General features: G+C 46.7%; 1 protein-coding gene across 4 annotated transcripts; it reads right to left on the reverse strand.

The window, feature by feature from the left end:
* Positions 1 to 15,494: 15,494 nt before the first annotated feature.
* Positions 15,495 to 45,425, reverse strand: OGDHL (oxoglutarate dehydrogenase L). 4 transcript variants are annotated; one of them, XM_049854641.1, is made up of 24 exons: positions 45,336 to 45,425; positions 43,151 to 43,213; positions 41,661 to 41,865; positions 39,770 to 39,940; positions 34,542 to 34,644; positions 34,022 to 34,137; positions 33,720 to 33,874; positions 32,765 to 32,911; positions 31,043 to 31,133; positions 27,591 to 27,770; positions 27,315 to 27,443; positions 25,580 to 25,759; positions 25,038 to 25,190; positions 24,391 to 24,493; positions 23,660 to 23,788; positions 22,719 to 22,869; positions 21,765 to 21,892; positions 20,569 to 20,747; positions 19,260 to 19,331; positions 19,022 to 19,147; positions 18,861 to 18,933; positions 17,302 to 17,465; positions 16,957 to 17,111; positions 15,495 to 16,248 (listed from the first exon to the last, which is right to left on the reverse strand). In XM_049854641.1, the coding sequence occupies exons 2-24, from the start codon at positions 43,174 to 43,176 to the stop codon at positions 16,125 to 16,127; spliced, it is 3,060 nt and encodes a 1,019-aa protein (XP_049710598.1). In that variant the 5' UTR covers positions 43,177 to 43,213; positions 45,336 to 45,425; the 3' UTR covers positions 15,495 to 16,124. The 4 variants fall into 4 exon arrangements, with proteins under 4 accessions (XP_049710598.1, XP_049710600.1, XP_049710597.1 ...); XM_049854643.1 differs by having other exon boundaries at positions 16,957 to 17,078; positions 45,230 to 45,394; XM_049854640.1 differs by having other exon boundaries at positions 45,230 to 45,394.
* Positions 45,426 to 71,531: the final 26,106 nt, after the last annotated feature.

Genomic DNA, 71,531 nt, shown 5'->3' on the forward strand with positions numbered 1-71,531 from the left:
TCCACCCAACTGCTACAAAATATACTTTTTTTTCTAGCGCACATGGAACATTCTCTAGAATAGACCACATATTAGGTCATAAAACAAACCTTTGCAGAGTCCAAAACATCGAAATATTACAAAGTATCTTCTCAGACCACAAGGCAATAAAACTAGAGATCAATAACAGAAAAACTAGGGAAAAGAAATCAAATACTTGGAAAATGAACAACACCCTTCTGAAAAAAGACTGGGTTATAGAAGACATTAAGGAGGGAATAAGGAAATTCATAGAAAGCAACGAGAATGAAAATACTTCCTATCAAAACCTCTGGGACACAGCAAAAGCAGTGCTCAGAGGCCAATTTATATCAATAAATGCACACATACAAAAAGAAGAAAGGGCCAAAAGCAGAGAACTGTCCCTACAACTTGAACAAATAGAAACTGAGCAACAAAAGAATCCATCAGGCACCAGAAGAAAACAAATAATAAAAGTTAGAGCTGAACTAAATGAATTAGAGAACAGAAAAACAATTGAAAGAATTAACAAAGCCAAAAGCTGGTTCTTTGAAAAAATTAACAAAATTGATAAACCATTGGCTAGACTGACTAAAGAAATACAGGAAAGGAAACAAATAACCCGAATAAGAAATGAGAAGGACCACATCACAACAGAACCAAATGAAATTAAAAGAATCATTTCAGATTATTATGAAAAATTGTACTCTAACAAATTTGAAAACCTAGAAGAAATGGATGAATTCCTGGAAAAACACTACCTACCTAAACTAACACATTCAGAAGTAGAACAACCAAATAGACCCATAACAAAAAAAGAGATTGAAACGGTAATCAAAAAACTCCCAACAAAAAAAAGCCCTGGCCCGGACGGCTTCACTGCAGAGTTCTACCAAACTTTCAGAGAAGAGCTAACGCCACTACTACTAAAGGTATTCCAAAGCATAGAAAATGACGGAATACTACCCAACTCATTCTATGAAGCCACCATCTCCCTGATACCAAAACCAGGTAAAGACATTACAAAAAAAGAAAATTATAGACCTATATCCCTCATGAACATTGATGCAAAAATCCTCAACAAAATTCTAGCCAATAGAATCCAACAACACATCAAAAAAATAATTCACCCTGATCAAGTGGGATTTATACCAGGTATGCAAGGCTGGTTTAATATCAGAAAAACCATTAATGTAATCCATCACATAAATAAAACAAAAGACAAAAACCACATGATCTTATCAATTGATGCAGAAAAGGCATTTGACAAAGTCCAACACCCATTCATGATAAAAACTCTTACCAAAATAGGAATTGAAGGAAAATTCCTCAACATAATAAAGGGCATCTATGCAAAGCCAACAGCCAATATCACTCTAAATGGAGAGAACCTGAAAGCATTTCCCTTGAGAACGGGAACCAGACAAGGATGCCCTTTATCACCGCTCTTATTCAACATCGTGTTGGAAGTCTTAGCCAGGGCAATTAGGCTAGACAAAGAAATAAAAGGTATCCGGATTGGCAAGGAAGAAGTAAAGTTATCACTAGTTGCAGATGACATGATTATATACACAGAAAACCCTAAGGAATCCTCCAGAAAACTACTGAAACTAATAGAAGAGTTTGGCAGAGTCTCAGGTTATAAAATAAACATACAAAAATCACTTGGATTCCTGTACATCAACAAAAAGAACACCGAAGAGGAAATAACCAAATCAATACCATTCACAGTAGCCCCCAAGAAGATAAGATACTTAGGAATAAATCTTACCAAGGATGTAAAAGACCTATACAAAGAAAACTACAAAGCTCTACTACAAGAAATTCAAAAGGACATACTTAAGTGGAAAAACATACCCTGCTCATGGATAGGAAGACTTAACATAGTAAAAATGTCTATTCTACCAAAAGCCATCTATACATTTAACGCACTTCCTATCCAAATTCCAATGTCATATTTTAAGGGGATAGAGAAACAAATCACCAATTTCATATGGAAGGGAAAGAACCCCCGGATAAGCAAAGCACTACTGAAAAAGAAGAAGAAAGTGGGAGGCCTCACCTTACCTGACTTCAGAACCTATTATACAGCCACAGTAGTCAAAACAGCCTGGTATTGGTACAACAACAGACACATAGACCAATGGAACAGAATTGAGAACCCAGACATAGATCCATCCACGTATGAGCAGCTGATATTTGACAAAGGACCAGTGTCAATTAACTGGGGAAAAGATAGCCTTTTTAACAAATGGTGCTGGCATAACTGGATATCCCTCTGCAAAAAAATGAAACAGGACCCATACCTCACACCATGCACAAAAACTAACTCCAAGTGGATCAAAGACCTAAACATAAAGACTAAAACGATAAAGATCATGGAAGAAAAAATTGGGACAACCCTAGGAACCCTAATACAAGGTATAAACAGAATACAAAACATTACCAAAAATGATGAAGAGAAACCCGATAACTGGGAGCTCCTAAAAATCAAACACCTATACTCATCTAAAGACTTCTCCAAAAGAGTAAAAAGACCACCTACAGACTGGGAAAGAATTTTCAGCTATGACATCTCTGACCAGCGCCTGATCTCTAAAATCTACATGATTCTGTTAAAACTCAACCACAAAAAGACAAACAACCCAATCAAGAAGTGGGCAAAGGATATGAACACACATTTCACTAAAGAAGATATTCAGGGAGCCAACAGATACATGAGAAAATGCTCTCGATCATTAGCCATTAGAGAAATGCAAATTAAAACTACGATGAGATTCCATCTCACACCAGCAAGGCTGGCATTAATCCAAAAAACACAAAATAATAAATGTTGGAGAGGCTGCGGAGAGATTGGAACTCTCATACACTGCTGGTGGGAATGTAAAATGGTACAACCACTTTGGAAATCTATCTGGCGTTATCTTAAACAGTTAGAAATAGAACTACCATACAACCCAGAAATCCCACTCCTCGGAATATACCCTAGAGATACAAGAGCCTTCATACAAACAGATACATGCACACCCATGTTTATTGCAGCTCTGTTTACAATAGCAAAAAGTTGGAAGCAACCAAGGTGTCCATCAACGGATGAATGGGTAAATAAATTGTGGTATATTCACACAATGGAATACTACGCATCGATAAAGAACAGTGACGAATCTCAGAAACATTTCATAACATGGAGGAACCTGGAAGGCATTATGCTGAGCGAAATTAGTCAGAGGCAAAAGGACAAATATTGTATAAGACCACTATTATAAGATCTTGAGAAATAGTAAACCTGAGAAGAACACATACTTTTGTGGTTACGAGGGGGGGGAGGGAGGGAGGGTGGGAGAGGGTTTTTTATTGATTAATCAGTAGATAAGAACTGCTTTAGGTGAAGGGAAAGACAACACTCAATACATGGAAGGTCAGCTCAATTGGACTGGACCAAAAGCAAAGAAGTTTCCAGGATAAAATGAATGCTTCAAAGGTCAGCGGAGCAAGTGCGGGGGTCTGGGGAACATGGTTTGCGGGGACTTCTAAGTCAATTGGCAAAGTAATTCTATTATGAAATCATTCTGCATCCCACTTTGAAATGTGGCGTCTGGGGTCTTAAATGCTAACAAGCAGCCATCTAAGATGCATCAATTGGTCTCAACCCACCTGGAGCAAAGGAAAATGAAGAACACCAAGGCCACACGACAACTAAGAGCCCAAGAGACAGAAAGGGCCACATGAACCAGAGACCTACATCATCCTGAGACCAGAAGAACTAGTTGGTGCCCGGCCACAATCGATGACTGCCCTGACAGGGAGCACAGCAGAGGACCCCTGAGGGAGCAGGAGATCAGTGGGATGCAGACCCCAAATTCTCATAAAAAGACCAAACTTGGTGGTCTGACTGAGACTGGAGGAATCCCGGCGGCCATGCTCCCCAGACCTTCAGTTGACACAGGACAGGAACCATCCCCGAAGACAACTCATCAGAAATGAAAGGGACTGGTCAGCGGGTGGGAGAGGGACGCTGATGAAGAGTGAGCTAATTATATCAGGTGGACACTTGAGATTGTGTTGGCGACTCTTGTCTGGAGGGGGGATGGGAGGATAGAGAGAGAGAGAAGCCGGCAAAATTGTCAAGAAAGGAGAGACTGAAAGGGCTGACTCGAGAGGGGGAGAGTAAGTGGGAGTAGGGAGTGAGATGTATGTAAACTTATATGTGACAGACTGATTGGATTTGTAAATGTTCACTTGAAGCTTAATAAAAGTTATTTAAAAAAAAAAATGATATAGAACCACATGCATACGTTGTTCCAATGTCAATTTCCTGGTCTTGATAATGTGTTTATAGTTCTATAAAAAGTACCCATGGGGAAAATTACGTGAAGGGTATATGGGACCTCTCACTGTATTTGAAATAATCTGTAATTATTTTTTTTTAATTTTGAAAAAAGAACTTAGTTGAGTATAAATTGTTAAACCTATAATCTAAGGGTCAGCAAACTATGACCCATAGCTTAAATTTGGCCCACTGCCTGGTTTTGTATAAGAATAATTTTTGCCTGTTTTTTTTTTTTTTTGATTATGCTTTAGATGAAGATTTACAGAGCAGATCAGTCTCTCATTAAACAATTCATACACATATCGTTTTGTGACATCGGTTGCCAATGCTGCAACATGTTGACACTCACCTCTTCTCTACCTTGGGTTCCCCATTTTCAGTCCTCCAGCTTTCCTGTCCCTTCCTGCCTTTTTGTCCTTGCCCCTGGGCTGGTGTGCCCATTTAGTCTTGTATACGTGGTTGAGCAACGTGTATTATTGTTTGCTTTATGGGCCTGTCTAATCTTTGGCTGAAGGGTGAACCTCAGGAGTGACCTCAGTACTGAGTTAAAAGGGTATCCAGGGTCCACACTCTCAGGGTTTCTCCAGTCTCTGTCATACCAGTAAATCTGGTCCTTTTTGTGAGTCTGAATTTTGTCCTACATTATTCTCCAGCTCTGTCCGGAACCCTCTATTGTGATCTCTGTAGGAGCAGTCGGTGGTGGTAGCTGGGCACCATCTAGCACTAGACGCAGTCTGGTAGAAGCTGTGGTAGTTGTCCGTTAGTTCTTTGGACTAATCTTTTCCTTGTGACTTTGGTTTTCTTCATTCTCCCTTGCTACATATGGGGTGGGACAAGTAGACTATCTTAGATGGCCACTCACAAGCTTTTAAGACCTCAGATGGTACTTACCTAAGTAGAATGCAGAGCATTTTCTTTATAAACTCTGTTATGCCAATTGAGCTAGGTGTTCCCCGAGACCATGGTCCCCACAGTCCTCAGCCCAGTAATTTGGTCGTCAGGGAGTTCGGATGTATCTATGAAGCTTCTTTGACTTTGTCTTGGTCAAACTGTGCTGACTTCTCCAGTATTGTGTACTGTCATACCCTTCACCAAAGTTACCATTTATCTATTGTCTAGTTAGTGTTTTTCCCTCCCCACCCTTCCCCTCTCTCATAACCATCAAAGATTGTTTCTTTCTGTGTGGAAACATTTCATGAGTTTTTATAGTAGCAGTCTCATACAATATTTGTCTTTTGTGATTGACTCATTTCACTCAGCATAATGAGCTCCAGATTTATTCATGTCATGAGATGTTTTACAGGTTTATCATTGTGTTTTATCTTTGTGTAATATTCCATGGTGTGTATGTACCGTGGTTTGTTTATTCATTCATCTGTTGATGGGTACTTAGGTTGTTTCCATCTTTTTGCTATTGTTAATAATGCTGCAATGAATATGGTTGTGCATATGTCTATTCGTGTGACACCTCTTTTTTCTCTACGATATGTTCCTAAGAGTGGAATTGCTGAATCATATGGTATTTCTATTTCCGGCTTTTTAAGGAAGTGCCATACCTTTTTCCAAAATGGTTGTACCATTTTACATTTCCACCAGCAACGCATAAGGGTTCCAATCTCCTAGCAGCCTGTCCAGTATGTATTACTTTCTGTGTTTTTTTTTTTTTATTCCTACCAGTAATGTCAGGGTGAGATGGTATCTCCTTGTGGTTTTGACTTGCATTTCTCTAATGGTAAGCAACATCATGATAAACGGAGAAAAGATTGAAGCTGTCATGGATTTCATTTTACTTGGATCCACAATCAACAGCCATGGAAGCAGCAGTCAAGAAATCAAAAGATGCATTGCATTGGGCAAATCTGCTGCAAAGGCCCTCTTCAAAGTGTTGAAGAGCAAAGATGTCACCCTGAAGACTAAGGTGCTCCTGACCTAAGCCATGGTATTTTCAATCGCATCATATGCTTGTGAAAGCTGGACGATGAGTAAGGAAGACCAAAGAAGAGTTGACGCCTTTGAATTGTGGTGTTGGCGAAGAATATTGAATATACCATGGACTGCCAAAAGAATGAACAAATCTGTATCAGAAGAAGTACAACCAGAATGCTCCTTAGAAGCAAGGATGGCGAGACTGCATCTTACGTATTTTGGACATGTTGTCAGGAGGGATCAGTCCCTGGAGAAGGACATCATGCGTGGCTGAGTACAGGGTCAGCAGAAAAGAGCAAGACCCTCAACGAGATGGATTGACACAGTGGCTGCAACAATGGGCTCAAGCCTAACAACGATTGTAAGGATGGCTCAGGACTGGGCAGTGTTTCGTTCTGTTGTACATAGGGTCGCTATGAGTTGGAACCGACTCGACGGCACCTAACAACAACAACAACAATGGTGAGTGATTACAAGCATTTCGACATGTGTCTTGTTAGCCACCTGAATGTCTTCTTTGGTGAAGTGTCTGTATATATCCTTTGCCCATTTTTTTAACTGGATTATTTGTCTTTTTGTTGTGGAAGTGTTGGATTTTCCTGTAGATTTTAGAGATTAGACCTTTGTCAGGTATGTCATAGTGAAAAATTTTTTAACGGTTGTAGGTTCTCTTTTTACTCTTTCAGTGAAGTCTTTTGATGAGCACAAGTGTTTAATTTTTAGAAGATCCCTATTATCTAGCTTATATTCTGGTGTTTGTGTATTGTTATTCATGGTTTGTATCCTGTTTGTGCCATGTATTAGGGCCTCTAGAGTTGACCCTATTTTTTCTTCTATGATCCTTATAGTCTTTGGTTTTATATTTAGGTCTTTGATCCATTTTGAATTAGTTTTTGTGTATATGTGAGGCTGTTTCATTTTTGTACAGATGGACATCCAATTTTGCCAGCACTGTTTGTTAAAAAAGACTGTCTTTTCCCCCATTTGATGGATTTTGGGCCTTTGATGAAGATTAGGTGATCGTAGGTGGATGGATTTGCATCTGGGTTCTCGGTTCTGTTCCATTGGTCAATGTGTCTGTCACCTTTCTCTCTTGGCTCTGGAAGGTCCTTGTCATCAATCTTCCCTTGGTCTGGGAGCTTCTTCACACAGGAACCTTGGGTCCAAAGGACGCATTCTGCTCCCGGCTTTGCTTTCTTGGTGGCGTGATGTCCCCCCGTCTCTCTGCTCAATTCTCTCTTTTATATCTCAAAAGAGAGTGGCTTAAGACACAGTCTAATCTTGTAGATCTCATCAACAAAACTGCTGCTAATCCTCTCCAACTGACATCATAATGATAGGATTTACAACACATAGGAAAATCATACCAGATGGACAATCACACAATACCGGGAATCATGGCCTAGCCAAATTGATACACATTTTTGGGGGGGACACAATTCAATCCGTGACACCTGGTATGAATCTCATTTGGTTGGGATGTGTTATTTATTTATGTATTTATTTATTTATATGATGCTGAATTGTATTGGCAAGAGTTTTGTTGAGAATTTTTCATCTGTACTAATGAGGGATATTGATCTGTAGTTTTCTTATTTTGTGGTGTCTTTGCCTGGTTTTGATTTCAGGGTCATGCAGGGTTCATAGAATGAATTTGGAAGTATCCTTTCCTTTTCTATATTCTGAAATAGTTTTAGTAGTAGTTGTGTGAGCTCTTCTCTGAATGTTTGGTAGAATTCTCCAGTGAAGCCATCTGGGCCAGGAATTTTTTGGTTTTGTTTTTAATTACCTTCTCAATCTCTTCCCTTATTATGGGTCTGTCTAGATTTTCTGCCTCAGTTTGTGTTAACTGTGTATAGGTAGTGTGTTTCTAGAAATTTGTCCGTTTCTTCCAGGTTTCAGGATTTGTTGGAGTATAGTTTTTCATAGTACTCTGTTATGATCCTTTTTATTTCAGTTGGGTGTGTTGTGATGTCTCCCATTTCATTTCTTAGTTAGGCTATTTCCTTCCTCTCCTGTTTTTCTTTTGTCAGTTTGGCCAATGATTCATCGATTTTGTTAATCCTTTCAAAGAACCAACTTTTGATGTTGGTGACGCTTTCAGTTGTTTTCTATCCTCTATTTCATTTATTTCTGCTCAGATCTTTGTTGTTTCCTTTCTTCTGGTGGCTATGGCTTCCTTTGCTGTTCTCTGTTTGTTCGAGTTGTATAGCTAATATTTTGCTTTACTCCTTTCTTTTTTGATATGTGCATTTACTGGTATAAATTGACCTCTGAGCACTGCCTTTACTATGTCCCAAAGGTTTTGGTATGATGTGTTTTCACTCTCATTTGATTCTAGGAATTTTTTTATTCCATCTTTGATTTCTTCTATTACCCAGTGGATTTTAAGCAAGGTGTTATTCAGTTTCCATGTATTTGGGTTTTTTTCCTTTGCTTTTCCTGTTATTAACTTCTACTTTTATGGCATCGTGATCAGAGAAGATGCTTTGTATTATCTCAGTGTTTTGGGCTTTGTTGAGGGTTGTTCTGTGGCCTAAGATGTGATCTATTCTGGAGAACATTCCACATGCATTGGAAGAAAATGGTACTTTGCTGCTGTTGTTGCGCGGAGTATTCTATATATGCCTATGAGGTCAAGTTGGTTGACTGTGGCCTTCAGATCTTCTGGATCTTTGCTGAGTTTTTTTCTAGATGTTCTGCCCTTTACCAAGAGTAGTGTGTTGAAGTCTCCTACTGTTATTGTGGAACTGTCAATTTCTCTTTTCTGTGTTGTTAGAGTTTGTTTTATGTGTTTTGGAGCCCTGTCACTGGGTGCATAGATATTTATTATGGTTATGTCCTCATGGTAAAGTGTCCTTTTAATCATTATATAATGTCCTCCCTTGTCTTTTATGGTGGATTTTGTTTTAAAGTCTATTTTATCTGAGATTAGTATTGCCATTCCTTGATATTTTTTTTCATCCTTTGATTTTTAATATATTTCTGTTTTTGTTTCTAGGGTGTGTCACTTATAGATAGCGTATTGATGGGTCTAGTTTTTTTAATCCATTCTGTCACTCTCTGCTTCTTTATGGGTGCATTTAAGCCATTTATATTCTGTGTGATTGTTGATAGGTATGAGTTTATTGCTGTTTCAACTTTTTTTTTTTTTGTGGTGCTGATGTTTTCTTTATTCCCCTTACTCTCCTGTGCCGAATTCCTTTTGTTCATGGATTTTGTTTGTTTGTTTGTTTCTATAGTTTTTGTAGATTTTGTGTTTACTGAGACTTTTTCTCCTTTATTTTGATGAGTAGGTTTGTTAACTTTCCTTGAGGTTACCTGGAAATTTACCCCTGTCTTCCTAAGTTCGAACCAGTCTTTTATGACTTGATATGGTCTTGACATCCTCTCCATTTGAAAGTTCTATACCTACACTATTTATTCCCTCTTTTATCGTTCTGATGTTGTTGTCGTTTGCAGATTAACACCTCTGGCTCCCTGTTGTAAATCTTTTAATTTTGTTTTATCCTTCAGAGTTCACTACCTAGGTTGGTGCCTGGCCGATGCTGTCCTTTGTCCTAGATTCAGGTTGTTATCTGATGTTGTTGGTTCTCTAACTGAAGGACTCCCTTTAACAATTCTTGTATAAGTTTGGTCTGGCTTTTACATATTCCTAATTAATTTCTGTTTATCTGGAGATGTCCTAGTTTTACCATCGTATTTGAGCAAGTGTTTTGCAGAAATTATTATTCTTGGTTGGCAATTCTTTTTCTTTCAAGGTTGTATGTATGTCATCTCATTGCCTTCTTGCCTACATAGTTTCTGCCCACTAATCAGAGCTTAGTCTTATTGTTTCCCATTTGTATGTGACTTTTCATTTTTCTCAAACTGCTCTCAGCATTCTTTGTTTTTGGCTTTAGTGAGTGTGATCATGATATGTCTTGATGATTTTCTTTCTATATGGGGTTCATTGAGCTTTTTGAATGGCCAGCTTTTCATCTTTCATGATATTAGGGAAGTTTTCTGCCAGCAAATCTTCAATGATCCGCTCTCTGTTTCCCATTTTCTCCCTCTGTTTTTGAACTCTGATCACATGCAAATTTTTGCTCTTGATTTTATCCCACATTGTTCTTAGGTTTTCTTCATTCTTTTCTCTCATTTTTCTTCAAAGTGGTATCCAAAGATTTGTCTTCAATTTTGCTGATCCTGTCTTCCATTGTTTCAAACTTGCTCCTAAAGCCTCCTGTTGCACAGTTCATTTCTGAAATCGTTTTATCTTATGAATTTCTAATTGCTGTTTTTGTACGATTCTGGTTGTGTATTTATTTTGACAATTTGTTCCTGTATTATTTTCCTGAATTCTTCCATTGCTTTGTCTGTGTTTTCCCTGATTTTGTCTATTTTTTCCTTATTTTTGTCTTTGTTTTCCTTCATGTTTCCTAATCTCTTGGACAGCCCCAAATATTAGAGTTTTGAATTCCCTATCAGGTATTCCAGTGCCTTTTCTTCTACCAGAAGGTCATCTGGTGTTTTATTTTGGTCACTTACTGGAGCCCTCCTGTCTTTTATATATATATATATATATATATATTATGTTTTGATATTGTCTGCTGTCTCTGGGACGTTTAGGAATTATTTTGTCTATTGATTATGGATTTGTTTCATCCTGCTTTTTTGTTTTATTTGGTTGTGTCTGGGCAGATGGGGTGAGCATGTTTTGTTGCTTGCTTGTCTATGGGCATGATACTTCTCGCCACCTTGTCCAGCTGGGCAAGGCCAGTCACTCAGCTATGGTGCAGCAAGGCAGGTCCAGCTGGGGGAGGCGGGCAGGGGCAGGGGGCAGGAATGGGTTGTTTGCAGCATAAACTGGGTCAATGGGGCAAGGCTGGGGGTGCAGTATGGGGTGGAATCCAGGGATGCAGCACTCAGCTTGTGGTGCAGATGGGCAGGGGGAAGGGAGAGATGTGATGTGCAGAATAGGTGTTCTGTCTTTGAGCACTCATTGAGAGCTCTGTGAAGTTGCCTTCCTGTATTCCTTGTCTGTGGTTCTTGATGGCTGTAGTCCAAGATGCTGAGTCTGCGCCATGTTAACTGGCAGGGGACCTCCACTCTGTAGCTCTCCTCATTCTCTGTTCTCTGTCAGTTTCTTATTTCATTCGGTGCTCGATCAAGTTCTTTATCCCTTCATTTGATGCTTAGGGTTCCAGGATTGACGTTTGTATCTGTTTTACTTAGTTATTTGGATCTTTGCTGCAGAGAGATGGCATGGTGCTTCTGCTATAGCACTATGTTGGCTCCACCTCCAATTTTTACCTTTTTAAATGGTTGAAAAAATTTACAAAAGAACAATAATTTGTGACATATAAAAATTATGTGAAATTCAAATTTCACTGTCCATAAATAAAGTTTTTGGGGGACACAGCCATGCTTATTCATTTATATATTGTTTGTGCCTGCTTTCACATTACTTTAGCAGGCTTGAGTTGTTGCTTCAGAGACTCTCTGACCCTTAAATCCTAAATTATTTACTATCTGGCTATTTACAAATAAAAAGCATGCCAACTCTGGCTCTAGAATAGTTAGGGTTCCGAAATATTAGGGTGGTGCAGTGGTTAAGAGCTCAGCTACTAACCAAAATGTCAGCAGTTTGAATCCACCAGCTGCTCTTTGGTAACCCTATGGGGCAGTTCTACTCCATCTTTTAGGGTTGCTATGAGTCAGAATCAACTCAACAACAATGGGTTTGGTTTGGGTTTTGGTATTATTTCACTACTATGAGCAATGCTGAAAAGAAAATCTTTGTACTCACTTCTACGTGAACATGTGTAATAATATTTCTAGGATAAAAACCTGTTGTCATTAAGTCAATTCTGAGTCATAGAGACCATATAGGACAGAGTAGAACTGCCCCATAGTATTTCCAAGGCTGTAATCTTTAGGGAAGCAGACAATGGCTTTAAAACAACTATTATAAATACGTTAAGCAAATTGTCACATACAAGGATCCTCAATAAGATTAAGGGCCAACATCTCCTCAGGTACCTTGGAGATCAGAAGCCAGGGGAATGATGTATTTAAAGTACTGAAAGAAAACTATAGAATTTTATATCTGGTAAAAATGAAGACATTCCCAGATAAACAAAAACTGAGGGAGTTCATTATGACCAGATCTGCCCTACAAGAAATGCAAAAGAGGGCCATTCAGATTGAAAGGAAAGGATGCTAAACAGCAGCTAAAAGTCATATGAAGAAAATTTTTTTTTAAGTTTCCAGTAAAGGTAATTTCAGGGACAAATATAAAGGTCAGTTTTATGGTATTTTTGGTTTGTAACTCTAGTAGTTGTGTCCTACATGATTTAAAATAACAAATGCATAAAAACTATAAATTTATTGGCCACTAATTTAAAAATGTGTACTTTGTGTTAACAACATAAATGGGACAGGAGCAATATAGGAATAGATTCTTGGTATACTGCTAAAGTTAAATTGGTATCCATTAAACTAGGTTACTATAATGTTAGAATGTTAAATGTAATTCCCATAACTACAAAGAAAAAAATATATACATATATACACAGACACAAAAGGAAATGAGAAAAGAATCAAAATGGCTCATTATAAAAAAAAAATCAACTAAGCACAGAAAAGGTAGTATTGAAGGAAATGGACAGAAATGGTATAAAACACAGACACACAAATAGCAAAATGGCAGAATTAAGTCCTCCTTTATCAGTTATTAAATGTAAATGTTTTAAATTCTCCAATGGAAAGGCAGATAGTGGCAAAAGACACACTTTCAACCCAAAGATAGAGTTGAAAGTGAAAGGATAGAAAAATATATCCCAGGCAAATAGTAACCAAAAGAGAGCTGGAGTGGCTATATTAATATCCAGCAAAATAAACTCTAAGTCAAAATCTATTATAAGAGATAAAGAAGGGCATTATATATTGATAAAGGGTCAATTCATCAAGAATATATAACAATTATATGCACCTAATATCAGGGTTTAAAATGTGCCGCTCTAGGAGTATCAGCATTTTCTTACTGGTAGTTATTATCATTAGTAACTCATTATTTTGCATTTCAGCTCTGTCTGTGCTGCTATTCAGCCCATCTATTGAAGTTTTTATTTTGGCAATATTTGGTATTTTCTAAATAATTTGTTATTTTTAAGACAGTCTGTTATTGTTTCATAGTAGCCATTTCCTCTTTGCTCTCTGAAGTTATCACCCTTCATTTTAAAGCCTTCTGTTTGTTCCATGAACTCTCTTCCCTCCTCCCTCCCCCATTGTTAGTTCTTATGTTTGTAGATTTTGGAGCCAAACTTTGGTTTTCTGCAAAGTCTGGTGATCTTGGTTGCTAATCTTTCTCTAGGAGGTCCCTCATCAGCCTGTCTGCCACTGGGGCAGGGCATGCTACTGGCAGGATGTGCCAACCGTCCAACTGCAGAGCATGAAGGCTCTTCTTCCAGCCCAGGGGTTCAACCCACTGCCCCTCTCAAGGCAGGACCCTGTGCCTGGTACAAGCAGGGAAGGGAGGGGCCAATCCACAGGCTCTTTTGGCTACAGGTCCCAAGGATCCCTCCTGTTCACCTTGCTGCACCCTCCCCAGCCCCCTCCTCCAATTTGATCCATCTTCCTTATGACCTCATAAATTCTAGTCCACTGAAACATTTCCTTCTTGGTTTTCACCGCTACTATAGACTTTTTAAAATATATTTTTCTTGTCATTTCTAGGGATCTGGATCCAGGGAGAGGAGGAGGGTTCTGGAGCCTGTGCTCTTATTACCACTTCCATTGACTTTTCCATTATTACATTGTAGCCAGACCAAGGAAAGATTAAAAACAAGGTCAGCACTTACACCAGGAAATGTAGATTGGAGGAATGTACCTCCATCATGTGACTCTCATGTCTGAAGCACAGAGTTTAAGAGCCACTGTGGGAAGGAGGGCTCTGGGTCCTTTGAGTTCCCAGGCACCAGTCCCACCGGGGGTCTTCCACCGGCTGCATGGAACCCTTTAGTAACAAGCAGCTCCCTCATCCCATCTTTACAGGGCACAGCATAAGGTATATGTCCTTATACTGTTCATAACCATCCTCCCTGAATTGTCCCCTACCAGGCCTATTCTCACCGTGGGGCCTCCCAGACCCTGTGATGGTCCTTAGATGCGGGAAGATGGCAACCCACCGGGCAGGGTATCTCCAGACTCAGAGCCCGGGTGTCTCACCGGCTGTGTCCCAGGGCCCTCCCTGCCCACGGCTCCAGCCCAACTGCAGGGAGAGCCCAAACCACCATATTATGCCAGGAATGCATAATGTGGAAAGGGCTTATTTCCCAAGAAAAGCAACATGGTCTTGTGGAAAGATGCCACATCCATACCCATCAATTTCTTGGTGAGTGGCCTTGGGCAAGTAACTGCATGTGAACCTCAATTTCTTCAACTGTAGAATGGGCCTATTCCCACCATTTAAAGTCATGCTGAAGATTAGACAGCATTTAATACTACATGCAATGCACCAATCAGAGAGCCCCGGATACAAGAGACACACTGTAAATGGCGGCTGTGATTACTTTTTACTTTTTATCACTTAGAATGCTCCTGGAGTGCAACTCAAAGTTCACGGCAACAAGCTGTATTTAAGGCTGAAGAAATATAACACTGTCTTCTCCAGCCTCAGGCTGACTTTTCTTTAGGCTGTCCCACCCCAACCTTGCAGTTATTTCTCTGGGTCTGCTCCACAGAAGGTCCGTCTTCCTCGGTTCTTCTTTAGGGACTTCTCTTCCTTCAAATATCACTTCCTCCAGGGAGCCTTCCCTGACCCCCCACCCCCCGCCCCCAGGTTGTAGCCGGCCCTATGAAACCCTGTGCTTACATCCATCAGTGAACTCGGTGAGCTAGACTGTCCCGTCTCCCCAGATGGACTCCTGAACTTGAAGAGCCTACACACAGGCACATACCTCCCCCCTAGCATCTAGCATATCCAACGGGATGAATGAATGGTGTAGGAAAAGCTAGATAGCCCTCTGTCTCACAGCTTCTCCAGTGTCTTTGGTGGGGAGCAAAACCAACAAAAGGCAAATGAGGGTGATGCCAAGGGATTTAAAACACTGCCTGGTTCTCCAAGGAAATCATGCGACCGAGGCAGATATTTTATCTTCCATGTGTTCATTCTTTCTCCTATCCCCTGCCCACTCTAAACCACTGCCCCCACCACCACCTCCTACATTAAAACATGAAGACAGAAAAGTCTCTTAAGCATTTTTTTATTTCTCTATTATTTGGTTTTCTACTTTGGTGCACATGAACTGCAGCTGTATTTCACGTGGAAGCTGACATATCTCATACGACAGAACACACATCAATCGCCCCAGCACAGCTTTGCTTCACCTGGCTGTTATTGCTGAAATCTCTAAGACCACAAAGAGAACATTCCTTTGAATCTACAGATGAACAAAGATAGGGGGAGAGGCAGCTGGATCTGCCAGGATGGGTAAGCCCAAAGAAATGGGTCTCCCAGTAGATGTGTTTACAGACATGAATGACAGAGAAGTCACATAGAAAATTCCAGAAAAACTATGAAGGACAGAGTCACATACAAAATTCCAGAAAAACCAGGGCAGCTGGGGAACACTCAGTAACTGACATGCTATCTCTCAGAACCCTCTGGCTTGCTCAGTCCCGACAGAAATAAACACGAAGGCCAAAGTCGGCATAAAGTGGTAGCCAGCTTCTGGCCTCAGTCGCTGAGTGAGTGTACGTTATTGCAGGGCCTCCACACAGCCCAGGTGCCCCTCTCCTGGGTGGGAAGCACTGCACCTCCCTGTACCGGCCCCCTCAGCCCCAGCCAACCCCATGGCAAGACTGAGGCAGGCCTTGCCAAACCCTAGAACGTCTTGCCCTCAAAGGCCTTAAGATTGAAGGCAGTGTCCAAAAACTTCTTCAGTGACACCAAGTGTGTGTTCCTGTTTCCTGTGGCCGGTGCAGCTGCTGGGTCACGGCCAACATACCTGGGGAAGGAAAGACAAGGTAAGAGGGGGCTGGGCCCGGCATTCCCCCACCCCATGCCACCCCAGGACAGCAGGGTGGGAATCTACCTGAGGAAGTTGCAAAGCCTGACTTCCTGCCCCAGCACACTCCCAGCAGGCTGCAGGCCCAGGACAGACCTGGTTACCAACCACAGATCAGGGAGAAGCAGCTGTCCCCTCCATGCCACTGGACCCCAAGACACCCACAGGGCAAGAATGCCATGACCCAAAGGCTTCTGAGTTTCTCATGCTCGTCTCCCATCTTGTCAGGCACCACGCGGGCCTTTGTGTGCATCACACCTCCCCCTGTGACCATCCTGCTCAACAGCTGAGGGCCTGAGGCTCCAAGAGGCTAAGTAACTGGCTTAACCATGAAAAGCAGAAGGTTTGAGGAAGACGCTCTAACTCCATTCTGGCTGCAGAACAGAAACAAATGTTTGCTATTTGGAAAGGTGTTACTGGTGATCCTTGATGCTGGATGGGAAAACCGATCTGTCAGTGACAGAGCCATGGCCACCGGCCTAATCCCTTGGTTTTCAAATACATCCCAGAGAAGGGCAATGGCTAGTTCCTAGCCACACAGCCAATGGGGTGTGCACAGCCTGGACAGGACCTGGGGCTCCTTTCCCTGCCCTGGGTGCTATGGGCAGGCCTGGCAGGGGTGGCAGCGGCCCCAGGTCTATCCTGTACCAGATGGGCCGTGCCCGGCTCAGGATGGTCATGAAGCGCGGGCTGATGTAGTCATAGTAGCCCATGTTCTTGTGCTCCTCCTGGCACCAGACCAGCTCTGCGCCGGGGTACTTCTTTGCCTCCTGCTTAACCAGGTCAAAGGGGAATGGAGAGATCTGGGGCAGGGAGGGAGAAAGGGGGCATAGCTATGGGAAGGGCAGCATGCCCAGGGCCTAGTGGCCAGAGGAGCCACAGGGCCCCCACCCACCACCCCCACTGGCCCTGGCCCTGTCTGGACACTGCTGAGCACCAGGAGCTGGGATTTGACTGCCTGCCATTCTGGCTGGGCGAGGGGCTCAGACGCACCTGCTCCAGGCGTGTGATGGCCACCTGCTCCTCCAGGCCCTGGCTGCTCCGCTCCTTCACCAGGTCATAGTACACCTTGCCCGTGCAGAAGATGAGCCGGCGCACCTGCTCAGGAGCCTGTGCTGCGGCCCCATCCTCAGGGATCACTCTCTGAAAGCTGGTCCCTTGGGGGACCAATAGAGCATGGCGGGGGCATGAACACCCAGAGGCACCAGCACCCAGGAAAAGTCAGTACCCAGGGGGCATCAGCACCCAGAGGAACACCAGGCACAAAGGGGCTGGGCAACTCTAGAACCAGGCCTGTATCCCCAGCATCCTCAGGCTCTCCCTGGCCCCAGTTTTAGATCTGTGGCTACAGTGGGCACCCTTGAGCCAAAAGATGGAGCAGAGGACAGATGTCATTCTGAGATGTCACAGGGAGGGGAGTAAAGACAGAGGCTGTAGCCAAGACAGGGCCCTGGGAAGCATCAGTGTTTCAGGTTAGAGTGGGGGTGACAAAGGGGCCTGGGAGGGAGACAGAGAAGGAGCTGAGGTCATGCCCCTACCTAATGATGTCATCACCTGCCCCAAACTGCTCCCTCTCAGCTGCGTCTGTCTCCTGAAGGGCACACCACCCCTGCTCCCAGTCTCCATGCCAAAAAGGAGGGGATGCCTTGAGAGGCAGCTGCACGTTCCTCCCTTGGCCCCTGGAGCCAACCCACCATATCAAAGGCTGTCAATTTTTACTTCTAAAAACTAAACAGGCACTTCCTGAGTTCACGCCACATGCCAGATGCCACACCAGGCATGGAATAAAAACCTCCAAGGAAGCTACTCATCATGCCCCCCACCCCAGATGAGGACACTGAGGCCAAGTGAGACCAGGTGGTCCAATCCCAAAGCACAGCTCTTACCTGCCCACACCGGCAGGGAACTCTGATGCACACAGGCTAGAACAAACTCCTGAGCATGCCTGAGGCCCTACCTGGCCTGCTGGCCCCCACTCCCTTTGGACTGAGCTCCCAGGCAGCTCTGCTCTGAGCTTCGGGGACTCCTGCTCCCCCTTGACTCTCCAGGTGGTCCACATCTCTTCACCCTTCCACTCTTGATTCCAACAACTGGTTCTTCAGGTGTTTCATCTGACCCTGACCCCCAGGTAAGTTAGGCTGAGAGATCCTGGAGGCGTACTGGATCTTGAGAGCCAGTCATGTCTGTCCGGCTCGTGAGTGCACAAATGGATGGATGAATGAGTGACTGATCCCACAAATTCCACCAGACCTAGGCAGACCTCCACCAGGCCTCCTGCTGCTAAGCTCGCCTCCCCTGCAGGTGGCTTCTGAGAGGCCCAGGCACACTCCTCTCGCCCCAGTGTCCAGCCCAAATGACCCCCAGCCAGCTGGCCACCATACCGACCTCCACTCCTGAAGCTGGTGGGCACTGTGCTGGGAGCTGCTACGCGGCCAGCAGCTGCAGACAGGGGAGGACAGAAGAGCCCCAAGAGCCGAGGCCGGGCCGCAGGCTTCCAGGTCCTGTATCAGAGGCCTCCCCAAAGTGAGCCACTCTGTGCCCCAGTCACGTACCAGACACCATACAGTCAAAGCTGGACTTGGCTTCCGGGTGCCTCAGCAGAGATTTGGGTGTGAAGATGATCAGCTGGAAGGGAAAGACACCCAGCTGCCACCTCTCCCCGCCTGGCCCAGGCCTATTCTCCGGTCCCTGCGATGGAGTCAGGAGGACTCACCGGCTTGCGGAAGGGCAGCAGGATCTGCCGGCGCAGCACGTGGAAGTAGCTGGCCGGCGTGGAGCAGTTGACCACAATCCAGTTGCAGTTGTAGAGCTGGCTCACCTCAAAGTCCTCGGTGAACACCTGAGGGAATGGGGATAAGGCTGGGAGTGACACCCCTGCAGCGCCACACAGCCCGGCCCCTCTGGGCACAGCAGGGCAGATCCCTGTCCTGGAGACCACAGGCAGCACTCACGGGGTAGGCATCTGAGTCATCATTGCTCATCTGCAGGAACCTCTCAGGCCTCGCCGAGGAGTGCTCTGGGCCCTGAAACAAACACCAGATGCCCTGGGCCAGCCCAAGCGGGAAGCAGGGTCTGTCACGCTGGACAGATGGCCTGGCCTTGCAGGGACCCTGGGGACAGAGAAAGCAGGGGCACCCAGAGGAGTCTGGGAAGGCTTCCCGGAGGTGGTGACTGAAAGGAGAAGAGCACCCTCGGAGGGGCATGGCCGGAGACCACATGTGTGCTGCATGAATGCATGCGGCAGGAGGAAGAGGTGAAAAGGCCCCTCCCTCAGTGGGGACACCCCACGGACCCCATATCACAGACACCGGCCAGGCCATACCAATCCTCCCTACCCAGCCTGGCCCAAGCTCCACCTCCTGAGAAGCCAGCCTTTACAGCTGGAAGACCCTGAACAAGTCACATCACCTCTCCGCCTCCTGTCCTCACACTCAACACAGGAACTAACGGATCTGATTTCCTGGATTGCTGTGTGAAGTGCTTAGAACAGCAAGTGCCTGCCTTTTAACAAGCCACTCAGAGATAACAGAAGCTATGGTTTGCTGACCAGACAACTAGTCTAAGCTGAGCAGGACCTCAGAGACACCCACTGCAGCCGACAGTCCAGGGCTGGGCAGGGCCAGGCTGTGACTGAACTGGCCTGTACCCATGCCCGCCCCACCAACTCTGCCTGCCCAGCCAGGCCGCACCCCGACCCTGTGGCCCCACGGCACACTCTGCCCCTTCTCCTCCGTTAGCTCAGGGGCCTCCACCCCTTTCCCTGGTGTGTGGCTGCACAGGCTGGGCATGCCACAAGGGACCAGAGGGCAGGCAGGAGAGCAAGCAGAGGTTCAAATCCTGGCTACTAGCTGTGTGACCCTGGGCAAGCCACTCCACCTCTCTGTGCCTCAGTTTCCTCATCTGGAAAGCAGCAATTGCATCTCCTTCACTGAGATGCTGCCCGCACGTGCCAGTACATAACCACATTACATAACCAGCTGACTTACTCATGGAACCCCACGTGTGTCAGGATAAAACTCTGCTTCATAGGGTTTTCCATGGCTAATTTTTCAGAAGTGGATCGCCAGGCCTTTCTTCCAAGGTAGACTGGAACCTCCAGCCTTTCGGTTAGCAGTTGAGCATATTAACTGTTTCCACCACCCAGGGACTCCAAAACCACATTACACAGAGGGCCTTAGAAGTGCTGGCACAGAGTAACCCTTCAATGCATGCTCTTAATTCTCTCTGGTATTACTAGCACCCCTGGCCCCGTGGCCTCACCATGCCTTCCATGCCATGGGGCAGCAGCAGAACGATGCCATTGTGCCGCACCCACTTGGCCTGGCCAGTGCTGATGAACTGGTCGATGATGCACTGGGCCGTGTTGTGGAAGTCACCAAACTGAGCCTCCCAGAGCACCAGGGCGTTGGGGCTGGCCATGGCATAGCCCAGCTCAAAGCCTGAACAGAAGACACCAAGCTAGAGCCTGCCACACACTGTCACCAGGTGGCACCATCCCCGCCCCTGCCCACCCTTCCCAATGGCTCTGAAAGAGCCCATGGACTTCTGGGGGCTCAAATGCCAGGATTTCTGAACATGCCCAGAGATGTCACCCTCAGCCCTGACCCTATGCACAGCCAGGCTCAGCCATGTCCAGACCCAAAAACCCATTGCCATCGAATTGATTCTGACTCAGAGCGACACTATAGGACAAAATAGAGCCAAACCATAGGGTTTCTGCGACATCTTTCAGACCAGGTGCCAAGTCGAAAGAAGACATGGGGGCTGTCTGCCAAGAGGAGCCCTCAAAACCTGTGCAGGACAGCTGAGGGAAAGGGGCAGGGACAGCCACAGAGGTAACTCCCAGCTTGGATGGGGAACTCCCAGAGGGGCTGGCTGGACCCCTGGCAGACAGGAAGGATCGGGCCAGCTAATGATTGAGACAAGGGGCCCTGGTCCAGGAGGCAGCCCAGAGCCAGGAGGGGAACAACCAGGCAGGGCTCCTGGGGTGCGGGGCATAAGCAGTGACATATGAGCTCAGGAATCCAAGCAGAGGGACCAGGCCAGGAACAGCTGGTCTAGGGGCCAGTTGATGCTGCATTCCATGGTGGTCTCTGGGGGGCTTTCTGTATGGCCTACTGGGGCTGGTACCCAGGGAAGGGGGTCTAGTACCCACAGAGCTCCACCCAGGCAGGAAGGACCACTCCCTCAGGTTTCCCCAAGGGGCCAGATGGGCCAGGAATCATCTCCAGGTAACCTCAGCCCAGGAAGCACTGCAAGCTCTAGTGAGTGCAGCCGGGCCACTGGGTCCACCCCACAGCCTCTGTGGCCCCTGCCAGGTCCTCGCCACCTCCCTCTCAACCCCAGGCCCAGGACACAGTCAAAACAACACAGACAGGCCACCTTGCATGCCAAGTCCCTCACTAGCCCCCAGGATTCCCAGGGTCCATGGACCCGCAGGTGGAGCTGTGACCTACCCAGGACTCCATATTCCGAGAGGGAGCTGTTGCACACGGTATAGGGGGCCTGGTCAGGCCAGAGGTGGTTCATGGGGACACACGTCCTCCGGTCAACATCCTGGTCATGGAGGACATGGTGGCGGTGGCTGGAGAGAGAGGAATGAATGGGCAAGGCCCACAGTATGTGCGCCAGGCAGCCCAGCCCCCAGCAGGGACATAGCTAGCTCATCACTGGCCCAGGAAGTCTGGCCAGAGTCCCCATAGGGCAGAGATGCCAGGAAGGCCTTGGAAAGCCAGGGCCCCTGGTCTGCTCCTCTAGGACGGCCTCAGAAAGCCAAGGCCCCTGGTCTGCTCCTCCAGGCAGCCTTTCCTCTGAGCTGCATGGTCAGTTGGGGGCCTGAGCACTGTTCTCCACTGCTGGAGCCCACAGACAGTGGACTGAGGTCCTGGAGAACAGACTTCAAGTCTCTGCCCCTCTGTGAGCCTTGGCCCTGCACGGAGAGGCCTGATGAGACCTGCCTGCCATGAGGAGCTGAGACAATCTACTGCCCAGGAATGTCCTCACCAGTCCTGCCCGACTCGGGCTTACACAGGAAGGACCCTGGCTGAACCCTGAGCCCCAGCAGGACTAACGGGCAGCTCAGTGGAGTGGCCTCCAGCCTGGTTAGGGCAGGGCCAGCAGCAATTAGTGACCTGATATGAGAGAGGGTACTTGTCAAACCCTGGGAGCCACAACACTATAACTTGTTGACAGGGCAATCCAGTGACTTGGCTCAGCCAAAGGCCCTCTTTCAGCTCCTCAAACGAGGTGGGGGAAGAAGAAAGGGCTGCTCCACTCCAGAGGGCCTGATGTAGACTCTAGAGGACCCCAAGAAGCATACCTCCAAGCTCTCGATTCCCCCACCTGCTCACTGGGGACAGCAAGACCCAGTCTGCCAAAGAGGGGGACAGGCCTGAGAGCCCTGCCCTCACCTAAATGTGCCCCTCTCCACGTCCTGCCCGCTCAGCCGCACATGGATACCCTCCTGAAGGAGGGAGCCGAAGGCCATGTACTCTGCCAACGCCCAGTCCACTGTTCGGTTCTTGGTCATGTCTGCCCGGCCCCGCAGGATGCGAGAAAGGCCTGAGGAAAGCAAGCAATGACCTAGGGCCACCAGCGCCTTGCCATCCACCTTGGACAGCTGCAGCACCAGGTGCCCCCACCCCCTAGCAGCTCTCACCCCAGCCTCCAGCCAATACAACAGTCCCCTTCTTGAGCCCACCATCGACCAGCCACAGGCCCTCCTGTGGGGTACGCACAGACCCACCAGAGCATTCCCAAGGACAGCTGGGATTCCCACCATTAACTTCCTGGGCTTAGCAGGGGTGTGTAGGTGCCTTGCTATTGACATAGGGCTCTCCAGGCTTCCCAGGCAGAGACCACTCTGGTAACAGGCAGGGAGTGCCCCCAGCAGCCAGCTACCTCTCACAGGCTTGCCCGGGGGCAGGAGAGCAGGGAGCAGGTGCTGTCGCCTGTTATTTCTCCTGGCCACTTACAGGCAAGCTCCACACTCCCATGCCATCCTCCCTGTCTGTACAATCCTGCCCACCTTCCAGCCCCACCGTGGGATGCCCTCGCTCCCTGCCCTCCTTCTCCCTGAGGCAGGCACGCCCCAGCAAAGGTGTTTGGAAAATCCAAGGTGCTCGACTTAAGACTGGTCACCAAGCCCCAGCTGAGAGGGTGACGTCCAGGCCTGCCTGACTCTCCGCCCGCCCTAAGAGGCACTACTATCACAGGCCCCTCACAGAGCAGCAAGCCAGGCTCTGAGCTGAGCTGACCTGCACAGGGCAGGGCAGGGCAGGGATACAGGACAGCTGGGCACAAAGGCCAGGTTGGGGCAGCCGCCCATGGGCAGCAATGAGTGGCACCGCACCTGTGTGGATCTTGAAGCCCTCCAGGGGCACAGAGCTGGCCACGGTTCCAATGTGGGTCAGTGTGTCTTCAGGAATGCCGGTGGCTGGGCACGTCATGCTTTTGGGCTCCCCGTCCACGTTGAAAAAGCCTGCAGGGCAGACTCCACTGTCCACTTTCAGGCTGGGCATAGGTCCTGGGACCGTCTTCCTGAGACCGAGGGACCCATCCCTCTCCTTAGCCCCACCTAGCACTAAGACTCCACCCTGAGCCTCAGTCCCCCTCCCCTGATCCCACCGTTGGGACCTGTGATGACCAAACAGCCACCGCTGCAGCTCCAGCCTCTACCAAACATCCTCCCTCTGGGCCTGGGCTCCTGCTCTCGCCTGGATCTGGGGTGACAGCTGACCTAGCCACCCCCATTCTAGCCCAGCTTCACCAGCGAGGTGGGGGCTCCTTGTGGAGGGGGCAGCAGGCCTGGAAGGTAGACAGCATGCTTCAGGCAGGGAGGATGGGGCAGGAGCACGTGATCACCCCCTTTCCCAAGGGTCTTCTCTCCCTTGGTGCCCACCCCACCTAACTCAGCCCCATCTTTCCAGGGAACATCCCTCTCCCTCCCTGACCTGGAGAAGCCTCCGGGCCTCAGGGACTGCCCTTGCCCAGGGCTGCTCCAGTCCTGGTCCCCAAGCCACAGTGGAGGGCCAGAGCCCAAGGTCCAGGCAAATCACTCTGAGCTGAAAGCTGCTTGCTCACCCGGCCAGGGGGAGTCCAGCCAGTGCTTTATATCCAGGATCTTCTTGTCCTTGGATCTGCCAAATGCCTCCTCACAGATCCGGTCATACTTGGCAATTTCCTCCTGAAATTAGGACAAAGTGTGGGTTGAGGGAGCAATGCCCTGGGCAGCCAGAGGCTGGGTCTGCCCAGATTTGTAATCCCTGGTTCCCCTCACCAACTTCTGTAACTCCCTCTCCACTGGCCTGCAGGGACCTCATGGCCAGGGTCAAAGTCTCAGAGTTCAGGGGGCTCCTGGTAGGCCTACCGTGTGCTCAGCTAGGGGTAAGAGAGAGACACAAGAAGGACTCACAGCCCCTGCTCTCAGAGCTCCCCAAGGTGGGGGACAACACGTTCACAGACATCAAAGCCAGCTCTGGCTACCTCCTACAGGAAGCCTGCCCTGACTCCTGCCTGAGGCAGGCTTCCCTCCATCGCAGCACTAATCACAACAGGCCACTGGTTCACTGGATTCTTGGCCTCCTCCCCACCAGCAAAACCAGGACTCTTGGGGACAGGGACCATAGTAGCAATTTCTTTAAATCCCCAGTGCTCAGCAGTCACCCCAGGGCTCCCCTCCCCTCTACCCCAGGCTCCATCCAAAGCCTGTCCCAGGCACCCACATCCACCTCAAATTCCTGAAGGGTGACGGTGCCCTCAGCAATGAGCCTGTCTGCATACTTCTTCAGCACAGGCACCTGTCTGTGGATCTGCTTGTACATGAGCGGCTGCGTGAACATGGGTTCGTCCATCTCATTGTGGCCACGCCGGCGGTAGCAGACCTGCAGAGGTGGCTGGGTGGCTGAGTCCCTGCCCCAGTCTGTGTGGTTGCTGCAGCACTGGGCCTGCATGGTGCCAAGTAGGGCACGCCCACCCACCCACCTCTGGATGGCCAGCCCCTGGCCTCTGCACAGATTGCTCTCAGGGGTGCTAAACCCTCCCTGTCCGAGAAGTGTTCCTAGACCTGACTGCCGCAGGTGCTGAGATGCATGCAAGGGGTTGGGCAGCCACACCCTCACCCTCAGGCCCCCCCAGGCCACCTGCCCCTCGCTCTGCACAGCAGGGACAGGCATCCACACCCTTACCCTCCGGCCCCCCCAGGCCACCTGCCCCTCGTTCTGCACAGCAGGGACAGGCATCCACACCCTCACCATTGGGCCCCCAGACCCACCAGGTCCACGACAACATCTTTGTTGAAGGTGTTCCTCCACTCAGCTGCCACACTGCACACGTATATCACTGCCTCTGGGTCATCCGCGTTCACATGAAAGATGGGTGCGTTGACCACACGGGCCACATCAGTGGGGTACGGTGAGGAACGGGCCATTCGGGGGTCCGTAGTAAAGCCAATCTGAAGAAGCAGGAGGAACTGGCAATGCACAGCTAGACAGGCAGGCGCCTGCCTGAGACCCAAGCAGGTCTTTGCCAAAGGGTACATGGGGTATGCGCAGGTGGGACAAAGAAGGTACAGTGTGTGGGCTGCAGTCAGAAACAGCAGCGGCTTCCACGCAGACCAGCCAACGGCAGGGGAACCACGCCGGCTCTCCTTCTCCATAATCATTTTCATACAGTGCAAAGAGTCACTGGGTGGTGCAAATGGTCAGTGCGCTCAGTTACTGAGAAGTTAGAGGTTCGAGTCCACCCAGAGGCACCTCGGAAGAAAGGCCTGAAGATCTACTTCTGAAAAATCAGCCACCGAAAATCCTATGGAGCACAAATCTACTCTGACACACACGGGGTCGACATGAGTCAGAATCGACTCCGTGGCAACTGGTTTAGTTGGGAAGGCAGGCCTGCAAAAATCCCACTCCCACCGGTTATTAACTGTACAATCCTGGGCAGGGTACTTAAATTCCCAGAGCCTCAGATTCCTCACCTATAAAAAGGGCTAATTGAAATACCTACCTCACAGATGCAAATAAAGTAGTTAACAGGTTTTATAGGCCACAAGAAGAGCTGTTAGTAGTCACAGCCGCCTCACACAAAGGCACTGCGACCAGGTAAAGCCACAGAGACGAGAGCTGACTACTGGCTACCAGGGGCAAAGGGACAGGGAAAAGGAGTAACTGCTTAGCTGGCATGGGGACTCCTTTTGGGGCAATGGAAAGGTTTGGGAGCTAGCTAGAGATGATGGCTTTACAACATTGTGGATGTACTAAATGCCACCAAACTGTACATTTTAAAATAGTTACATTCATGTTATGTGGATTTTACCTCAATAAAAATTAATGTAAAGTAAAAAAGAAAGGCACTATTATGTTCTAGGACCAATTGGAAACCTTGCTGGTGTAGTGGTTGAGCTTGGCTGCTAACCAAAAGGTCAGCAGTTCAAATCCACCAGGTGCTCCTTGGAAACCCTATGGGGCAGTTCTGCTCTGCTCCCTAGGGTCACTATGAGTCAGAATTGACTCAGTGGCAATGGGTGGGTAAGAACAATTTGTTCATATAGATCTACAAGTAACATCTAATTGCATATCCAATCTCCGTGCTAGGGACTTGCAATATAGGTATCCACTTCATCTTACAATCTTCTCTATGCTTTATATATACCAAAAAGCCTATTGCCATTGGGTCAATTCCGACTCATAGCGACCCTATAGGACAAAGTAGAACTGCCCATAGGGTTTCCAAGAACCGGCTGATGGATTTGAACTGCTGACCTTCTGGTTAGCAGCCATAGCTATTAACCACTGCCCCACCAGGACTCCCTATGCTCCCCATATATTGGGATCCAATTTCACACAGACCAGGAAGCTGAGGCTGAGGGGATCAGGCGACTTGTCTGAGGCCACACACTGGGAAGTGGCAGAGCAGGGGGATTAGAAACAGGAGGGTCTCACTCTTCCCACCAAACTGCTGCCTGGATTTCCAGGGATGGACGTGCTGACCAGGAGCCCTCCCCTCACCTGGTTGTTGACGACAACGTGCACAGTGCCATTGGTAGTGTAGGAGGGCAGGTCGCTTAGGTGGAAGGTCTCGTAGACCACACCCTGACCAGCAAAGGCAGCGTCTCCATGCACCAGAATGGACATGACCTGCAGGATCAGGATGTGAGCCAGGGGGACCTGCCTTGCCCCAGCCCTGCTCCTCCACTGCTGAGACCCTAAGCCCAGCCCACCAGAGCCCAGCCGCCCCCCCAAACCCACTTCTCCCTCCTGCCTTGGAGCCCAGAATGAGCTCACCTTCTTGCCCTCCAAGTCCCCACGGTAGAACTGCTCAGCCTTTGTCTTCCCTTGTACCACAGGGTCCACAGCCTCCAGATGGGATGGGTTGGCCACGAGTGACAGAGTGATATTCCTATTTGTAGCCCGATTGATCCTCTCATGGTACATGCCCAGGTGATATTTGACATCCCCGGAGCCCTGAAGGTTGAAGACAGGTGGATGGACAGATACTCAAGCCAACAGTTGGCTGGGACATTCCCACGATGCCAGCAAAGGCCTGGGTCCTGCTCTAGGAAGGCTGCACCGTCCCTGACCCATACCCTCTTCTCACACTACTCCCTCATCACACTTCCCCTCACCACCCTTCCGGGCTGGTCTGAGGAGGCTGGTTCCTCCTGGGCCCATAGCACACCATCCCCTCATCAGACTCTGAGTTATTGACCACGGTCCTCGCAGCGTTATCAACTGCAGTGCACCTAAGAAGGGTCAAAGAAGCATGTGGTAAAGAGCCAGTAAGAAGGGGCCAATTACAGCAGACATGAAAGTAATGGAAGGAAGGAGACTCATAAATGGTGCTGAGACCCCTGGCTGGGCCTCTGGGAAAACAAGGAAGCAGAATCCCTACCTCACTCCTCACACCAAAGTGATTTCCTGATAGATCAAAAATGTGCAGAAAAATGTGAAGAAAACATGACAGACATGTTTTATGATCTTGGAGTGTGGAAGAGCTTCCTAAAAATATGTAAAACTCAGCCACCATAAAGATGTCGTTGCTGTTAGTTGCCATGGAGTCAATTCCGACTCATGGAGACCCCACGCTGCAGAGTAGAACTGTGCTCCAGAGGGTTTTCAAGGTTGTGTGTCACCTTTCGGAAGCAGATCACCAGGCATGTCTTCCAAGGCACCTCTGGGTGAGTTAGAACCACCAATCTTTGGCTAGTGGTTGAGTGCTGAACTGTTTGAGCCCCCTAGGGAAGACAGCTGAAGTCTAATGAATTTGTCATGGAGGAGCAAATCCATACATGATGCTGAGGGGAGGTGGAAACGAAGCTGAGGAAACTGCTTATAAAATAAATGCAAGCACGGGGCTAGATTTCCTCAACATGCAAAGCACTTTCACAAATCGGCAAGATAAATGAGCAAAAGCCACAAAGAGGAACTTAGGGACAGAGAAACAGAAACGGCTTTAAAGCATATGAGAAGATATTTAATTGAATTGATGACAAGGAGGTGTAAGTTAAGACAAACTTTTCACCAATCAGACTGGCAGATTTGGGAGAAGCCATGAGGCCATGGGTGGGCTCACCGAGGACTGGTGGGTAATTGCCTCATACACCTCAGCCATCGCCCAGCAGATAGATATGCTCACTCAGACCTGCATGCAAGCATGCTTGCTACTGCAGCTTCTCTGAGGACAAGTAAATCAGTGCTGCACTCGGAAGCTGTACGTGGGCTGGTGTGAAAATGACAAACTGCCAAGTGAAAGCAGCAGGTGCCAGGCTGTGGCCGAATGCTCCACGGCCTTCTGCAAATCCGGCTGCCAGGAACAAGCGTGTGTGTGTCTGTGTGTGTGTGTCTGCATGTCTGTGTGTGTGTCTGCGTGTATGTCTGTGTGTGTGTGTCTGCGTGTCTGTGTGTGTGTCTGTGTGTGTGTCCATGTCTGTGTGCGTGTCGTGTGTGTCTGCGGGTGTGTGTGTGCGTGTCTGCGTGTGTGTGTGCGTGTGTGTCTGTGTGCGTGTGTGTCTGCGTGTGTGTGTCTGTGTGTGTGTGTCTGCGTGTGTGTCTGTGTGTGTCTTGTGTGTGTCTGTGTGTGTGTGTCTTGTGTGTGTGTGTGTCTGTGTGTGTGTGTCTGTGTGTGTGTGTGTCTGCGTGTGTGTGTGTCTGCGTGTGTCTGCGCACCTGCATGGAACACTTCTGGAAGTACATACCTAAACACAAACAAAAACACAGATAGACACCTGCTGCGGTGGAAGCCTCGGGGGGCAGGAATGGGGTCTCACAAGGGAACCTGACTCGCTGCGTTATCTTTTTTTTTTTTCAAAAACAATGATCATATTTTCTTTTTCAATTAAAAGAAGTTAGGCTTATTCCTTGATCAGACCTTACACTTTACACACGGGTATCATCTCCTCGATTCCTCACACCATTCTGGGGCAGGTGCTTTTATTTCCATTTTACAGAGGAGCATGCTGAGGCTTAGAAAGGTGAAGTTGCTTGGGTAAAATGAACAGGACTGTGGAAAAATTCTGGGCTGGGTGCCCACAGGTAGGGCTCTTGTCCCAGCTCTGGGGCAGTCATTTGATGTGACTCAGTTCAACAAGCGAAGCCCCTGTGTAGACCCTGCCTTTGCCCTGCTACCAGCCTGGAGGGAAAAACAGGCAGATACCCACATGTACGGGCATGTACATGGGTGCACATACATACACGCACAGCTTTGCACATGCACACACGTGTGCACATGCATAGAAGCACACACTTATGCACACATACATGGATTACACATGGATGTACACATACTTTGATGCACAATCATGCACACACATGCATGCACACATATGCACACATGTATGCACACACATCAGTGCACACGTGCGCACATGTGTGCACATACATGGATGCACATATGGATGCACATACCTATATGTGCACATACATAGGTGCCCAATCATATGCACACGTGTATGAGTACACACACATACATACGTGCACACACATACATGCATACATGCATGCACACACACATGTGCACACACATAGATGCACAATCATGCACACATACACATGTGTGCACATACATGACTGCACATACATATGCACACGAACATATGTGCACAAGGGTGCACATACATACATACACACACACACACATATGTGCACATGCACACAAGCAGGCTGGAGAAGGCCAGGGCAGAAACGGTTCTGAGGGCCAGGGAGGCAGGCAGCACTCTGAAGAAGGGGGCAGAGGAGAGGGGAAAGCAGTGTGATCTGGGGGCCCAGCAGGGGCAAAGGCCTGGGGTGTGAAGCGGCAAGATGTATATGTGACCCCAGAGGGGCTGTGAGCAAAAAAATGTCCCCTCAGCTTTCAAAGAGCACAAGAGACTGTCCTGACTCCCAAGGCAAAACAAATCAGTGAGGGGCAGTAACAGGACTTTAGGCACAGAGGCAGGACCACACTTGCTGCACTGAAGAAGTTCAGGCCAGCCCCTGCAGCTCTGGGCCTCAGTCTCCCCAGCCATCCAGCCAGCCCAGGTATCTGAGAATCACCAGCTCTCAGTCTACAGCACTTGCTCCAAAAGCCCCCACGAGTCTCACGCAATCACCCCCAGCCTCTCACCCGCTCTTCCTCCTGTCCATCTACCTCGGGGGCTGTCTGAGCCTGGACACTCCTGTGCTCCTGACCCAGCCCCTCCCCAGGTCCCTCCCAAACACCCTGCTTCTCAAGGGCTCCACAACCTGGGCTTGGCACCCACCTCATCTGCTGCCTCCAGCTTGGGGTCAAACTGGCAGAAGATCTGCTCCAGGTCCTTGCGGATCACGTTGGCCAGCACGTTCAGCCTGCCCCTGGGGCCAGAGGGGCTGTGGTCTCACTTGGCACAGAGGGCACCTCCCCTCACTGGCCCAGGATCACCACGCCCCCTCAGGGAGACAACAGTCTGCACATCTCAGACCCAGGTAGGTGGGCCAGGCCCTTAGCACAGGGAACCCACTCACCCCATCCCAAAGCTCAACACAGTACTCAGCCCTTCTCGTCCCAATCTGCCAAAGCATTTCAGCTGCCCACACACATCCCGCCCCCCAGCCCAGCTGCATCTTGGAACAAGATATGGAAAAGGGGGTTCAATCGACCCTAAGAGGACTGTCCTGGGCACTGATGTCTGGGGGGCCCAGAAGGCAGCCAGGAACCCAGAATTCTCCAGCCCAGCCTGAACATCCAGACCATCAAGGGGCATTTTATCCAGGGGTGGGCACCAGTCCAATGCAGTACAGGGGTTGGCTCAGAACGTGCCCCCTACCAGCCCACCAGCAGATACCAGCACTAGGCCCACACAGAACCTTGCCTAACCTCTAGTCTGCCTAGCCCTGCAGTAGAAGGGTAGCCCACGCACAGGTAGGCCTCACTTCTGCTCTCTGGGGATAGGGCTTGGGGGCTACCAAGAGCGCTATGCACAACCTCAGCACCTCTGGGACAAGCATTCCAGCCTCCGAGTCCCCTCCCCCACTGTGGAGACCTGACCTGGCCTGGAATGGCCCCTTGTCCTCCCAGAGCCTTCCTCAAGGCTGAGAGCCTGCCCAGTAGACACTGTACAGGCCCCGATTCTGCCCCTGATTGCCAAGACCATCCCACTCCCCCAGCCCCTAGACCTAAAACTATGTGAGCACCATTCCAACCCAATCCCGAGGATAGTTCTGCCTGACCCCTCTGACCAGACACAGGGTGTTCTCAGGCCCTCAGAGCCAAGAGTCTGTGACAGATAGAGCCCCAGGCTCCTGGAGGCCTTGCCCACAGAACGGGGACTCTCAGCACCTCAGATGTACATGCCCCTCGTGCCAACGTGGCCGCGGGCTGGCCCAACTGCAATCAGTGGCCAAGTCTCCCTCAGTCCCAGGAGGCTTTGCCACCAAAGAACTGTTCATCTGTCCCCATGCCCCACCCAGCAGGGCTCTGACCACCGTGGTCTCTTGCCTCCCAGGCGTCACTCCCTGCTAGCCCTCAGGCTCTAGCTCCAAGGAGCAAGCCTATCAAGTCTTCATCACAGTCCTAGCCAAACATGTGGTCAAGTTTGCAGGAGGACAGAATCCCTGGGTTCAGCTCCAGAAACCTGTCAGGGGATGCCAGCCCTGGGCCACTGGCCCCTTCACAGGTCTCCTTGTCTATAGGAACCCCAAGGAGCACAAAAAACCCTTTCTAAAATCCAGCCCTTTCTGAGGGCAGCAACAACATGGCAAGAGGAGGGTGTGAGTATGAGAGAACCCAGTTATCCCTGGATCTGTGGTGCTAGCCACAGGCCAGCCCTTTGTGTGACAGGTAGGCCAGGGCCCAGGGACTCTGAGAATTTTCCAGGCCACACCCTACCACTCCCAGGTCCCACCAACAACCCTCCTCTGACTCCCATCTCCTTTCTTCTGCCTCAGCCCTGTGGGACTGGAGGAGAATGGGCAAGGCTGGGGGAGGCGAGGGGAGTGGGGCCCACCTGTGAGGCATCCCCAGGATGACGGTCTCAATCCCCATCTCACTGGATTTGTCGATGATGGTCTTCAAGGCAGGAATCATGACCTCACAGCCCTCCAGGCCGAACCGCTTCTCTGAGGACCACTTGCGGGCCAGGAAGTCTTCAAACCTGCATGGGGAGAGAGAGCAGGGAAGAGCTGGGGCCCGCAGGGGCTGTTCATGAGGCAGACTGCTCATGTCCAGGACTGAGGACACTGAAAAGCCACCTCCTTCTACAGAACCTAGGACCCTACACAGACCCCACCTTGCCACCCACCAAAAAGCACAAGGTCAGGGGAAAGGCTTGGGGTCCTCAGCTTAGTCAAAGGCCCTTGCGTGCACTACCCCACGACCCTTCCTAGCTGCCCCCCGCCCCCACTTCACAGTCAAACTTCTCCAAGGAGTCATCTCCATGGGATGCCTTTCGGCCCTCTCCCCTCCCACACACACCAGAAAGCATGTGCTTGCTGAGGCCCCAAGCCCTCCGCTGCTGAATTCGGATGTTAGCCCACCCACTACCTCCACCCGGAGGCAGGCCGAGGGCTCCTCCAAGCCCTTGCAGCCCTGGGCAGATGCAGCTTTAGAGAAGGTTGATGGGCAGAGCCAGCCACTGCCCCATCCACTTGGGGGTACTGCTGCATGCACTCCCAGCCCTGAGCCATATTTCTGCCCACACATTCCCACAGCCATTCCTGTCACCTCTGTCCTCGCTCAGGGTGCAGACTGAGCCCCCCGGAGCCCCTGCTGTCATGGTCTCCTGGAGCCCAGCCCTGCCCACCCGCTCAGCTCTATGAGGCAGTTCTCCTTCAAACCACCCCAGCACCTGGTCCCCGTGCCCTCCTGAGGCCCCACACCAGAGGCACGGCTGCTCCAGTCCTGCCCTTCCCTAGCAGACTCTGGGGTGCTCCACAGGGCCATCCTCGTGGCTGCTGGCTGACCTCATGGAGCGCACTAGCCGGGCCAGCAGGGTCCGCTTCTCCTGGCTGGAGAACTGCATGATACCAGGGGTCTCAAACTTCTGCCGGATCCACTGGCACTGCTCCACATCGTTGATGAACATGAACTCCAAGCCAATGTGCTGGCAGTAGGTGCTCTGGGGGGACAGGTGGGGTCTCCACAAGGAGTGGGAAGAGGCACCAGGGCCCAGGAATCAGGAACGGAAAAGGAAGCGCCCTCCCTTCCTGGGTCTGACTCTGGGGAGTTCCCTCCAATGGAGCCCGACACACCTGCCTGGGCTCACCTCCAGGCGCCGAATGATCTCCCGCAGAGACAGGGTGCTTTCTGAGCCCCCGATGAAGGTGGTTGTGGGCAGCTGGAACTCCTTATCTAGGTCAGCCTCCCGCAGATCATAGAAGGCTGTAAGGAGGTGCAGCAGAGCCCCAGGCAGCAGAGTGTGAGATCAGGCCTGATGGGCCCAGCAGTATCCCCTGATCCCACCAACAGCCTCCCCAGCACCCTCCCCCAGCTCCCAAGAAGCCCAAGGACCTTCTGTCAGCAGGAACAGTAGACGCATGCAGTGAGGGGCCTGCACAAGTCTCTTACACTTCCTGAGAATGATCCTCAGTTCTGCAAGATTTCAGGTAAGACACCATGCAGTGGTGGGCAAGGGTCAGAAAGGAGCCAGTGGGCTGGCCTCCAGGGCACACAGACCCAAAGGCACCAGCTCAGTCTGCCCTCCAGAGCCTAAGAGCCTTTTCCCCTGGCCAGGTGTGCCAGCTGTTTGGTGCTGTAGGACAATGCGAAAGGGTTAGGATGCTCACCCAACTTATCGATGGTTGTGATTAAATCTGAGGGCACGAAGGAGTCCAGGTCTGCATCCAGAATGCCCAGGGGGTCCAGCTGGGCCACATGGTGGCCCCGGATCTGGGAGAGAGGGGAAAAAGCTAGAGCTGGGACCCAGCAGGACAGATCCTCACCAAGAGTGAGGTTCTCTGCCCCGGCCCTCACTTCCGGCTTCAGAATTCCATGTTTCACATCTCCATCACCCAGTCACTGTACCATTTGCCTATGAGACCCCCACAGGCACTAGAGTGGTGGGAGCTCAACATGGTTTAAAAGTACAACATGCAGCTGGCAGAAAGAAGAAAGGATGCATACACAACAGTGTTCACTGCGGTACTGTTAGTAATCCCAAAATTCTAGAAAGTTCCCAAGTGTCCATCAAGAGAGGACTGGCATATGGATATGGTAAATCCACACAGGGCAGGACTACAGAGCTATTAAAAAAGGAATGAGGAAAATCTCTATCCACTACTGCAAGGTGATCTCCACAAAACACTGTGAAGTGAAAAAGCAAATTACAGAAAAGTGTGTGTGATATATACATATACACACAAACATTCTTCTGATGTCTGTATACGTACACACACACAAACATCAGAAGAATAAACCATAAAATAAGAAAACGATTATCACTTGGGGAACATCTAGCTCAATTGGAATAACATAGTTTATAAAGAAAATGTTCTACATTCTACTTTGGTGAGTAGCATCTGGGGTCTTAGAAGCCTGTGAGTGGCCATCTAAGATACTCCACTGGTCCCACCCCATCTGAAGCAAGGGAGAATGAAGAAAACCAAAGACACAAGGATAAGTTTAGTCCAAAGGGCTAATGGACCATAAGTACCATGGCCTCCACCAGACTGAGTCTGGCACAACTAGATGGTGCCCAGCTACCATCACCAACTGCTCTGACAGGGGTCACAATAGAGGGTACTGGACAGAGCTGGAGAAATTGTAGGAAAAAATTCTAACTCAAAAAAAAAAAAAAAAAAAAAAACAGACTTACTTGTCTGACAGAGACTGGAGAAAGCAAGAGAGTATGGCCTCCAGACACCCTTTTTCCTCAGTACTGAAGTCACTCCTGGGGTTCACCTTTCAGGCAAAGATTAGACAGGCCCATAAAACAAAACAAGACTAAAAGGATACAGCAGCCCAGGGGCAAGGACGAGAAGGCAAGAGGGAACAGGAAAGCTGATAATGGGGAACCTAAGATCAAGAAGGGTAGAGTGTTGACATGTTGTGGAGTTGGCAACCAATGTCACAAAACAATATTTGTATTAATTGTTTAATGAGAAGCTGGTTTGCTCTGTAAACCTTCATCTAAGGTACAATAAAAATTAAAAAAAAAAAAGAAAACAATTATCAATTGAGAAGGGATGAAATAGGTTGTAGGGTTAGGGATAGAAAGTAGATATTTTAGAATATATCTTGCTTGAAAGATTTGACTTTGGAACCTTGTAAATATTTTAAATAATTATAGAGCAAAATCAAATTTTAAAAATCGAAAGTTAAAATGAAACAAAGGGATGAATGTACATCGCGACTGACTGAGGGCATATTCCCTAAGGACAGAAGACTCAGAAAAAATCCCTAAGCTCTTTTCTATTGCTAAATTGGTAGTGGTCACATTAGGATTGTTATTCTATGACTATCGTATGTGGGTTGTGGGATAAATCAAATAAGTAATTGTATTTGTGTCTATGAGAACCTCTATTTTTTGACGTTTTAACGGAGACACTGACATAAGAGTGATGAGGTTAAGGAAAACCCCAAGTCCAGAATTTAATGTACCTACAAGCATCAGTAGTATAATGCCATAACATTGTTATCTTTTTTAAAAGTATGTGTTTCCTGGCTCTGACCACTGAAAAGGCCTAGAAGTAATGACCAGACCCATAGCAATGAACACTCCTAGTGGCCAGATTATGGATTCAAAATACCATTTCCCAGTGAAAGAAGCCAAAGCTCCTTGGAGAGCTGGTTGGGGCAGAAAATGTACAAGATGAGCTTGGAACATGTTGTCAAGTCAGATAGCAAGGGTATGCTCCCACACTGCTAGGGCTGTGGATAAGGGCCACATTTCGAGTATCAATAAAGATACTGTCTGTAACAGACTGAGACTCATCAAATGTGTTTAAATTCATGCATTTGTATGGTACTAAAAAAAGAACAAAACCTTCATTGGTCACCTTTGCAGGATGCAAGGAAACCACCTCATAATTGAAAAAAAATCAGAAAGTCATGAGAAAAGAAGCATTGATCCTGCCTTCCCTATACAATTTGTTCCTCAGAATAAAAAAAAGAGTTGACAAAGGGGAGTTTCTCTTAATAGGAGTATTTCAGGTAATAAAGAAGGTACAACAGAATTACAGTATCACCAATTTTGCAATTTTTAATGAATTAATGGAGTCCTGATGGTGCAAATAGCCAACTCATTCAGCTGCTAACCAAAAGGCTGGAGATTCAAATCCACCCAAAGGCACCTTGGAAGAAAGGCCTGGCAATCTACTTCTGAAATTTTAGCCACTGAAACCCTATGGAGCACAGTTATACTCTGACACACATGGGGTTGCCATGAGTTAGAATCAATGCAATGGCAACTGGTTTTTAATGAATTGATGGAGCTACCATGCCCACTAGGAGAAGAAGCACCCATCACCACCTATGAAGCAGTTTTGAAAAAAGAAATCAAATCGGGATCTGATGCAGCCTCTAAATCTACCAATTTACAGAAATGACATGGAACAAAGGAACAGGCTAAGTGGCACCATGAGGGTGCAATTAGCAAAATCAGACTCAGGGAAACCACAGCACAAACAGCCTGGTTTCTGCATCAGGCAAGCAAGGGACACAAAAAGCTAAACTGATGGAGAGGAGCCTACAGAGTGGAGACCAGCCAACCACAAGCTGTGTGTTTATCTGAGTCCTAATTCAAAGAAACAATAAAAATAAACCATAAGACCAGCTGGCACCAGCGGCATGATCACTGATATGTCTGAGTCCATTCTTGTGTCTTTTGAGTGCCTTCCAACCTAGGGGAATACCAACCAGATGTCTGATGACAGTGCCATCATGTTATTTTTCTTTAAAGAGCCCTTATCTCCAGAATATTTCCCACTGAAATATTCAATGAATGACATTATATGACATCTGGAATTTGTTTCAAAATAATCTAGCCATCTGTGAAAGGGGGTAATAGAGGAAACAAGATTAGCCATGGATTGATGGGTGTCAGGGTTCACCATTCTCCTACCTTTTAATGCTTGAAAATGTCCATAACAATATGTTAGGTTCTTCCAGCACAGTGTGCAGCTGAGTAAAAGCAGGCTCTGCCTCCCACATCCCTGGGAGGAGCAGCAGCCGATGCGGGAAGCTCCGCCTTGTCACCACCACAGGCTGCAGCAGGTGGCTACGTTTTTCTTCCACCTTTGGCAGAAGTTTACCAAGCAAATGCAGAGACTACTGCACTGGGAGGCTGCTAGTGCTCGGTCATGGCTAGGTCAAGGAAGAGGAGCGGAGGAGCTGGGAACCGTGCTGAGAAGAGAAGGCTCCCAAGCAGCATCTGAATGTTAACCACCTGCTGTCAAGAAGATGCTGACTCATGACGACCCCATGGGTGTCAGAGTAGAACTGCGCTCCATAGAGTTTCCAATGGCTGTTTTTTCAGAAGTAGATCTCTAGGTGGACTGGAACCACCAACCTTTTGGCTAGCAGCTCAGTGCATTAGCCATTTCCACACCCAGAGACTGCACTCAAAGGTTACTCTGTATTTAATGTAGTTGTGAGTTGCTGCCAAGTCGGCTCCGCTCCTGGTGCAGCCAACGAAAGGCTGGTCTGCACTACCCGCACAATCACTGGTACGTCTGAGTCCATTTTCGTGTCGTTTGAGTGCCTCCCAACCTAGGGGACTCATCCCCCAGCACTGTATCGGACATATTCTGTCATGTTTCATGAGGTTATCACTGGCTAATCTCCAGAAGTAGATCGCCAGGCCTTTCTTCCTAGTCTATCTTAGTCCGGAACCTCCGCTGAAACCTATCCATCATGGGTGACCCTGCTGCTATTAGAAAAACTGGTGGCATAGCTCCCAGGGTCACAGCAACATGCAAGCCACCATGGTAGGACAAACAGACAGACGGGTGGTGCGTATTTAACACGCAGTTTTAGATTTCTTATTCTTCCTTTTCAAAGTCAACGGTTAGATCACTTTCTGCTTCTTTCATCCAGCCATGAAAAACATGATGACAAGTAGGCAGCTGTTTGCTCACACGAGACCCCCGATACATTAAGCACTCAGCCAGTGAGGGGCCAGCCCTGCTCTGTGGCTCCTCCGTCCAGACCGGCTTCAACCCTGGTGGTGCCCAGAGCACGCAGTGCTGGCCCACACACAAAGCCCGCCTCTCCCAGGCAAGGATCCTTGCCATCCCATTTCTGATGCTGCCCCTCAGCCCGGCCCAGCCCAGTCCTGCAGCGGCTTGCTCGTTCCCCCGTGGAGTCTCTGCCAAGAACCCCGGGATCCCCCGCCCTTCCCTCCACATGGCAGGTTTCCCTGATGAAACACCTTCTGCCCCGATTCCCAGAAAGATCCAACGATTACACTTATTGTGGAGTGAACACCCAGAGCAGCCCTCCAATTAGTCCTGTTTGGTCAAGACCAAGAATTCAGACATCATCAGGAATCTTTCAGAGAGCAGGGGCCCAGCTGGGGACCCACCATGGGAGAGCTCAAGTCTTCAGATGAGAGCAGTAGGCTGTGAGGCAGCTGTTTACTGAACTACTTGTTCATCTCACAAGCACTAATTAAGCCACTGCTGTATATCAGTCCCTGTCCTCTTGGAAGGCACAGTCCAGAGGAGAGAACAGACATTAACCAGGGTCCGTCTACTCAGCTTTCGTTCAACCTGCATTGACGGAAACTGACACCAAGTCCTCTCTAGACACTTGGACAGACAGATGCGGGAGATCAAGGTGCCCCACCCTATAGATCAGCCATTCCACTAGAGGGACCACAAACAAATCAGCGCACACAGAAGTACCAGCGAGCAGCGCGTGCTGTGGTCAGTAACGTGACAGAGTGGCCAGGGGAACAGGTACCACTTGACAGAGAACTCAGAGGCTCTCTGAGCAGATGACACTGGAGCTGAGCGAGAGCCCTCCCCATCAGCCTCAGCCCTGCCTCCCCGCTCTGCACCCTCAGTTCCCCTACCTGGTAGGCCCGGATCAGCGACTGCACTGCCAGGTGGTCCTCCACCAGCTTGCTGGTCTTGGTCCCGCCTGAAAGTGCCGACCTGCTCTTGGGGATGACCAAAGGTGGCTGTGGCTGCACCAGGCCACTAGACGCCTCCTCACTGGCTTTCCGGAAGAAGCTGTCCCAGGACTGGGCAGGGGCAGAAGCAAGAACACAGCCAGGTCAGGACCTGGGAGGAGTGGGGTGGCCCAGGCTGAGCCCTGGGAGGTACCGGGTGCTCCTTCGCCTCCACAGCTCTCCAGACCCTCCCAATACCCTGCTGAGAGGACCCCTCACAACCAGCCTAGGCCCCCCTACAGAGTCCAGTTCTCCCAGGACCCAGCTTGGGAGGAGTGGTCTATAGCTGTGATCCAGGGTGTTCAGAGTAAGGGGCTTCTTGTCGTGGGAGAAACATGCCCTCACATCACCGGCTGGGGAAGCCTTTGCAGGTGGCAACTTGGCAGGCAGGCCCTCCACACTTCCAATGCATCTATCCTGTGGGCCAGCAATTCCGCTGCTGGGATTTACTCTATAGACGTGCTTGTACATGTGCCTAGATGGACATATACGAACATTCCCTCCAGGACAGTTGATAAACACAGAAATGTAAAAACACCTAAATGGTGGTCATCCCTAGGAAGCTGGTTAAATCAATGGTTCTGCATTTAGAATCTGGAAGGGTATGCGGCCTTAAAGAAATAAGGTGCATTTATTACGGCTGATAAGGAAGATCACCAGGATATGTTATTCAGTGAACCAAGCAGAAGAGGACAGGGCTTTCCTACTAGGTGTGTAGAGGCAAAGCAAGCACACATATTCGCAAGCAGAACCCATGGCGGTACCCCCCACACACATTCTCATGCGGTCCTGGGGGCACAGTAAGTTGGCCCAGCCTCAAGTGAGAGTGATGTGGAATACCCATCAAAATTAAAGACACAAATAATCTTTGACCCAACCACTACACTTGGGGGATTCATCCCACAGACAGCTGCACACAGACAAGATGATACAGCTATAAGCGTATTTGTTGCAACACTGCTCAGAGCCTCCAGGACTTGAAACAAAGCACACATCCATCAACGGGGACTGGTTAAATGAATCACGACACAGACGTGTAATGGAATACAATGCAGTGGGAGGAAGAACAGTAGGCCTCTTTATGTCAGATGTGGGGAAGGATCATGGAGACAGCTCGCTAAGTGATGAAAGCAAGAAGCAAACAGTGTGTGACGTGCCACTTTTGTGTAGGGAGGCCCAGAGTTACATTTGTAATCCAGTTGCATAAAGGAGTTCTCTGAAAGGGCACAGAAGAAACTAAGACTAGGTTGGGAGGATGGGAACTGAGCAGGCAGGGGACGGACTGGGAGGGTGGCTTGTGGCTGTGTAACTTTTCATGCTCTTTGGTGTTGGCTCATGCGATGTGTTACTTTTCTGGGGGGCAGGGGGAGTGAAGCAGAGGGAGAGAAGCTTCACTTCCCATGTTTCACCCTGCCACCTGACTTTTTTTTAGCCACCAGCGGGTGTTTGTCTTATGAGATCAGTATGTACATAAACCGTTGTACCCCTGCACACTTGCAAGGGGTCATGTGGAGATGGCAGGTCAGGAAAAAAGCACGAACGCACTCAGGCCAGGGCAAGATCAGGCTTCACAGGCACGACCACCACCATAGCCGGTACAGCAGGAGCAAACCAACAGGCTCTTCCCACCCAATGTAAGGACAAGGCTCCTTTGCAAACAGGGGTAGCTGAGGGCCTGGGAAGCAGAGAACCGCCCCCATCCCACAGCAGGCAAGATGCTTTTCCCCACCCCCCTACAGCCAGACCCATGGATTTCCCTCCCAGGCAGTGGGCAGGGCGGGCAGGGGCCAACCTTATGGACACTCTGGGGGTTTTCCAGCCAGGCGAAGTACATCTCCTCCATGTAACTGGAGCCGCCTCCACCTCTGCTGCTGGAGAAGGTGGCCTGGGGCCCAGAGGACCTGCGTTGCCAGCTGACCACCTGGACATCATGTGGGCCCAGGAGCCTTGTGGCCTGTGCACCAAGCCGGGACACCAGTAGCCGGAGTGGACTCATCCTGGACACAGCACCGAGGGGTAGCACATACCACAGAAATTAACATTGCGGAGCCCAGGGCAGAAGGGGACCCTGACAGCTGACATTCCTCAGTCCTACTAGGGGTGGCCTGGGCTAGGAGGCACAAGACAGACGTGAATAGGACACTCAGCCCTCCAGAGTTCACTGGCTCGTGGGACTTGCCAGCTCAATTAACTCCAATCCCAGCTCCACACCTGCCTTACACAGCCATCTTGGGCAAGTCACTGCCTAGCTGTCAATGGAACTGTCACGCCCCCTCCCAGGGCCACTGCAGAACTAAGTGAGGCAGCTTATTAAGTGCCCAGCACATGGGGGCAGCAGTAAATATATGCTGCCTTGGCTCTAAGTTTCCGCTGTTACAAGCACACGGCACTGCTATGTCTACAGTCACTGTGACCAAAAGTGACCAGTGGCTCCCTCTCACTGCAGCACTGGTCCAGAGAGCTCCCACCCTCCCAGGAGGCTGATGGCCCAGGCCTTAACGGCCCCACTCCACAGAGGCAGAACCGTGGCTCTGAGAGGTGAAGGGCTTCTGAAGGTGAGTGGTAGAGGAAAGACCCCTCCCTTGGCTGACACGCAGGCCCAAGGTCACTGTGGACAGCTAACAGCCAGGGAAGCAAGGACTGGCTGGAAGGCCACTGAAGCTGGTGAAGAATGAGGGCCTGGGGCTCATCTCATCCCCCCTCATTCATTACCTGCCCTTTCCCAGGAAAAATGTCACAGCAAACAGGAGCTCTAAGGACCACCCCCCCAATCCTGGAGAGCCTCCAAGGCTCCTGCCCCAGGCAGTCTGAGGTTGATCCAGCACCGAGGCCCCTGCTGCCTCTGATCCCCACACTTCATCCTACACAGGACACAGATAAAGCCCAACCTCTGCCTCCACTCCACCCCACCCCATGACCATGGGCTCTGAAAGGGCAGGCTCCTCCTGCTCCAGCCCACAGAGGAGCTTCCCCGGAACACCTAGGCCTGAGAGGGGTGCAAGGCCAGAGCCACCCACGGGGACCCCATGGGCAGAAGGTCCCTGCTCTCCCTTGCACAGCCCAGTCCCAAAAAGCATGCATCCTGGGGCACAACTGGCTCCTGGGTCCTGCACCTGGGCTAGGTGTGCTCAGCCAACAGGGCCCCCTCCCCCATCGGCTCACCTGTCAACAACAGCCTGGCCAGCTGGTCCTTCACTAGGGGTCAGGCCCCAAGGCAGGGTAGGGCAGGGCCCTGCCAGCCACCTCTTCCCTCCCTCCCTCTCTTTCTCCATCTGAACTCACCTGAGGCAGAAGGGAGGTGGTCTCATCAACCAAGAGATGGGGAGCTACTGTTCAGCAGAAGGTCTGAACAGGAAGAATTAAAAAACAAAAATATACTTCACTGCTGGGAGGGAGGAGTCGGGCTCAGCTGGAGCCTGAGCCCCAAGCACCCCTCAAGTTTCCCTCCCATGTGCCCAGCCTACCCAGCCAGCACCTTTCGAAGCACTGCGGGGCTTGGGCTTGGGATGGGGTTAGACTGCCAGGGTTCCAACCACAGTTCTGCCTCCTACTGCCCCACTCAGCGGGCCACCACACCCAGAACTACTGGCCTGGGGCATCAGAATCTACACCACAGCCCCGTTCTCCAGCAGCCCAGAAGCAGAGAGCTATTCATCATGGGAATAAGAACAAGAGCAAACAGTTATCAAGCAGTGATTCTGAGGCCCACATTGCGCTCATTTAATCCTCTCAGCAATCCCATTAGGTGGGTACTTGTATCAGCCCTGCCTTATGAACAGGGAAACTGAGGCACAGAGAGGCTAAGCTTCTGCCCCAGCTCCCAGGCAGTGAGTGATGGATCTCAGGGTGGTTCCAGAGCCCGTGCCCTCCTTGCTGCAGGGTCCAGACATAAATTTGTGTTCACTACAACACACTTCCCGCCAGCTGCAGCCACAGCCACTCCCTTTGCCACCCCTCGCCCTGTGCCCCTCCGCCCCTCCCCCCCAGGGGAATGGACAGCTCAGGCCAGGGCAAGGACAAATCCTGGCTGTGTCCAGCCTGGCCTAGTACAGGCACATTGCATCTTACAAACACTGGACCACGTGGGGCGGCCGCTAGACACCGCTGTGGCCTTCACCCAGCCTGGCAGGAGGGCGGGCAGCCAGCCACCCACCCCCATCCCTGCAGAGGCCTGAAGACCCAGGCACCCTGGAGTGCTGGAGACAAAGCAGACCTCTGTACCTTGAGCTAGAGGTACAGTCAGCCCTGCTAGGCCCTGCCCACATAGGTGAAGGCAGCAGGGAAGGGCTCAGGAGCCCCCCACCACCAGACCAGTCCCAGAAGACTAACACAAAGTCGCTCTCTAGGGACAAGGTCATGCACTGACTCCAGAACCACAACCGCAGAAAGTCGCTGGCCCATAAGCCACCACCCCCCCCCCCCCGCCCGCCAGGGCCCTGTCTGAGCTGCTCTGTAACGCTCCCATTTTACAGATCTGTCAACAGAGGTCTGGAAGCCGGGCGGCAGGACAGCCTGGAATCCCGCTGGGGGTCTCCCCTGGCCTCCTGTTTTGAGAGCTGGATGGGCTCTACTCAGGAGCAAACCTCAAGTCTAGTTCACTGAACCAAAGAGAACGTAGAGGGCAGGGCAGAAGGACGTGTGCTTACAGCAGAGACACACAGCAGAGAAGGAGGCCCTGAGCCAAAACCCAGAGGTGGGAAAAGTACAAAGGTGGACCAAGCCAGTTCCAAGGCGCCACAGGACCGGTGGGAGGGGCCGCAAGGGCGAGCCTGGAGCCCGCGGTGCAGGGGCGTCGGAGTGGGGGCCGCGAGGTCGGGGTAATGCCTGGAGGGGCCTGCTGGAGCCTAGGGGTTTCCCCACCCCCCACCCCCGCCTCCTGAGAGTGGAGGAAGCAGTCCTACGCTGGCTGTGACCTCGGGCCAGCCCCAGCCTCTCTGGGCCTGTTCCCTCACTTGTGAGCGGAGAATGTGGTTAAAACTGGCTATAAGGGCCTGCCCCCACGAGGTCCTAAGACGTCTTCGAGGCTGCCTCCGTGTCCCCCCCGAGGACCACACGGCGGCAGGACCCTCCGCATCCCAGGCGCTGCTCTCCGCAGCCCCCAGCCATTGAGAGGACGATGAGCAGCAAACCCTCCCCAAGCCACGACAGCTGCGTGGACGGTCGTAGTCTTCAGGCCAGAGGACACTTCGCTGATGCCTGAAATCCCACCGTTAGCTCGTCACTCCTTTATGCCAAACGCTACACTCGCCAGCTCAGACGCGCGCGAAGGGCTGGGGGTCCTTGGGGAGGCCACGGCCAGCCAAGGGCGGAGCCAAGGTCACCCTCCCTCCCCCTCCCCTGCTGCGCGGCCCGGCTCGGCACCTGCGGGCAGCAGCGCCACAGGACTGGAGCGGAGGGGCCGGGCCCCCAAACTGCAGGAGGAGAGAGGAGGCGCAGAGGCCTGGAGGCGAGGGGCCGCCGCGCTCACCCGGCCGGGCGGGAACCGGCGCGGCCGCGCGCTCCGGAGCTGCTAGGCTGGAGGCTGCGCCGAGGGTGCGCGGCGCGCCGTCACCTTTACCTGGGTCACGTGACGCAGCCGCCTCCGCCGCCGCCCGCGAGCGCGCCCCGGAGTCCCCGCGCGTCACGGCGTCACAATCCCCGCCCCCGCTCGGCGCTGTCCTCGGTGCTGAGGGCCCGGGCCTGAGCCCTCCTGGGCCGGAGGGGTGGAGGAGTGAAGACGTTGGAGACCCCCGGCGGGGCCGAGCCCGGTGCCGGCTGGGCCACCTTGGCACACTGCTGAGCATCTGAAGCCCAGCATCCACGTCAAAAGACTAGGGAGAATCTAACAGGAAAATAAGAGGCCGTTTTTATGTAGGAAGGACGGTTTCCGTTTTATCATCTGTAAAATGGTAAACCCGTTGCCGAGGTGATGGAAAAACCGCACTGATTAAAGATAGGGTTGCATAGCCCATTATTGTAATGCTGTCAATAAATAAGTTGTATACCTGTTTTTAAAAAAAAAAAGTGAGAGAGACAGAGACAGAGAAGCTGCCGAGGCTGCTTATGTACAACCAAAAACCTCACAGGATTTGGTTCTTTGGTTTGGAGGTCTAAGGTCATGGTTTCATTGAACATCCCAGTGGGTTGGCCAAATAACATGTTTAGTGCTCCGTTTGACCTCCTAGGCCTTTAGGTAGTGCCTGCAAGGTGCCATCCAAAGCACGATTGGTTTCTATTTGCCTGGAGCAACCGAGGAAGGAGTCAGGAATAGAGGAGGATGTGAAATGTGTGGCTAATTGCCTCCATGAACAACTTCCTCCTTTGCCAGGAGACCAGAAGAATTGAGTAGTGCCCCGCTATCGTTACTGAGGAAACCCTGGTGGCGTGGTGATGAAGAGCTACGAGGGCAGTGGGTTTGTTACTATTACTGCACATTTTGATCAAAGATGCCATAGAAGAATCCTGATCAAAAGGAGGGAGGGGGGAGCAAGGGAATTCAGAACGGAATTTTACGTTCTCATGGACTCTAGATTTTCTGGAGCCGGGGGGCTGGATGAACTCCTGAAACAATTGCCCTGAGATAATCTTTAAAACTTAAACCAAAAATATCCCCTGAAGTCTTCTTAAAACTGGACAATAGTTTAGCTTAACTAGTAAAAACAAATGTCTGCTTTGAGCACTATGCTCTTTTAAGGACTATCTATATGGGATCAAAGTGACAACAGCAACTCAAAAGATTGGATAGGAGCCTTAGGGAACAGTGAGTTTATGTTAATGAGGAAGGAACAACTCAGAAAAGGAGGATGAGAGTGGTTGCACAACTCCAAGAATGTAATCAATGTCACTGAATTGTACAGGTAGAAATGGTTGAATTGGTATATGTTTTGCTGTGTATATTTCAACAATTACAAAAGGAAAAAGAAAATCTGTTGCCATCGAGAATGAGGATGCTATTAAAATTTCCTCTGCCTCGGACCGTTTTGAAGAAAAAATGAGATAGTGCCTATAAAGTGTTTAGCACAAAGCCTGAAACCCTGAAAATGTTTAATAAACAGCCCTTACTATTGCTGATGCTATTTTTATATAAAAAAATTTTTTATAGTCACTAATGAATACAGTCATAATTTCTCAGTTGCCATCTTACTTCAACACAATTGATTATTCCCTTCTCCTCAATACCCTTTCTCCACCTGGCTTCTGTGACAATACCCCCTCCTGTTTGCCTCCTGCCTCACTGGTCTCCCCTCTCAGATTCCTCTGCTTGTTCTTCTTCATCTCCCAACCTCCTAATATCCAATGCCCTGGGTCTCGGTCCTTGATCCTCTCAGATTCTCTCTTACACTCATTTTCTTGGTAAGCTCATCTAGTCTCATGGCTTAAACACCAGAAATCCAGAGCCTTGATTCCAATCACTTCCCTGATATCTTCCCTGGTGTACTAGTTACTATTGTTGCATAACAAAATCCTACTAACTTAGTGGCTTAAAACAAGACACATTATCTTGTAACTCCTTTGGGTCAGGACTCTGGGCATGGCTTATCTGGGTCCTTTGCAACACTGCAATCAAGGTGTCGACCAGGGCTGGGCTCTCATTTGGAGACTCAACTGGTGATGGACCCACTTCCAAGCCCTCTCAGGTAATTGGTAGAATTCAAGAGCCCAGCCTCTTGCTACCTGTCAGCTAGAGACCACCCTCGGCTCCTAGAGGATGTCCTCAGCTCCTTGTCATACGACCTCCTAACATGACCACTTATTTCTTCAAAGCCAGGAGGAGAGATGGTCTCTAGAGACAGTCAGCTAGCAAGACAGACTCTTTTATAAGATAACATGGCATGTGCCATCCTCACAATCCTTGCTATGTTTGAGCCCATTGTTGCAGTCACTGTGTCAATCCATCTCATTGAGGGTCTTCCACTTTTTCTCTGACCCTCTACTTTCCCAAACATGATGTCCTTCTCCAGGGACTGGTCACTCCTAATAACATGTCTGAAGTACATGAGACGAAGTCTTGCCGTCCTTGCTTCAAAGGAACATACTGGCTGTACTTCTCCCAAGACAGATTTGTTTGCTTTCCTGGCAGTCCATAGTATATTCAATATTCTCCACCACCACCATAATTCAAAGGCATATATATATATAAACAAAGCCAAACCCATTGCCATTGAGTCTATTCCAACTCATAGCAACAGTATAGGACAGAGAAGAACTGTCTCAAAGCATTTCCAAGGAGCAACTGTTAGATTTGAACTATCAACCTTTTGAGCAGCTGGTAGATTTGAACTGTCAGCCTTTTGGTTACCAGCTAGAGCTCTTAACCACTGTGCCATCAGGGCTCCATGCTTATGTTAAATATATATATATGTGTACAAGTATACATAAAGGAAGAAGCCCAAGCCGCTCTGAAGGCATTGGCAAAAAATCAAGGCCCCAGGAATTGACTGAATATCAATTCAGATGTTTCAACAAACATATGCAACACTGGAAGTACTCACTCGTCTATGCCAAGAAATATGGAAGACAGCTTCCTGGCGAAATGACTGGAAGAGATCCATATTTATGCCTATTCCCAAGAAAGGTGATCCAGCTGAATGCTGAAATTATAGAACAATATCATTAATATCACACGCAAGCAAAATTTTGCTGAAGATCATTCAAAAATGGCTGCAGCAGTATATTGACAGGGAACTGCCAGAAATTCAGGCCGGTTTCAGAAAAGGTTGTGGAACCAAGGATATCGTTACTGATGTCAGATGGATCCTGGCTGAAAGCAGAGAATACCAGAAGGATGTTTACCTGTGTTTTATTGACTATGCAAAAGCATTTCACTGTGTGGATCATAACAAATTACAGATAACATTGCAGAACACTTAATTGTGCTCATGAGGAACCTTTACATAGATCAAGAGGCAGTTGTTCGGGCAGAGCAAGGGGATACTGATTGGTTTAAAGTCAGGAAAGGTGTGCGTCAGGGTTGTATTCTTTCACCATACCTATTTAATCTGTATGCTGAGCAAATAATCGGAGGAGCTGGACTATATGGAGAAGAATGGAGCATCAGGATTGGAGAAAGACTCATTAACAGCCTGCATTATGCAGATGACACAACCTTGCTTGCTGAAAATGAAAAGGACTTGAAACACTATTGAAGATCAAAGACCACAGCCTTCAGTATGGATTGCACCTCAACACAAAGAAAACAAAAATCCTCACAACTGGACCAGTGAGCAACATCATGATAAACAGAGAAAAGATTGATGTTGTCAAGGATTTCATTTTACTTGGATCCACAATCAACAGCCATGGAAGCAGCAGGCAAGAAATCAAACGATGCATTGGACCGGGCAAATCTGCTGCAAAGGACCTCTTCCAAGTGTTGAAGAGCAAAGATGTCACCCTGAAGACTAAGGTGCTCCTGACCCAAGCATGGTATTTTCAATCGCATCCTATGCATGTGAAAGCTGGACAATGAATAAGGAAGACTGAAGAAGAGTTGACGCCTTTGAATTGTGGTGTTGGCAAAGAATATTGAATATACCATGGACTGCCAAGAGAATCACTGTGTCAGTCCACCTTGTTGAGGGTCTTCCTCTTTTCCACTGACCCTGTACTTTGCCAAGCATGATGTCCTTCTCCAGGGACTGATCCCTCCTGAAAACATGTCCAAATTATGTAAGACGTAGTCTTGCCATCCTTCCTTCTAAGGAGCATTCTGGTTGTACTTCTTCTAAGACAGATTTGTTCGTTCTTTTGGCTTGGGTCAGGCGCACCTTAGTCTTCAGGGTGACATCTTTGCTCTTCAACACTTGGAAGAGGTCCTTTGCAGCAGATTTGCCCGATCCAATGCATCATTTGATTTCTTGCCTGCTGCTTCCATGGCTGTTGATTGTGGATCCAAGTAAAATGAAATCCTTGACAACATCAATCTTTTCTCTGTTTATCATGATGTTGCTCACTGGTCCAGTTGTGAGGATTTTTGTTTTCTTTGTGTTGAGGTGCAATCCATACTGAAGGCTGTGGTCTTTGATCTTCAATAGTGTTTCAAGTCCTTTTCATTTTCAGCAAGCAAGGTTGTGTCATCTGCATAATGCAGGTTGTTAATAAGTCTTCCTCCAATCCTGATGCTCCATTCTTCTCCATATAGTCCAGCTCCTCCGATTATTTGCTCAGCATACAGATTAAATAGGTATGGTGAAAGAATACAACCCTGATGCACACCTTTCCTGACTTTAAACCAATCAGTATCCCCTTGCTCTGCCCGAACAACTGCCTCTTGATCTATGTAAAGGTTCCTCATGAGCACAATTAAGTGTTCTGGAATTCCCATTCTTCACAGTGTTATTCATAGTTTGTTATGATCCACAAAGTCAAATGCCTTTGCATAATAAAACACAGGTAAACATCCTTCTGGTATTCTCTGCTTTCAGCCAGGATCCATCTGACATCAGCAATGATATCCCTGGTTCCACGTCCTCTTCTGAAACCGGCCTGAATTTCTGGCAGTTCCCTGTCAATATACTGCTGCAGCCGTTTTTGAATGATCTTCAGCAGAATTTTGCTTGCGTGTGATATTAATGATATTGTTCTATAACTTCCACATTTGGTTGGATCACCTTTCTTGGGAATAGGCATAAATATGGATCTCTTCCAGTCATTTCGCCAGGAAGCTGTCTTCCATATTTCTTGGCATAGACGAGTGAGCACCTCCAGCGCTGCATCTGTTTGTTGAAACATCTCAATTGATATTCCATCAAATCCTGGAGCCTTTTTTTTTTCACCAATGCCTTCAGAGCAGCTTGGACTTCTTCCTTCAGTACCATCGCTTCGTGATCATATGCCACCTCTTGAAGTGGTTGAATATCGACTCATGCTTTTTGGTGTAATGACTCTGTATTCCTTCCATCTTCTTTTGATGCTTCCTGCATCATTTAATATTTTCCCATGGAATCCTTCACTATTGCAACTCGAGGCTTGAATTTTTTCTTCAGTTCTTTCAGCTTGAGAAACGCCAAGCGTGTTCTTCCCTTTTGGTTTTCCATCTCCAACTCTTTGCACATGTCATTATAATACTTTATTTTGTCTTCTCGAGAGGCCTTTGAAATGTTCTGTTCAGTTCTTTTACTTCATCAATTCTTCCTTTTGCTTTAGCTGCTTGATGCTCAAGAGCAAGTTTCAGAGTCTCCTCTGACATCCACCTTGGTTTTTTCTTTCTTCCTGTCTTTTCAGTGACCTCTTGCTTTCTTCATGGATGATGTCCTTGATGTCATTCCACAACTCGCCTGGTCTTCAGTCACTAGTGTTCAATGCGTCAAATCTATTCTTCAGATTGTCTCTAAATTCAGGTGGGATATGCTCAAAGTCATATTTTGGCTATTGTGGACTTGCTCTGATTTTCTTCAGTTTCAGCTTAAACTTGCATATGAGCAATTGATGGTCTGTTCCACAGTCGGCCCCTGGCCTTGTTCTGACTGATGATATTGAGCTTTTCCATCTTCTCTTTCCACAGATGTAGTCAATTTGATTTCTGTGTGTTCCATCTGGCGAGGTCCATTTGTATAGTCGCCATTTGTTTTGGTGAAAGAAGGTATTTGCAATGAAGAAGTCATTGGTCTTGCAAAATTCTATCATTTGATCTCTGGCATTTTTTCTATCACCAAGGCCATATTTTCCAACTACTGATCCTTCTTCTTTGTTTCCAACTTCGCATTCCAATCGCCAGTAATTATCAATGCATCTTGATTGCATGTTCGATCAATTTCAGACTGCAGCAGCTGATAAAAATCTTCTATTTCTTCATCTTTGGCCCTGGTGGTTGGTGGGTAAATTTGAATAATAGTCGTGTGAACTGGTCTTCCTTGTAGGAGTATGGATATTATCCTATCACTGGCAGCGTTGTACTTCAGGATAGATCTTGAAATGTTCTTTTTGAAGATGAATGCAACACCATTCCTTTTCGAGTTGTCATTCCCAGCATAGTAGACTATATGATTGTCTGATTCAAAATGGCCAATACCAGTCCATTTCAGCTCACTGATGCCTAGGATATTGATATTTATGCTTTCCATTTCATTTTTGACGATTTCCAATTTTCCTAGATTCATACTTCATACATTCCAGGTTCCGAGTATTAATGGATGTTTGCAGCTGTTCTCATTTTGAGTCGTGCCACATCAGCAAATGAAGGTCCTGAAAGCTTTACTCCATCCACGTCATTAAGGTCGACTCTACTTCGAGGAGACAGCTCTTCCCCAGTCATCTTCTGAGTGCCTTCCAACCTGGGGGGCTCATCTTCCAGCACTATATCAGACAATGTTCCGCTGCTATTCATAAGGTTTTCACTGGCTAATGCTTTTCAGAAGTAGACTGCTGGGTCCTTCTTCCTAGTCTGTCTTAGTCTGGAAGCTCAGCTGAAACCTGTCCTCCGTGGGTGACCTTGCTGGTATCTGAATACCAGTGGCATAGATTCCAGCATCACAGCAACACACAAGCCCCCACAGTGTGACAAACTGACAGACATGTGGGGGTACGGGTGTATATATATATATATGTGTGTGTGTGTGTGTGTGTGTGTGTGTGTATGTGTACATACAGATATGTGTGTATGTATATATGTGTATATAAATTTGTTGTTGTTAGTTGATGTCAAGTTGATTCCATCTCATGTGTGCAGAGTAGAACTGTGCTCCAAATGATTTTTAAGGCTGTGAGTTTTCAGAAGAAGATTTCCAGATCTGTCTCCCAAGGTGCCTCTGGATGGGCTTGAACCACCAATTTTTCAGCTCGTAGTTGAGTGCTTAACTGCTTGTGCTACCTATATATCCTATAGTTATGCACAGAGAGATTTACTTCAAGTGATTGGCTCATGTGATTGTAGAGGGCTGACAAGTCCAAGATCTGTAGGTCAGGCAGCAGGCTAAAGACTTCTGTAGGCTTGCATCCCAAGATCTGTAGGTCAGGAGATGCAAAGAGTGCAGAGTGAAGAGAGAGGGCAAGTTATACCAAAATATCCATTTATAACCTGGAGGCAGAACACATCCTAAGGAAACTCACTTTTCAACTGATTGATTGATTACATTAGCTTACATTGTAGAAAGTGATTACATTATGTTACATTGTATCATGGAACAGTACCTGGACTAGTATTTGGCCAAACCACTGGGAACCATAGCCTAGCCAAGCTGACACCAAAAATTAACCAATAAACCAGTTATAAGTGGTAGGAGCCATGATAATTCACAGGTTTCTTATTTTTATGACCAAAGAGGGTGCCAGTAGAACATCTCAGTGAGCAGGGAAACAGGAGGAGACACAGGTTGTGGGGAAACACAAAGGTTACAAGTGGGAGCCAGCAATGAACCACTTAAGAAAGATGAAGAGTTTCACACAGAGCAGGAAAAATGCCCAGCAAATCAAAAGGCTCTGAGATTCTGAATATATAAATAGACAATGGCTAGACCATATATGAAAATAGAACTCTGACTCATAACCTCTACAGCAGCCACCCAGGAAGCCAGACCACAGCCTCTGCAACAATCAGCCCCAAATGATTAGCACTTGGTCAGTAACTGCTAACTTCCCTAATTTTTGCCCCTACTTCCACTTGGGGGAAACCGTGGTGGCATAGTGTTTGAGAGTTCGGCTGCTAACCAAAAAGGTTGACAGTTCGAATCCTCCAGATACTCTTTGGAAACCCTATGGGGCAGCTCTACTGTGTCTTATTGGGTCACTATGAGTTGGAATCCATTCAATGGCAATGGGTTTGGTTTGGTTTGGTTTGGTTTGGTTTGGTTTGGTTCCAACTCAGGACCAACCAGAGAAAGCCAAGTACTCTCCCCAAACCAATCACAAGGATGCTCTGCTTCTAGTTATCCCACCTCCAAGTGACCACACCAACAGCCCCCAATCAGGGCATACCTGCTTCTTCCCTTTTCCACTATAAAGCTTTCCCTCTCCCCTGCCTGCTTTTGAGACTCTGCCAAGATCAGATGAGGGTGACTGACCCCCTTGCCAGCTCTGAATAAGTAGCTTCTGCATGTTCTCATCTGAGTGATTTTTGTTTATTTCCCATTTACTCACAAGTGGTCTTCAGAGTTCCTGAGAGAAGACCAGAGCCATGAAGGGAGTGGAGCTGAGTTCCTGAAGGGCATGTGCGGAAGCCAAGGGGCTTTCAGCCTAACTCATGCTCTGCTAATTAGATTGATTAGGGCAATCAAGGCTCCTGTGAGCGTAGCTGCGACTCTCAGAAACCTGAGGGGACTTGAGGTAATGGCTGTGGGCTCTGCAAAGATCTTCAGAAGAAACAACTTTTTCTGCTTTGCGAGTGTGACAGAGTGTAAACATTTTTATTTATTCTATTTGCACAGAGCTTAAATACTACAGAAGAGTGCAGAGTAAAATGGGAAAATCCCCCTTCCTTTTACCCCCACCCCGCCCTTATCCCCCTCCGGAAATAACGACTGGCCACAGTTTTGTGAACATCTTTACAGAGCTTCATGTATTTACATATGTATGTTTATAAAACTGTTGTTAACTGCTATTGAGTCAGCCCCTGACTCGTGGTGACCCCGTGCACAACAGGACTAAACACTGCCTGGTCCTGTGCCGTCTTTATGATCAGTTGGAGATCAGGCTGTTGTGACCCGTAGGGTGTTTATTGGCTGATTTTTTTAGAGTAGATTGTCAGCCCTTTCTTTCTAGACCCTCTTATTCTGAAAGCCCCACTGAAACCTGTTAAGCATCATAGCAACACACAAGCCTCCACCGACAGATGGGTAATGGCTGTGAATGAAGTCCGTTGGCTGGGAATTGAACCCAGATCTCCCGAGTGAAAGTCAAGAATTCTACGACTGAACCACCACTGGCCCCCAATTTGTACAAATACACACTTACGAAAACATAAAATGGGTAACCCGTTAAAACCTGTTGCCCTCAAGTTGATTTCAACTCATAGTGACTCTATAGGACAGAGTAGAACTGCCCCATAGGGTTTCCAAGGAGCAGCTGGTGGATTCGAACTGTCGACCTTTTTGCTAGCAGCCGAGCTCTTAACCACGGTTCCTCCAGGGCTCCAAAATGGGTCACACTAGAATTCCAAGACTTGCTTCTGTTTTTCTTTGTCTTGGAGATCTTTATTTTAGTCTCAGTCCACATGGCACTTTGTCTTAGTTATCTAGTGTTGTTATAACAGAAATACCACAAGTGAATGGCTTTAACAAAGAGAAATTTATTCTTTCACAGTCTAGGAGGCTGGAAGTCCGAATTCAGGTCACCAACTCCAGGGGAAGGCTTTCTCTCTCTCTCTCTCTGTTGGTTCTAGGGGAAGGTCCTTGTCAGCAATCTTTCCCTAGGAGTTTCTCATCTCAGGGACCTGGATCCAAAGAACACACTCCCCTCCTAGTTCTTCACTCTTTTTTTTTTTGAAAGTCAGCTAGTCTCATCATCACAAACTTAGGCATTTTAAAGCACTTCAGAAAGTGTCAGGAAGTGTAGATTTCTCACCAAATGGATATGCTTCTCCCTGACAGGAGCATTTATGAACACCCATTCACTCACACAACAAAAATTTGTATGAGAGTCCTGGGTGGCGCAAACAGTTAAGCGCTCAACTACTAGCCAAAAGGTTAGAGTTTCAAACCCACCCAGAGGCACCTCAGAAGACAGGCATGGTGATCCGCTTCTGAAAGGTCACAGCCTTGAAAACCCTACGCAGCAGTTCTACTCTGCACACATTGGGGCGCCAGGAGTCAGAATCAACTTGATAGCAACTAACAACAACAACTATGTGCCAGGCACTGTTACAGGCCTCAATGAACAAAACAGCAGATGCACATTAACTCTTTTAAGCCAGTCAGTAATCGATATCCAGCGCTACCCTGGTGACCTCGAAGTACTTGGTGCGTTATTTTCTCATATTCTTACACCACTGATAGGCTATGTAAGTAATTTTTGGCCATCTTTTGTTTTTAGTGTCTATTTTATATCTTTTTTCTATAATCCATTTCCTGATTTTTTTTCTTTTAAATTTCCAACTTCTTCTTTTTCTCTTAGCTCTTTTTTAAAATTTTTTATTGTGCTTTAAGGGAACGTTTACAAATCAAGTCAGTCTACCATACAAATATTTATATACACCTTGCTGTATACTCCTAATTGCTCTCCCCCTCATGAGACAGTCTGCTCCTTCCCTCCACTCTCTCTCCTCGTGTCCATTCCTCCAGCGTCTGACCCCCTCTGCCCTCTCATCTCCCCTCCAGATAGGAGATGCCAACATAGTCTCATGTGTCTACTTGATCCAAGAAGCTCATTCTTCACCAACATCTTTTTCTACTTCATTGTCCAGTCCAATCCCTGTCTGAAGAGTTGGCTTTGGGAATGGTTCCTGTCTTGGGCTAACAGAAGGTCTGGGGGGCATGACCACCCAGGTCCTTCTAGTCTTAGTCAGACCATTAAGTCTGGTCTTTTTACGAGAATTTGGGGTCTGCATCCCACTGCTCTCCTGCTCTCTCAGGGGTTCTCTGTTGTGTTCCCTGTCAGGGCAGTCATCGGTTGTGGCCGGGCACCATCTAGTTCTTCTGGTCTCAGGCTGATGTAGTCTCTGGTTTATGTGGTCCTTTCCACCCTTTGTGTCCTTAATGTTCTTCATTCTCCTTTGGTCCAGGTGGGTTGAGACCAATTGATGCATCTTACATGGCCACTTGCTAGTGTTTAAGACACCAGGCATGCTCTCCAAAGTGGGATGCAGAATGTTTTCTTAATAGATTTTACTACGCCAATTGACTTAAATGTCCCCTGAAACCATGGTGCACAAACCCCCGCCCCTGCTGCCCTGGCCTTCAGAACATTCAGTTTATTGAGGAAACTTCTTTGCTTTTGGTTTACTCCAGTTGCGCTGACCTGTCCTGTATTGTGTGTTGTCTTTCCCTTCACATAAAGTAGTTCTTATCTACTATCTAATTAGTGAAAACCCCTCTCCTTTCTTTCTCCCCCCTCATAATCTTCTCCTTGAGGAAACTGCTTGCCGCGGCAGCTCCTGGGAATGGTGCCTGAGAGCTCCCGGTGATTCAGGTCAGGTAACTCCTCTTCACTTCTCAACTGTCTTTTCCTCCCCCTGCCCCTCAGTTCATTTTCTAGCCTTGCCTTTGATGTTCAGGGCTCCTAGCTTGTCATAAATACACTCGTTTCACTTGTTTTTTCAGGTCTTTGTTGTTGGTTCTTCACTCTTGGTGGTAGCAGGTCCCCCTGTCTCTCTGCTCGATTCTCTCTTTTATATCAAAAGAGATTGACTGAAGGTACAACCTAATCTTGTAGATTGAGTCCTGCCTCATTAACATAACTGCCTTTAATCTTGCCTCATTAACTTCATAGAGTTAGGATTCACAACACATGGGAAAATCACATCAGATCACAAAATGGCAGACACACAATACTGGGAATCATGGCTTAGCCAAGTTGACACACATTTTGGGGGGACAATTCAATCTGTAACATACCCCCTTGTTCTTTTTAATGAGTGTATTGTATTTATTGTAGAGGTGTACAATGACAGTATTAAACTCCTCCTCCACCGAATGGGCATTTACATTCTTTTTTAATTTTTGTACAACAGCAAAAATAAAATTGCCATCTGCATGTCTTTTAGCATATGAGCAACTATTTCTATAGGATCCAAATTTTATAAGTAGTGTAACACTAGGTCAAATGATATGCATATTTTATGTTTTAAAACGAGTGTTGATGCTTCAATGGTAGGATTCTTGCCTTCCTTGTGGGAGACCTGGGTTCAATTCCCAGCCAATGCACCTGAAGCACAGTCAGAAGAGGCTTACATGTTGCTATGATGCTGAACAAGTTTCACTGGAGCTTCCAGACCAGACAGACTAGGAAGAAAGACCTGGCTGTCTACTTCCAAAAGATTAGCCAGTGAAAACCCTATGATCACAATGATCCAATCCCATTGTGCATGGGGTCACCCTAAGTCAGGGGCCACTCGAAGGCAGCTAAGAACATTTGAAAAGGACTGTTTATAGTAAGGCCGTCCCAATTTATACATCCCCATTAGCATTTGTGTTCCCATTTCCTTACATCCTTGCCAAGATTAGTTATTATCAGTGTTTTTCATTTGTGTTAATCTGATAGGTCTAAAAAAAATCTTATTTAGTGTTAATTTGCATTAAAATTGATTATAAATGAAGTTTAGAATCTTATATGAATTGCCTATTCATAGTCTTTGCCCACTTTTCTATAGAGTTGGTTATATTTTTCTTATTGATTCACATAAATCTGAATATATTCTGGATAATAAAAAATTGTATGTCATAAGTATTGAAACTGTTTCTTGCAGTCTGTTGCTTGTCTTCCAACTTTGTTTACAGGCTTTTTTTTATCTTTTTAAAAAACTTTTATTGTGTTTTAAGTGAAAGTTTATAAGTCAACTCAGACTCTCATACAAAAATTTATAAACACCTTGCTATATACTCCTAATTGCTCTCCCTCTAATGAGACAGCACACTCCTTCCCTCCACTCTCTCTTTTTGTGTCCATTCGGCCAGCTTCTGACCCCCTCTACCCTCTCATCTCCCTTTCAGACAAGAGATACCCACATAGTCTCACGTGTCTACTTGATCCAAAAAGCTAATTCTTCAACAGTATCATTGTCTATCCCACAGTCCAGTCCAACCCCTGTCTAAAGAGTTAGCATTGGGAATGGTTCCTGTCTTGGGCTGACACAAGGTCTGGGGACTACGACCTCTGGGGTCTTTCTAGTCTCAGTCAGACCATTAAGTCTGGTTTTTTTATGAGAATTTGAGGTCTGCATCCCACTGCCCTCCTGCTCCCTCAGGGGTTCTCTGTTGTGTTGCCTCTCAGGGCAGTCATCAGTTGTAGCCAGGTACCATCTAGTTTTTCTGGTCTCAGGCTGATGTAGTCTCTGCTTTATGTGGCCCTTTCTGTATCTTGGACTTATAATTACCTTGAGTCTTTGGTGATCTTCATTCTCCTTTGCTCCAGGGAGGGTGAGATCAATTGATGCATCTTACATGGCCGCTTGCTATCATTTAAGACCCCAGACGCCACTCTCCAAAGTGGGATGCAGAATGTTTTCTTTGTAGATTTTGTTATGCCAGTCAACTTAGATGTCCCCTGAAACCATGGTCCACGAACCCCTGCCTCTGCTACGCTAGCCTTCGAAGCGTTCAGTTTATTCAGGAAACTTCATTGCTTTTGGTTTAGTCCAGTTGTGCTGACCTCTCCTGTACTGTGTGTTGTCTTTCCCTTCACCCAAAACAGTTCTTATCTACTACCTAATTAGTGAATACCCCTCTCCCTCCATCCTTCCCTGCTCTCGTAACCATTAGAGAATATTTTCTTCTCTGTTTAAACTTTTTTTGGAGTTCTTATAATGTTGGTCTTATACAATATTTGTTCTTTTGCAACTAATTTCACTCAGCATAATGCCTTCCACATTCCTCCATGTTATGAAATGTTTCACAGATTCATCATTGTTCTTTATCTATGCATAATATTCCATTGCATGAATATACCATAATTTATTTATCTGTTCATCCATTGATGGGCACCTTGGTTGTGTCCATCTTTTTGCTATTGTAAGTAGTGCTGCAATGAACATGGGTGTGCATATATCTGTTGGTGTAAAGGCTCTTATTTCTCTAGGATATATTCCAAGAAGTGAGAATTGCAGGATCCTATGGAAGTTCTATTTCTAGTTTTTTAAGGAAGTGCCAAATCGATGTCCAAAGTGGTTGTACCATTTTACATTCCCACCAGCAGTATATAAGTGTTCCAGTCTCTCCATAACCTCTCCAACATTTATTATTCTGTGTTTTTTGGATTAGTGCCAGCCTTTTTGGAATGAGATGAAATCTCATTGTAGCTTTGATTTGCAATTCTCTAATGGCTAATGATCGTGAGCATTTCCTCATGTATCTGTTCGCTACCTGAATGTCTTCTTTAGTGAAGTGTCTGTTCATATCTTTTGCCCGTTTTTTAATTGGGTTATTTGTCTTTTTGTAGTTGAGTTTCTGCAGTATCATGTAGATTTTAGATTTCAGGCACTGATTGGAAATGTCACAGCGAAAAATTTTTCTTAGTCTGTAGGTAATCTTATTACTCTTTTGGTGAAGGCTTTGGACGAGCATAGGTGTTTGATTTTTAGGAGCTCCCAGATATCTAGTTTCTCTTCTGCATTGTTAATAATGTTTTATATACTGTTTATGCCATGTATTAGGGCTCCTAACATTGTCCCTATTTTTTCTTCCACAATCTTTATTGTTTTAGATTTTATATTTAGGTCTTTGATCCATTTCAAGTAGGTTTGTGTGCATGGTGTGAGGTATGGGTCTTGTTTCATTTTTTTGTAGATGGATATTCAGTTATGCCAGCACCGTTTGCTAAAAAGACTGTCTTTTCCCACTTTTAACTGACTTTGGGCCTTTGTCAAATATGTGGATGGACTTATGTCTGGATTCTCAATTCTGTTCCATTGGTCTATGTATCAGTTGTTGTACCAGTACCAGGCTGCTTGGACTACTGTGGCGGTATAATAGGTTCTAAAATCAGGTAGAGTAAGGCCTCCCATTTTGTTCTTCTTTTTCAGTAATGCTTTACTTATCCAGGGCCTCTTTCCCTTCCATATGAATTTGGTGATTTGTTTTTGCATCTCATTAAAAAATGTCATTAGAATTTGGATCGGAATTGCATTGTATCTATAGATCGCTTTTGGTAGAATAGACTTTTTTACAATATTGTCTTCATATCCATGAACAAGGTATGTTTTTCTACTTATTTAGGTCTCTTTTGGTTTCTTACAGTAGTATCTTGTAGTTCTCTTTGTATAGGTCTTTTAAGATTTATTCCTAAGTACTTTATCTTCGTGGGAAAAAAAAATGTAAATGGTATTTATTTGGTGATTTCCTCTTCAATGTTCTTTTTCTTGGTGTAGAGGAATCCAACTGATTTTTGTATGTTTATCGCCTATCCTGATACTCTGCTGAACTCTTCTTTTAGTTTCAGTAGTTTTCTTGAGGATTCTTGAGGGTTTTCTGGGTATAAGATCATGTCATCTGCAAATAGAGATACTTTTACTTCTTCCTTACCAATCTGAATGCCCTTTATTTCTTTATATAGACTAATGGCTATGGCTAGGACCTCCACCACAGTGTTGAATAAGAGTGGTGGTAAAGGACATCCTTGTCTGGTTCCCGATCTCAATGGGAATGTTTTCAGACTTCTCCATTTAGGATAATGTTGGCTGTTGGCTTTGTAAAAATGCCCTTTATTATGTTGGGTAATGTTCTTTCTATTCCTATTTTGCCGAGAGTTTTTATCATGGATGGGTGTCAAACTTTGTCAAATACTTTTTCTGCATCAACTGATAAAATCATGTGCTTCTTGTCTTTTGTTTTATTTGTATGATAAAAAAAATGGATTACATTAATTGTTTTTCTAATGTTGAACCATCCCTGCATACCTGGTATGAATCCCACTTGGTTGTGGTGAATTTTTTTTTTTTTTTTTGATATGTTGAATTCTACTGGCTAGAATTTTGTTGAGGATTTTTGCATCTAAGGTCATGAGGGATATAGGTCTGTAATTTTCTTCTTTTTTTTTTTTTTTTCTGGTTTCTTTTTTTTTACCTTGCTTTGGTATCAGGGATATGCTGGCTTCAAAGAATGAGTTTAGGAGTATTCCATCCTTTTCTATGCTCTGAAATACCTTTAGTAGTAGTGGTTTTAATTCTTATTTGAAAGTTTGGTAGAACTCTGCAGTGGAGCCATTCCAGCCAGCGCTTTTTTTGTTAAGAATTTTTTGATTACCTTTTCAATCTCTTGTTTTGTTGTTGGTCGATTTAGTTGTTCTACCTCTGTTTGTGTTAGTTTAAGGAGGTAGTGTGTTTCTAGGAACTCACCCATTTCTTCTAGGTTTTCAAACTTGTTAGAGTACAATTTTTGATAGTACTCTGTTATGATTCTTTTAATTTTAGTTGAGTCTGTTGTAATATCGCCCATCTCAATTCTTATTTGGGTTATTTGCTTCCTCTTCTGGTTTCCTTTTGTCAGTTTGGCCAGTGGTTTATCAATTTTGTTAATTTTTTCAGAGAACCAGCTTTTGGTCTTGTTAACTCAGTTGTTTTTCTGTTTTCTATTTTGTTTAGTTCTGCTTTAATTTTTATTATGTCCTTCTTCTAATTTCCTTTGTTGGTCTCTTTCTATTTGTTCAAGTTGTAGGGATAATTCTTTTATTTTGGCCCTTTCTTCTTTTTGGATGTGTGCATTTATTGATATAAATTGGCCTCTGAACACTGCTTTTGCTGTGTCCCAAAGGTTCTGATAGGAAGTGTTTTCATTCTCATTGGATTCTATGAATTTCTTTATTCCATCCTTAATATCTTCTATAATCTAGTCTTTTTTTGAGCAGGGTATTGTTCAGTTTCCAAGTGTTTGATTTCTTTTCCCTGCTTTTCCTGTTATTGATTTTCACTTTTATGGCCTTATGGTCAGAGAACATGCTTTGTAATATTTCAATGTTTTGGATTCTGCCAAGGCTGGCTTTATGACCTAATATGTGGTCTGTTCTAGAAAAAGTTCCATGTGCACTAGAAAAGAAAGTATACTTGGTTGCTGTTGGGTGGAGTGTTCTGTATATGTCTACAAGGTCGAGTTGGTTGACTGTGGCATTTAGATCTACCGCGTCTTTATTGAGCTTCTTTCTGGATGTCCTGTCCTTCACCAAAAATGGTGTGTTGAAGTCTTCCTACTGTTATTGTGGAGCTGTCTATCTCACTTTTCAATGCCGATAGAGTTTGTTTTATGTATCTTGCAACCCTGTCATTGGGTGCATAAATATTTAATATGGTTATATCTTCTTGGTGTATTGTCCCTTTAATCATTATATAGTGTCCTTCCTTATCTTTTCTGATTGAATTAACTTTAAAGTCTATTTTGTCAGAAATTAATATTGCCACTCCTGCTCTTTTTTGATTGTTGTTTGCTTGATATATTTTTTTTCCATCCTTTTTTTTGAGTTTTAGTTTGTTTGTGTCTCTAAGTCTAAGGCGTGTTTCTTGTAGGCAGCGTATAGACGGATCTTGTTTTTTAATCCATTCTGCCACTCTCTGTCTCTTTACTGGTGCATTTAGTCCATTTACATTCAGGGTAATTATGTTTTTTTAATGAATTTAGTGCTATCATTTTGATGTCTTTTTTTGTGTGTTGACAGTTTCTTTTTCCCATTTGATTTTATGTGCTGAGTAGATTTTCTTTATATATTGTCCTTTCCCCATATTTCTTGTTGTTAATTTTGTTTCTGCTGAGTCTGTATTTTTCCCTTGTATTTTATTTTGATGAGTAGGATAGTTTGTCTCCTTTGTAGTTACCATATTATTTACCTCTATTTTTCTAAATTTAACACTAACTTTTATTTCTTCCTTCCGTATCTTCCTCTCCATATGGAAGGTGTATGATTACATTTCTTAGTCCCTCTTTATTATTTTAATGTTGTCTTCTTTTACATAATAACATCGCCGTTACCCTGTGTTGGGCTTTTTTTTTTTTTTTTTAATCTTGCTTTGTTTTTTTGGATTTCCCTGTCTGGGTTGACTTCTGGTTGCTCTGCCCAGTGTTCTAGTCTTGGGTTGATACTTGATATTATTGATTTTCTAACCAAAGAACTCCCTTTAGTATTTCTTGTAGTTTTGGTTTGGTTTTCACGAATTCCCTCAAATTGTGTTTATCTGGAAATGTCTTAATTTCACCTTCATATTTAAGAGACAGTTTTCCTGGATATATGATTCTTGGCAGGCAATTTTTTTCCTTCAATTTTTTTAAATATGTCATCCCATTGCCTTCTTGCCTGCATGGTTTCTACCGGGTAGCCTGAGCTTATTCTTATTGACTCTCCTTTGTAGGTGACTTTTCATTTATCCCTCGCTGCTCTTATAATTCTCTCTTTATCTTTGGTTTTGGCAAGCTTGATTATAATATGTCTTGGTGACTTTCTTTTGAGATCTACCTTATGTGGAGTTCGATGAGCATCTTGGATAGATATCTTCTCATCTTTCACAATATCAGGAAGTTTTCTGCCAAAAAATCTTCAACAATTTTCTCTGTATTTTCTGTTGTGTTTTTGGACCCTGTTCTGGTACTCCAATCACTCATAGGTTATTTCTCTTGATAGAGTCCCACATGATTCTTAAGGTTTCTTCATTTTTTCTAATTCTTTTATCTGATTTTTCTTCAAATATATTAGTGCCAAGGGATTTATCTTCAAGTTCAGAAATTCTAGCTTCTACTTGCTCAATTCTGCTCCTCTGACTTTCTATTGAGTTATCTAATTCTGTAATTTTATTGTTAATCTTCTGAATTTCTGATTGCTCTCTATGGATTTTTCCAACTTATTAAACTTTTCATTATGTTCCTGAATAATCTTTCTAATTTCTTCAGTTGCTTTATCTGTGTGTTCCTTGGCTTGTTCTGTGTATTGCCTCATTTCCTTCCTGATGTCTTGAAGGGCTCTGTACGTTAAACTTTCCTATTCTGCATCTGGTAACTCCAGGAATGCACTTTCATCTATAAGATCCCTGGATTCTTTGTTTTGAGAGCCTGTTGAGGTGATCATGGTCTGTTTCTTTATGTGACTTGGTATTGACTGTTGTCTCCGAGCCATCCATAAGTTATTGTGTTTAGTTTATGCTTCCTTACTGTGTCATAGCTGCCTGCTTTGTTTTGTTTTGGTATACCCCTATGGGTTGCTTGAGTGAGCTAGCTTGATTATTTTCGCCCTTAGAGCTCTGGTGTCCTGTTCCCAGCTGGCTAGAGCTGTTATCAGGTATATCAATCTAGGAGCCCATTCAGTTTTCTTGTATGAATTCAGCTCAGGTTTCCAGGTAGCTGATATCAAGTGCGTGGTACACGCTCTGTCCTACAGTCTTAGAGGGGTAGGGGTGATTGGCATATATACCGGTATCTTATTGCAGGAGGGGGTCACGCTCTGAACAAGGCAGGGGGCTGAGAACCGACCCCCAAGTGTCTCTGAGGAAAATGTGTCTCTGTTCCCTAGGGCGTGCTGGTGGGTGGGTTCTGCAGAGGGACCATGGGCACCCAAAGTCTTTGGTTGTAAGGACTGGGAGGTATCAGTTATCTTTGGACCCCTGTCGCGGGTGGCTGTGTGACCTCAATGGAGTTACCAGTCCTTAGGTCCCTGATGTGGGTAGGTGAGGACCTTGTTTAATAGGCAAAGCAATGTCAAACATCAAATACCCACCTCTCCACTGCACAGCTGAAATGGTTGGAGTTTGCCAACAAGGGCCTATTCTCCCGAAATAGGCCCACACAGGTCCATGCAAAAGGGAAAGGTGCTCAAGGTCCACGGATGGTTTATGCCTGGACAGGAGCCGCTTCTGTCCTGAGCTCCCCCGGTTAACGGAGCTAGCAAATTATCTTTTCCCCGCAGTTGCAAATTTTTTCCTTCCCCAAGGCCAGGAGGATGGCTCTAGGTGCTCAACAGGATCTGAGGCCCAGGGATTCAGCCACTGAGGCCGGCTTGGGGGTGGGGGGTGGGGAGCGCAGTAAAATATACGCAAGTATTTAGCTTTTGCCCAGGGAGCTGTTCTCCTCAGGTTCTGGAGGTGTGAGTGGCCTGTGTGGCTGGCTGCTTCTCCCTGAGGAAACTGCGGACGAACACTGCCGCCGCCGCTGCCGCCACCACTCCCCGAATGATGCCTGAGGGATCCCCTCAGTTCAGGTCCGGCAACTCCTCTCCGCTTCTGCACAGCCTCTTCCTTTTCCTGCCCCTCAGTTTGTTGTCTAAGCTTGCTTTTGATGCTCAGGGCTCCCAGCTTGTCACAAATATACTCGTTTCACTTGTTTTTTCAGGTCTTTGTTGTAAAGAGGGCTCGACGGAAGCGGCTGTCTATTCCGCCATCTTGGCTCCACCCCACTCCTGCTGTTTTGATTGTTGTTTGCTTGATATATTTTTTCCATCCTTTGAGTTTTTAGTTTATTTGTGTCTCTAAGCCTAAGGTGTGTCTCTTGTAGGCAGCATATAGATGGACTGTGTTTTTTTATCCATTCTGCCACTCTCCGTCTCTTTATCGGTGCATTTAGTCCACTAACATTCAGCATAGTTATGGGTAGGTATGAGTTCAGTGCTGTCATTTTGACGTCTTTCTTTGCGTGTTGTTGACTGTTTCTTTTCCCCACTTAATTTTTTGTGCTGAGTAGTTTAACTTTGTATATTGTCTTTTCCTCTTATTCACTGCTGTTGATTTTTTTTCTGCTGAGTCTTTATTTTTTTCTTGTATTTTATTTTGATGTGTAGGATAACTAGTCTCCTTTGTGGTTACCTTAATATTTACCCCTATTTTTCTGAATTTAAACCTAACTTTTGTTTCTTTATATCACCTTGTCTTCCTTCCCATATGAAAGATCTATGACTACATTTCTTAGTCCCTCTTTATTATTTTAATATGGTCGTCTTTGTCATAATGACTTCACTGTTTCCCCGTTTTGACTGTTTTTTTATCTTGATTTATTTTTGAGATTTCCCTGTCTGGGTTAACATCTGATTGCTCTGTCCAGTGTTCTAGTCTTGGGTTGGTACCTGATATTATTGATTTCCTAACCAAAGAACTCCCTTTAGTATTTCTTGTAGTTTTGGTTTGGTTTTTATGAAATCCCTAAACTTCTGTTCATGTAGAAATGTCCTAATTTCACCTTCATATACTAGAGACAGTTTTGCTGGATATATGATCCTTGGCTGGCAATTTTTTTCCTTCAGTGCTTTATAAAGTCATCCCATTGCCTTCTTGTCTGCATGGTTTCTGCCAAGTACTCTGAGCTTATTCTTATTGACTCTCCTTTGTAGGTGACTTTTCATTTATCCCTAGCTGCTCTTAAAATTCTCTCTTTATCTTTCGTTTTGGCAAGTTTGATTATAATATGTCTTGGCGACTTTCTTTTCAAGCCTACCTTATGTGGAGTTCGATGAGCATCTTGGATTGATAACTTCTCATCTTTCATGATATTAGGGAAGTTTTCTGCCAACAAATCTTCAAGAATTCTCTCTGTATTTTCTGTTATTCCTCCCTGTTCTGGTACTCCGATCACTTGTAGATTATTTCTCTTGATAGATTCCCACATGATTCTTAAGATTTCTTCATTTTTTTTTTATTGTTGTTCTTTTATCTGATTTTTCTTCAAATATATTGGTGCCAAGTGCTTTATCTTCAAGGTCCCCAATTCTGCCTTCTCTGCTCAATTCTGCTCCTCTGACTTTCTATTGAGTTGTCTAATTCTGTAATTTTATTGTTAATCTTCTGAATTTCTGATTGGCATCTCTCTATGGATTCTTGCAGCTTATTAAATTTTTTACTATGTTCTTGAAGAACATTTTTAATTTCTTCAACTGTTTTATCTGTGTGTTCCTTGGCTTGTTCTGCATATTGCCTGATCTTCCTGATGTCTTGAAGAGTTCTGCATATTAATCTTTTGAATTCTGCCTCCGGTAATTCCAGGAAGGCACCTTCATTCAGAAGATCCTTTGATTCTCTGTTTTGAGAGGTTGTTGAAGCGATCATGGTCTGTTTCTTTATGTGGCTTGGTATTGACTATTGTCTCCAAGCCATCTGTAAGTTATCGTATTAGTTTATGTTATGTTTGCTTGTTGTATCCTAGTTTCTTGCTTTGTTTTGTTTTGATATGCCCAAATGGGTTGCTTGTGTGAGCTAACTTGATTACTTTTGCCTTTGGGGCCCTGATGTCCCGTCACCAGGTGGCTAGAGTTGTTATCAGATATATGATCTTATGAGTCCATTCATATTTCTTGTGTGGATTCAGCTTAGGTGTCTAGGTAGCTGGTCATCAAGTGTGTGGTACAGGCTCTGTCCTATAGTCTTAGAGGGGCAGGGGTGTTTGGTGTAGGTACAGGTATCTCATTGCAGCAGAAGGTCAGGCTCTGAACAAGGCAGGGGGCTGAGAACCGTCCCTCAGTTGTCTCTGAGGAAAGCGTGCCCCTGTTCCCTAGAGCATGCAGGTGAGTGGGTTCTACAGACGGACCATGGGCACCTAATGCTTTTGGTTGTAAGGGCTGGGAGGTACCAGTTATCCTTGGACCCCTGTCACAGGTGGCTGAGTGACCTGGGTGGAGACACCAGTCCTTATGCCCCTGATGTGGTTGGTTGAGGACCCTGTTTAATAGGCAAAGCTGTGTCAAATATCAAACACTCACCTCTCCACCTCACAGCTTAAACTGTTGCAGTCTGCCAGGAAGGCCTATTCTCCTGAAATAGGCCCACGCAGGTCCACACAGAGGGGAAAGGTGTTCAAAGTCCACAGAACGTTTATGCCTGGACAGGAGCCGCTTGTCCTGAGCTCCCCAGGTTAGTGGACATGGCAAATTATCTTTTCCCCCTCTTGTGAATTTATTCCTTCTCCAAGTCCAGGAGCATGGCTCAGGGCACTCAGATGGGCCTATCTCAGGACCAGGGAAATCAATAGTCACTGAAGCCGACTTGGCGGTGGAGGGTACGGTAAAATATACGCAAGTGCTTAGCTTTTGCAGAGAGCGCCGTTCTTCTCTGGGTCCAGACGTGTGAGTAGGCTGTGCGGCTGGCTGCTTCTCCTTCAGGAAACTGCAGCCAAATGCTACTACCAGGCCACCACAGCTGCTCCCGGGAATGGTGCCTGAGGGATCCCAGCAATTCAGGTCCAGGAACTCCTCTCTGCTTCTGAACCGACTCTCCCTCCCCCTGCCACTCAGTCCATTTTCTAACTTTGCCTTTGATGTTCAGGGCTCCTAGCTTGTCATAAATATAATCATTTCACTTGTTTTTCAGGTCTTTGTTGTAAAAGGGACCTCTGGAAACATCTGGCTATTCCTCCATCTCGGCCCCACCCTACGGAGAAGTTTTGGGGCTTCTTCCTCCTTATTTGAGGACTCACATCTGGCTATTCCTCCATCTTGGCCCCACCCTACAGAGAAGTTTTGGGGCTTCTTCCTCCTTATTTGAGGACTCAGAACTCCAGGTTTCCCCCTCAATTCCAGCTGTACATTTGTTTCTCCTTTCTCCACAATGTGAGGTGTCCTCCTTGGGAGGGGCGAGGTGGCCCCATTTATCCTTTCAGACCAGTACTGGCTGTCATCTAGTGGATTCCAACTCATGGCAAGCACATGTGTGTCAGAGTAGAACTGTGCTCTGGAGAGTTTTCATTTGCTGGTTTTTTGGAAATAGATCACCAGGCCTTTCTTCTGAGGTGCCTCTGGGTGTATTCAGACCTCCAATGTTTCAGTTAGCAGCCAACCTTCTTCCAAGACAGATTTGTTCATTCTTCTGACAGTTCATGATTTATTCAATATTCTTTGCCAACTCTATAATTCAAAGGCATCTATTCTTCTCCACTCGTCTTCACTCATTGTCCAGATTTTGCATGCATATGAGATGATTGAAAATACCATGGCTTAGGTCAGGTACACTTAGTCCTCAAAGTGACATCTTTGCCTTTAATACTTTAAAGAGGTCATTTGCAGCACATTTGCCCAATGCAATATGTCATTTTATTTCCTGGCTGCTGCTTCCATGGGGGTTGATTGTGAATCCAAGTAAAATGAAATCTTTGACAACTTCAATCTTTTCTCCATTTATCATGATGTTGCTTATTGGCCCAGGCATGAGAACTTTTGTTTTCTTTACGTTGAGGTGCAATCCATACTGAAGGCTGTGGTCTTTAATCTTCATCAGTGAGTACTTCAAGTCCTCTTCGCTTTCAGGAAGCAAGGTTGCATCATCTGCATATCACAGGTTACTAAAGAGTCTTCCTTCAATCCTGATGCCACATTCTTCTTATATATTCCAGCTTCTCAGATTATTTGCTCAGCATACAGATTTAGTAAGTATGGTGAAAGGATACAACACTTACAGACATTTTCCTGATGTTAAACCACTCAGAATCCCCTTATTCTGTTTGAATGACTGCCTCTTGGTCTACGAACAGACTCCTCATGAGCACAATTAAGTGTTCTGGAATCAACTTTCTTCACAATGTTATCCATAATTGGTTATGATTTACACAGCTGAATGCGTTTGCATAGTCAATAAAACACAGGTAAACATCTTTTTGGTGTTCTCTGCTGTCAGCCAAAATCCATCTGACATCAGCAATGATATCCCTCATTCTACGTCCTCTTCTGAATCCATCCTGAACTTCTGGAAGTTCCCTGCCAATGTACTGGTGCAATCACTTTTGAAGGATCATCAGCAAAATTTTACATGTGTGTGATATTAATGATATCGTTCAACAATTTCTGCATTCTGTGGGATCACCTTTCTTTGGAATGGGTACAGTTATGGATCTCTTTCAGTCAGTTGGCCAGGTAGCTGTCTTCCAAATTTCTTCACATAGATGAGCAAGCACCTCTAGTGCTTCATCTGTTTGTTGAAATATCTCAGTTGATATTCCATCAATTCCTGGAGCCTAGTTTTTTGACAATGCCTTCAGTGAGGCTTGGACTTCTTCCTTCAGTACCATCAGTTCTTGATCATATGTAACCTCCTGAAATGGTTGAACATCAACCAGTTCCTTTTGGTACAGTCACTCTGTGTATTCCTTTCACCTTTTGGTGCTTCCTGCATCGTTTAATATTTTCCCTGTAGAATACTTCAATATTGCGACTCGAGGCTTGAATTTTCTCTTCAGTCCTTTCAGCTTAAGAAATGCTGAGTGTGTTGTTCTCTTTTGGTTTGCTAACTTCAGGTCTTTGCACATTGTAGTACTTTGTCTTCTTGAGCCACCCCTTGGAATCTTCTGTTCAGCTCTTTTACTTTAACATTTCTTTTTTTCACTTTAGCTACTAGAAGTTCAAGGGTCAGTTTCAGTCTTTTCAACGTTCATTTTAGTGTTTCTTTTCTGTCATTTTAATGACCTTTTGCTTTCTTCATGTATGATATACTTGATGTCATCTCACAACTTGTCTGGTGTTCAATCATTAGTGTTCAGTGTGTCAAATCTGTTCTTGAGATGGTCTCTAAATTCAGGTGGGATATACTAAAGGTCATATATCGGCTCTTGGAGACTTGTTTTAATTTTCTTCTGCTTCAGCTTGAACTTGCATATGAGCTGTTGATGATCTGTCTAGTAGTTGGCCCCTGGCCTTGTTCTGACTAATGATATTGAGCTGTTTCATAGTCTCTTTCCACAGATGTAGTCAATTTGATTCATGTGTTTTCCACCCAGTGAGGTCCAGGTGTATAGTCGCCACTTATGTTGTTGAAAAGAGGTATTTGTAATGAAGAAGTCATTGGTCATGCAAATTCTATCATGCAATCCACAGCATGGTTTCTATCACCAAGGCCATATTTTGCAACTACTGATCCTTGTTCCTTGTTTCCAACTTTCACATTCTAATCCCAAGTAGTTTGGCTGTGTGTTGCTGTGATGCTAGAAGCTATGCCACCAATATTTCAAACATCAGCAGGGTTACCCACAGTGGGCAAGTTTCAGAGGAGTTTCCAGATTAAGGAAGAAAGGCCTGGTGATCTACTTCCAAAAATTATCCATTGAAAACCTTGTGCATCACAACAGAATATTGTTCAATACAGTGCTGTGTGATGGGTTGAGTTACGTCCCCCCAAAATATGTATTGTAAATCTGTGGTGCAGTAAGTTACTTAATACGGCCCTTCT

The sequence above is a fragment of the Elephas maximus genome, chromosome 16, assembly GCF_024166365.1.
Source record: "Elephas maximus indicus isolate mEleMax1 chromosome 16, mEleMax1 primary haplotype, whole genome shotgun sequence".
NCBI lineage: Eukaryota > Metazoa > Chordata > Mammalia > Proboscidea > Elephantidae > Elephas > Elephas maximus.

What these genes read in the sequence shown, in the direction of transcription:
- OGDHL (XM_049854641.1), bottom strand. Translation starts at nt 43,176, where the DNA reads ATGAGACCACCTCCCTTCTGCCTCAG. An exon ending in AGATCATTCGGCGCCTGGAG is followed by an intron (nt 33,875 to 34,021) that starts GTGAGCCCAGGC and finishes CTGTCCCCCCAG; the next exon opens with AGCACCTACTGCCAGCACAT. An exon ending in AGCTGGAGGCAGCAGATGAG is followed by an intron (nt 27,771 to 31,042) that starts GTGGGTGCCAAG and finishes TTCAACCTTCAG; the next exon opens with GGCTCCGGGGATGTCAAATA.